The sequence below is a fragment of the Anser cygnoides genome, chromosome 7 (assembly GCF_040182565.1).
Source record: "Anser cygnoides isolate HZ-2024a breed goose chromosome 7, Taihu_goose_T2T_genome, whole genome shotgun sequence".
Taxonomy (NCBI): domain Eukaryota; kingdom Metazoa; phylum Chordata; class Aves; order Anseriformes; family Anatidae; genus Anser; species Anser cygnoides.
The window spans coordinates 18350723-18422164 of record NC_089879.1 but is presented as its reverse complement, the minus strand read 5'-3'; the positions used below and the strand labels follow the sequence as shown (position 1 = coordinate 18422164).

Genomic DNA, 71442 nt, shown 5'->3' with positions numbered 1-71442 from the left:
CAACATTACAAAAGCATCCTTCCCTGGGTGAGGTCTCCTGCCATCCCTCTCACACAAACTCTTTATGCAGCAGGAATTGTGCCTCTTGTCCCCGTGGGCAGGGAGACCAGCCGACACTCTCCTCTGCAGTCAGACACATCATCCATCGCACTCCTGGTCCTCAGCGAACCAGGAGGGCCAGGCAATAGCATCTTTGCAACTCCACTGCCAGAAGGAAGCCCACCCCTAAGTGGCCCGAACCACTTGGTACAAGTTTGGTGAGAAATCAGCAGCCACAGTTTCTGCCTGGGGTTTCCGGGCTCTTGCCAAGCTGGCGTGGCTGCGTGCAGCGAGTGCGCTGGGATGCAAGGGGCAGGCGGCAGGGCAGCAGGCACCTCAGGTGGCTCCGCCAGGGCTGCTGGAACAGTGTTTGTTGAACAGTCAGCGAGACAAATGTTCGCTCTGCTTTTTGCAGCGGAAAGGCTTTGGAAGGGCCTCTTGAAAGCCTGCCCCGTCAGCCACCAACCTGTTTATTGTACGCGCACATCTTTTGATTAGTTCTTAAGCACCTGGCCTTCACTTTGCAGCATGAGAGCTTCCTGCAAGCCTTCACACATCTATCTTCGGAGATAAATGTGAGGGAAGGGGAGAGAGTAACTCATGGACAGAGCAGGTCTCTTAAATCCTCAGCTAACTGTTAAATCCCTCCTGTGCTTAGTGGTCTCCAACTGGCTCTTTTGGCCATTCATTATTTATAGCATGTGTCTGGCTGTATGGTGTTTCATTAGCTCTGGAGGAGGACAGCAAACGCAGGAGTCCCATGCTCTGTGTCCTTAGCCTCAGAGACTCTGCAGGACTTCAGACTCTTTGGAGCTAATCCCGTGCTCTTTTAGCTCACTTGCAGAATTACTCTTTCTAAGAGGGGAAAGGATCAGTCAATATGATCTATAGGGCCTATATTTTCACTCTGTTGCTGTCATATTGAGCCTGCAAGCTGAATGCAAAGAAAAGCTTACAGAGAGCAACCTACTGCAACAATATGATAATGCCTTATTTATAGTTCAAATGTAATCTTCACTGTCACAGCTGTGGTTCTTGCTGTGACACCACCAGAGCAAAAACCCCTTCACAACTGGGTAAGCTCTTCCCATGAAGGCACCTACCAGTCTGAGCAAGGCTCCTCTAGTTTTTTCTTGATGAGCCTCCTGAGCTCTCTAATTCTCATACTGCATAAAAAGCAATCAGAAACTCTCCAATCATTTTTTTTTGGAGTGTGTGTGTGACTTTCCACTGCATCCTCTCTAATTTTTCTGCTTCTTTAAAAGCATGCCCTATTTTAAAATGTCCACAATAAGGGTTTGGAAGGGGATGTATTATCTTTTATTAGTCTAAATGATATAGTTGGAAAAACTAGGCAAGTCTTCAGTTACTGAAGACTTTTGCCTAATGAAAGATACTGCTTTTCTCTGGCGTCCCTGCCTTGCTTGTAAGCCTTAAACTGCCTTAGCTTCAGCAATTTCAGTACCACAAAGAAAGCACAGAAATCTTAGACAGGCTGGACATTTAATCTGTACTGCCACAAAACAGCATTATTACAACAACTGCACTGCCTGGGCTGGTTTGTTGTTGCAGGATAGCTCACCAGTACTAGGCAGCTCCTATTACTTAAACATAAATCACCACTAAAACCACTTGTTTGAGTTCAAAACCAACAATGGCATGCCTGAATTGCAATAAATTGGTTACCCAGGATAGCACAGAGAATCACCAAAAAGTACATTAAGTCAAAGGGGATATAGTAAATGTTTTGATAAGCTGTTGTCAGAGCACAAGGGAGCTACTTTTAAGCTATACCTTTTATCTCTGTCTTGCTACAGATAATGGCTGAGCTCCCTCAGCCTCTTCCTGATTTGTCTTCTCCTCGGCCTTTGAAAGTCAGGATTGGGGTAAAACATCCTCCCACCTTCAGGCAGGCTTTGAGGTACAGCTGCCCAGGATGTCCAGCAGTTCCCTCAGCTGAGAGCCTCCAGTCCTCTTCCCCCAGCAGCTAATGCAGTACCTGGGGAGCATCCTAGTACCAAAATATCACATGTACAGAAACAAAAAAAAAATAACATCAACACAAACATTTCAAGAAAGCATCACTCCTAAAGAGAATGAGGCAGACTGTAAATCTATCCAGCTCAGCCCATGGCTCAGCCTCCCCTGCAGCTGGGAAGGTCTCTCTCTTCAGATTCCCTCCATCCGTCTTTTCGGCATTGGCCTGTCACCACAGAAAGCTGCTGACAGATGGCCCCGATTCAGGCAGCCACGCAGGAAATCCCCATAACCCATTATCACTGTGCAGGAATTCATCTCGCAGCCAGGCATCCCTGCCTACCAGTGTCTGCAGCTTAATACACTGAAGTCTCATCATCATTATAGTTGCATCTTATTTATCCAGTTAAAAGAGAAAATCAGCAGCAGCATGAAGCATGTGCTGCCTGGTTCAATAACTCTAGCAGCAGCTGCTTGTGCCGGAGGGCTGGGAATGGTTTGTTCTTTTTCTCAGAAAAAAATAGACTTCAGAGAAGGCTGTAAAGTTGCAATCAGACTAGTCCTGCCCTGTGGTCCTTCTTGCCCAGCAGCTTGCTCCTAAGAGCAGCCTGGGGCTGGTGAAGCAGCTGTGAGATAACCCCTTTGCAGGTCTCACCCTGTCAGAAGGATTTCTCTACCTGTCCCCATGGCTGTCCATCAGACTGGCACAAATACAGCCCTGGCCCCTGCAGGTGCCCTGCCACCAGCGTACCGGGATGCCTGTTGCCATTTCTGCTCCTGCACAGCCAGGGGCTGTGCCAACACAAAAGCCGTCACATTCTCCATACTAAAACTGAGTCGATATATCTACTTTGGCTTAAAACAAAATTACAGATTTGCAGCATTATACTGAGCAAACTTTTAGGAGGAAGCAGGGACACCGAGAGTGGCCTACTGAGAAACAACATCTTAGGTTCCAATGAGTGAAAAAATTATATTCTGGATCGATTATTGTCATGGTGCCCCCAAACCCACATCGTTAGACCTGTTAGGGAAAGGATGTTTATTTTATGGTTAAAGAAAGATACCAGGAGACACAAAAAGCTATTTGAGACATTAAATGAAAGCATTCCTGAATGGTGAAAACCATTGTGTACAGAAAGGGCACAGAGAAGGAGCCTTTGAGAAACCTGAATAAGAAAATAAATCTCCCTTTATTTGCCTTGGAGAGTCTGTTTTTTTGATGTCAGCTCAACATTTCTTTGAAACCTTTACCATCAAGTTGCATAGTGCAAAAGGGAAACAGAGATGTTTATTTATCAGCAGAGAATCACAGGCCAGTCTCTGCCCAAGACAGGCTCTGTCCTCTTTACAACTGCTGCGATGGCAAATACATCTCCTACCATGGTATTTCCCAGGATGAGGAGCCCCAGCAGCAGTGTGCAAACCCCATCTGGATCTGGGGCACTCAGGGGGACAGTGGGAAAGTATTCACAGCAAAGGTTGAAATGGCTTGAAAGTGCATGTGTCATATTCTGTTCTTTATGAACATAGAAATATCCATTTTTTTCCTGTTCATTCCCCAGGATGGTGGGAAAAATCACTATGTTTCCTGAATGAGTGAGTGGGAAAAAGACCATTTGCAGTAAAAAGTGAGCTTGTAATGCAAAGCTAAAAAGACAAGCTTAAGGTTTTTCATGTATACTTTCAGTGCAAAAGCAGCCGTCCTGTTAAATTCCTTGGTAATTTCATAATGTTAAATTCACCCAACACAAAAGCCCTAAAAAAGGTGTTAACTCCTTGACTATCAAGGGGCTACAGCCTATGACAACCTCAGTATTTTCTCTCCTCAGCTGCTAGCCCCAGCCCTAGCACCCTCGCCACTCGTCAGCCACACAAAAAATCCAGCTCCCACCACGTAAGAGCACAGAGCTGCAGCCCGAAGCCTGAAGCACAGGCTGCAGACTGTGCGGGAGCAAATCCATCCCTCCAGCAGGTGCTGGCTCACCTGAGACCAGATCTTACGTGGCTTCAGGCTGACCTTGTGTGCTGAAGCAGGAAAGCCCTGGTTCATTTTCCCCACTGTCACAAGCCTTAATGCCTTCAGCCAGCTTCTTGCTTTTGGAGGAAACCAAGATACACAGTCTATGAGCTCAAAATGTTTTGTGCAGGTGATCTCTAAAATGAGAGCTAAATACCTCCCCCCTAGGATGACCTATTAATATTCATCCAGCCCCTGAGCAAATAAATGAATGTACTTCTACTATTTGTATGGCTAAATATTTCTAATTAAGGGTGTTACGAACAATGCATAATATGTTTGCTTTGGAGAGAGGCTAAGGATTTAAAGCCCATGTTAGAAACATTAGCTGCTGTCACTAATGTGACTTGCTGACTCGACCATTTATTTTTTCTGATTTTTTTCTCCCCATTTGCTCCAATTTTTCAATTAAAACTTAATTGCCTGCCCAATCACTCACTGCTATACTGATAGGGAGATTATAGGCTATCGTAAAACATTATCTCATATTTCTCTCTGGCAACACAGAGAAAAGGTCACTTATAGTACTGGCCTACATGCTAAGCCACATTTTTATTGCAGCTTGTGTCTTGTGGCTTAAGCACTTATTTTAAGAATGCGCATTGGGTGCTGGATGGTGTGTTTAAGTCCCCTCTTTCTTCATCTTTGCCTGTGTGTCTTCAAGGGAGCTGCATTGCCATCCCATCGGCAGAAATCGGGATCCAGCTCCTGGTGACATACTTCTTGTACCTTCCTCTGACTTGGGTATGTTGATCTGTTTTTATGGCTTGTTTCCATATGTTAGGTAATCTGTGGACATGTGAGATTAGCAAAAAGCAGCAGAGCTGTGTCCCATCTAAGCAACTCTTGAGTGGAAAGAAACATCCGCAAAGATCATTACTTTGCGAATGAAAGCTGGCTGAGCACGGCCAGCACGCAACCTTACCTGCCGGGCACAACAACAGCCTGGTGCTATTACATTCATTTCCTTAAATAAGCCTGTAGCTCTAAAATGAGCAAGTACTTGTTTAAACTTGTAACCAGAGCAGTGGCTGGAGGGAAGCTATAAAGGGAGTTTGTATATATGTGCAATGATAGCAGCAAGAGAAGAGATTAGATAAACAGAAGATCATTTACAGCATCATGTGCCTCACAAACCTCTGCTGGCAGGAGATGTATTACACCCACTCCAAAACAATTAGCTGGCCTGACAAGCTGGGAATATTCACTGGGGGTAGGTAGCAAGGGTGATTTGTCTTTGAGACCCCTAGGCTATCAGAAGAGCAGAGGCCAGGGTTTTGCTGGACTCTTTTATGGCCAGCTGTTTATTTTTAAGGATTAATTTATTCTTCCTGGTGGGTTTGCTGCAGCTGCCATGCTAAAAGGGCTGTTGTGAGCATCATATTCTTATGGGAGCAGCCAGGGAGAAAAAGGAATTTGGTTTCCTTGGTTTACGAAGTGGGTGGAGGTCTGCAGCTTGGATATACCTTGCGCAGACAGAGCAAGAGAGCCTGGTAACAACATGGCTATTTTCTGCACAGTCACATGGGGTCGAAGTGACCATACCTGAGCAGGCTTTTCACTCCCCCATATCCAAAAGGAAGCATCAAATCCTCCTGAAAGATTTTCACTTTGTACTGCTGTAAATGCAGAGAACTATTCACTTGCAAGGAACTTTTCTCCCAAGGTGCTAGGGAATTGGCTCAATGCTTTCCAATAGGACGGGGAAAATTCCCCATTCATCTTCGTTTTTGGGGTGGCAAATTTTACAGGAGCAGCACAAGGGTCCTGAGCAGGGTGAGGCAGGAGAAGTGTGAGGAACTGGTAGAGCTTGGGGGCCCTAGGGGAGGTTTCAGAGTAACTCTGTGCTCTATCAGCTCTCCCCTATTCCACTCAACGCTAAGAGCAGCCAGCCCTACTGAGCCCTTGCTACTCTCACCCATTGCAACTGCCACATGCCTGGGAAAACCCCACGCAACAGAGAACTACCCAAACTATATGACAAAGGGTACAGAGCTCAGTGAGCCTGCTTTGCTCTGCAGAAGACTGCAGACCTGCTGGCAGAGCCCTGGAGGCCTGGTGCCCACCACTCAGGAATAGTCCTGGTTAGCTGCTGGGGGAATCGGCGAGGCAGCTAACGTGAACTACAGATTCACAAGTACAGCTGCTCCGTATCTTGGTGAAAAATATGACTTGTCATCCCTTCTTACAGATAGTGGACTGTTTTCATCCGGATCCTTTTGGCATTCCTGAGGATTGCCCAGATAGCCGGATGAAAAATGTTTGCAACCACTTTCTGTATCTGATGCTTTTCCTCATTTGAGCCTGGTCTCGTAGAGCCCATGGCATCGTGCCTATTCCTGATTGGAAGGCTGAAAGATTTTTAAAAGAAGAAAAGTAAACAGCAGATAATATAACCTTTCTGCCAGGTGGTGTTAGCGGTAGGAATAGGCAGACTCAGACAGTGTCTAGAGTTTCCATTTAATATAACTAAAATAAATGGTTCTAGCCTCCACCTAATACCTTGCCCTCTAGAGTTTTAGGAATGCAGGCTGTAAATCCCTGATCACCTTTAATACATATTATTTTCTGAGCCCAGAGTTTATGTTAGTCATCGACTAACTATGAACTAAAACCCTTGTGAGAACTTCAACATTTTTGGTGAGAGTCCCCCTAGAGCTCACCTGTCAGAGCCGAGTGGCGCTGCCTTCAAATAGCAGTGAGGCACCTTAGCTACTGCCCTTCCCATGCAGCTCTGCCTTTCTTCCCTGGTAGGACACTCAGGCCACTACTACTGCCTAGCAGAGCCCATCTTAGTAAAAGAAATAGAAATAATAGAAAAAAGATCATATGCAACGTTGTCCTTCAAAACAGACTTGTGACTTGTCCATGGTCGTGATGCTGGCCAATGAGGTAGCCATCTAGTGCGGCTGCTAGTCCCACCACTCTCATTGAGGCTTCCCATAGCCCTCTGTAAGAGCTTGGCTAATAGGCACGCAGTGGAGAAAGCACATTTTTTGGTTGAGAAATTACGTAAAGATCTCACTGCTTGGCAAGCTGTGCTCCTTTATGAGCACCCAGACAGAGGGACCTGGGAGAGACATATCTCCCACGTAAAGAAGAACAGGGACTGTGGTGCTTGATGATGACCTCCCTAAGCCCAACAGTACCCAGCAGCAATGTAACAGTGTTTGGGGCCCTGTCACCATGGAGGAGAGCACAAGCATCCATTCCTGAGAAGGTCTTACCACACAGAGGAGTTTTAGCTGGGAACCAGAAAGTCTCACTGTGGTTTGGGAAAGGATTTTCCTTCACTACCCTCATTCCAGAGCTACAGGCAATCTTTTAGATAGGCTGGATCCATGCCACGGCGTGCCTTGAAGATTTAGTCTGAAACTTGTACTTGATTCTCATGAGGAAAGTTACCCAAATAAGGCCTGTGTCTGGTGTGCCGCAGCCTTGAATTTCTGTATCATAAGTGGCTCTCATCCTGACAAAAATGGAAAGGTAGCCTTGTCTACACGTTAAATATCATGGGAAAAAATTCTAAACTTTCCTCCTTCCCTAATCTACCACCAGGCAATATTTTTCAACAGTTAATGAGATAATGACAGAAAATCCAATAATAGGTCAACAATCTTATGTGCTGTTCCAGACTGAAGGCTTTTTTTTTTTTTTCCATGGACCAAACTAATATTCAGCATTCATCATTAAGAAGGAATATTGTCTATGGCATCTCAATAGCAGACTTTGCAAGGAAACTGCCAGGAGTGGGTGGGCTTTCGATAGTGACCTCTCATCTCCCTTCAGTGAGTGGAATAGATCAAATCTGTTTCCAAAAGCACTAAGCCACCTCGTAGATCCCAAAGCTTAGAAGTGCTTTCTGAGTCTGAGCAGCTGGTTTCCTTTAATCCAAGACAGAACAGAAGAAGATCCTGTTCTACTGGATCACCAGATGAGCCAAAGCAGAGGTTGCCTCTGTCCTTGATCAGGCTGTCACTGTCTTCTCTAGTGCCTTAGCCAGAGCCAACCTGGTTTTCACACACGGGGCTTCTGCCATGGGTAGAGGATCCAAAATCACTCCAGGCCGTTAGATCCTGGGCCCACAAAGAGCATAACAATATTTGAGGTGACTGTTTGAAGGAAAGCATCTCCTCTGGGCACCTGTACACAGGTTCACTGGTGTTGGAATCCCATGGTTTGAAACATACACCTGCTACTTGAGGTCCTTAATGCCTCATGGAGGCTCATTGCCTCACATTCAGCTATGACACCGATTTGGCTGTTGTGCTACCTTAGTGAAGTTAGAGCAGTAGTCACAGTGCTGGGCTTACTGAATTTTGCACATGTATGTTTATTCCTTCATAAAATCCTCTGAAAGCTCTCATAAAAAGATCTTTGCTGCTTCTTGCATTTGCAGCAGGACTGGTAACTCAGAGAGCAAAGATATTCAACTAAAGTATTTAAAAGCACTTTAAAAGCTCAATTTCCGAACTAATGTCTCTGTCCATCCACCTCAGAGACCCCAGCAGACAGAGGAAGGGACGGGATGGCTGTGCTCTTCTGCCCAGGGTTGCAGAGGAAGAACTCTGCAGCATTCGGTACCCTCTGGCATTTCTGGGGCTGGAGGCTTCATGCCCAGACGTACTGCACTGCTGGCAAGCAATACAAGCATTCATAGGGCCATGGCTTCACTTGTGAGGATACAGCTCAGCAACACCCACAGAGCGAAAGGAGCTTTAAAAAGGCAAAGAACAGTTTGTTCCCCAGGAAGGGTTCCTTCAAAGACTTTTAAGCATCTGAGTCCTATTTTCTATAGATGATTCAGACCTTAAAATAGTGGCATCTGGGGAGTAACAAAATACATCCACTTATGGATCTGCAAAAGTTTGGGTCAGGAGTTCAGACCATTGGAAAAATACCTTCTCCCTGGGAGGAAAAGGAAAACCCAGAGACCCCAGTGATTTTGGGATAGAGGCTGGATAGCCCGTATTTCTTTGGAGGCTCAGTCAGCTCTTTAATTTATACAGCCACACTTTACCACACGTGTAAGATGTACCTCCCTGGTATATTCTCCTTCCTGGCCTTTCAAGTGCAGGATCTCACCTGCCTGCATGTCTCTGAGTGATGCTCAGTGGAAAATAACCCTTGAAATGCCAAACAGATGTGAAAACACATCTGAGGAGGAATGTATGGCGGGACCCATCTGTCATCACCCCTTTCACCACCTCCTCTCCTCACCTTTCATCCGGTGCCCACCTCTGCCAGCTATGGCCAGAGGAGCTAGGTGAAATGCGAGACAAAGCCCCGTTACCCTGACCTCCATTTCTGCAGGGTGAGCTCGCCACTGGCCTATGCCTAGTCATCTGAAATTCAGCTTTGCTTCACTGAACATTTGTTTTAAGGTGGAAGAAAAGTGCTTGGGTATTTTGGGCAGGTTGCTGTTGAAGAGTTGGTCCGCCTTAACAAAGATCGTAAAGATGAAATTTCATTTGTACTTATAAAGAAAAAGCACAGTCGCTACCACCACCACCCACACGTGTAGCCAGTCTAAGAGATTGCTGCCTTTATTCCCAGCTGCCCACATTTTTTTCATTTCATTTTCTCTTTCCTGACCTGCTCAGAAATAAGCTAAACACTTCTAAACAAACAGTGGTTGGCATTTTTTTTGCTTTGTTTTTAATTTTTTATGTCAGAGGAAAATGCTTTTTTTCAAACAGATGTTTTTCCTCTGAGATGTTTTATATCAAGAAAATTTATGTAGCAAAATAAACACAGCCCTTATTACAGTGATTATCAGAGCTTTGTTTGATGGAAATTTAAATGCAGGTAAAAACTAATAAACAGTATATGATGGGTTTCTGGTTTAGAAAATAACAACCACACACACTCCCTCCCCAGAAGTACAAGAAACTTACAGAGGATCCCTAAGGACTTTTTAAAAATACAGAGATAGTCAACATTTCTCAGTGGAGGTTAAAAATAAGATCACTCTGAAACCGAGTAACACCATCTTCAGCTTCTTTTAAGAAGTTCTTTTTTCTTCTTCATCCATTTTGCTACATGATAAATTCCATTTTCTATAAGTAATTGAACAGTTACAGTAACTAAAACTCCCCTACAATCTTCTTAAATTATCGGCATTTCTCTGCAAATGCTTTGAAAGTCTCTGACTTCCAATGCTCTCAAAACAAAGACCAATTCTCTCTATCCCATTCTTCAGTGCCAGAGGGAGGGAAAGCACATTCCTGTTGCCCATACTGAGAAAAGAGAGGCATTGATTTGCTTCCTGCGACTATCAGAGCAGCCCCATTGCCCTAGAATCATTCCTAAATTTTTAACACCACAAAAGGAGAGTTACACTCTTCTTCACACGCAGTCATTTGCTTCTCTCTAGAAGTCCCCAGTGTCACTCTGGGGATTTGACTCACTTTGCTGCCACCCTCCCGGAGTACCCGCTGTTAACAGATGGATGGCTCCAGCATGCCCTGCTGGCTCCAAAGCTGAGCCTGGAAGATGTGACCCTGAAAGTGCACAGCTTGCTACTCAGAGACAGGCTGTCCGCAGATGGGAAAATGCTGAAGAGACCCCAGCAGCAGCTGCAGCACTGGCTGGGGGCAAAGGGCCTTGGACCACCAGCACCACTGGGGAGCTGCAGGAGAGCAGTCTGTTCTTGGAGAAAGGTGCTCTTCCAACAGCAAGAGCCATTGCATCAGAGCTGGACTTGCATTAAATGCAGAAGGTGCAAAGACGTGCACAGCTGTGAGCCCAGCCAGGCTTTCAGATGAGCTGAGGGCCTCCACCAGGAATCTGGGGAACAGGGATAGGTACCAGGTGAGATCCTTCAGGGCAGCCTTTCTCCAAGCAAGCTCCCATTGCCCAGGACACAGCTGGCTGCCTCCATCACTGCCCCATGTGCTGGGGTGCTGCCCACCCTGTATCCTCCATCTGTGCAGAAGCAGCACATCCCACCTCTCTGCTGGCAGCCCAGGAAATCTACTCTGTTTCTGCTTCCTTCAAAACAAAATTATGGTTCAGAAGCAGGGACTGTTGATAAAAATAGCAAAACAAATCATTACTTAATAAGAATGGGCTGGATACGATCTTATTGTTGGGGAATTTGTGGAGGAAGCTTTACTTTAGGCAATAATATGTGGTCTCTCTCTTTTTCAAGAGGCTCTTGGCGTTCTTCAGTTCTCAATTTGCCTGAAACCTGAGCCATGTTGATATGGATCTTTTAATTAGTGTCCTCTGTTGACCCGGACAAAGCATTGTGAGAAGGCTTCAAATCAATCATTCCACCACTTTGACTGAGTGCTCACCTGTTCAAAGGTTCAGTTTTGGTTGGTTTATTTTTTTGAAAAACATGCAAGCAAGCAGAAAGATGGAATATTTTGTACCGTCAGTTAGCCCTTTCAAGCAACCACTGTAAGAACGAGAGAAACGTTTGTCCTACTCACTGATCCGAAAGCTTGGAATTAAATTCCCAGAGACAATAATAATTAAAACCAGAACAAAACAAATGAAAAAAAAAAGAGAAAACACTAAAAAAGCCTATGTCTTGGTTGATTGCACTGGAATGAATTCGACCAACAGATGGTAGCTATGAAAAGTAAGATGGGTCACTTTCCCAGCCATGTAAACAGAATGAAAACACTATAACACATCTGCCATTTAAAAATATTATGAGTCCTGCTCTTGAGACAAGTCATATAAAAATATATTCTCAAGTCAATTGGTTTTGGCCTATATACAGTAGAAAATGCTGTGCAATGCTGCTCATCGCCGTGCTGCACTTGAGCTGCCACAGTCTCCTCAGAGGAGGGAAGAGCATTCATGTCCTTAATGCAGAGGGTCCCATGAATGAACCCCCGGGTATCCTCCCTGCCATCTCCGCCAGCCCTGACCCCCAGCCAGGTGGAAGGTATGAGTGGCCCACAGTGCCAGGGGAAACCACAGAAGGGGGATCAGCTACCAGCTGTAGTGAGCAGCACGCATCCACTGCCCATGGGGTGAGGGGAACCACAGCATCTCCAGCACGGCACTTGCAGATGCTTGGCAGTTCTCTGCCTGCTGGCCCCCAGCCATGCTGGCAAAGCACTTGGTTCCCTTCATGTGCAAGGGCAGCATGGGGACAACACGTGCCCTCCAACACAGCCCCGGTTTCAGAGACAGCATGGGGACAACCTATGCAACACGAGTGATTCTGAAGAAGCATCCCAGAACCAGGCTGCGTTTTGCTGTGAGTTGGTTTCCCCATCTGTAAGCATGCTGCAGCATTCACACTGCAAGGTGCTCTGCGAGGTGCAGAGATTTTCGCAACTGCCTTTGACATAGCTAATGGTGATGAGCTGAGCCAGGAACCTGGTGGGGTCGGGTTGTGTTGCCATGCACGCTGTCTCTAGTGGAACCAAGGCAGAGGCTGTAAATGTCAGGAATCTGTCTGCCAAATACAGCATCATCTGTCAGCAAAGCCTGCCAGCGTGATGGCTGCGATGGGGAGAGGTAGTTAGGTGAGAGATTGCTCACTGAATCAGAATGATTTATCTTGGGTTTTATGGACATCCCCAGCCAGCCAAGGAAGAAACAATCAGCTTGGAAGGACATGCACAATTTGTAGGGATACAACAAGAGCACCATAGCTACAGCACTGGCTGCGCAGTGTGAGCTGCAGAGAGGTTTGCCAGTACCGATGAGCACGGCAGCAATTTGTGCACCGACACCTCTCACCTGCCTCGCAGCTCCGTCTGCACAATGTCACCTCCCCGGGACACAGTGCCGCTGGAACCAGGACTGCTGACTACGTGGTTTTTGCAGCTCACATGAGATTGCCCTGAAAAGCCTCATCTTCTGGTGGGGATGTGTTCTTTTTGTCTTCGTTGTTTTTATTTTCTCTCCAAAACTGCTTCACTCAGTGAGTCTGAATTTAATAAATTTCCTGCAGCAGCCAAACTCCTTTCCAGTCTAGGGGAACACATATACACACACTTTCCTGAATGCCTATCTCCCAAGCTGGCTTGGACACCACTGATGAAAGTGAAGCCCTACATGTAAACTCAGTCCTCAGATGAGTGCACCTCGGAGCTGTGCTTCCTTTCCTCTTTTCCTTTCCCCACCCACACTGTCACACACACATTTTCCAGAAGGAGCTGTGTTTCTCATCCCATCGCCTTGCAGCACCACGGCAGCTCCTGGCACAAGTGCCAGTACAGGAGCCCACGTTTACAATCTATCGCTTCTCCCAATCCCATCCACTACCAGAGCAGCAGAGGGTCAGGGTACACCAGTATTTCTCAGCTCTGTCCTTCCTTAGACTCTAAACAGGGTCAGACTCCAGGAGGCAGCTGCCCTGCCTGGCCTCTATCCAGCCTCCAGGTTTTACAAGTAGGAAGAGATTCTTCTCCGATAAACTGCCAGAGGTAACTCCAGTCCCTTTTTCTCATAGATCTGCCAGGTTTTCCCAGCTGTTCTCAGTGGATGTGAGTGCCATTCCCTGTTAAGGAATACACATCTCTTTCTGTCTGCAGGATCCATAGGTCTTCAAGTCTAGAAGGAAATGTTACAATCTAGTGTCTGGCATCGCACTGGTCAGAGATCATTATTCCCTGTGGTGGGACAAACCCATCCTTCTGCTGAGGAAAGCTGCAATTTAGAGACACCTGGTCTTGATTTAAAGACTACATGTGATAGAGAAGCCTGTAGAGCCTCCAGTAAATTATTTCAGTAGTTAATTCTCTTAACTGACAAAAAATCTGCACCTTATTTCCACACTGAATTTGTCTGTCTGCAGCTTCCAGCCCCTGGATCTGCTTGGACCACACCTCCAAGAGAAGCGCTCTAGCATCCAGCTTTCTCCCTCGGCAGCTCCTGTAAAGCAGGATCTGGTCACCTTTAAAGCTTTGCATGAAGCGCATCTGCAAAGTCTTTTAATAAAGTGACTTAAACCCCACCCAGCCACATGCACTGCGCCAACCACAATGCAAGGCAGATGCATACATCAGGCCCAAAGCCCACTCCAGCCTGATCTCCGAGGGCGTTCAGCCACAATATTTAAGTAAAAACATAAAACCCCAGAGAGGCAGAGTGACCCCTTACCTGGGGCACCTCCCCAGTGTCACTCCCCAGGGGCTTGGAGGCGCCAAGCTGAAACTCAGAGAGGTTTATCACCTCATGTTTGCATGGGTTCCAATCTGCTTGGGCAGGTTGAGCTCACATCTACCTGCACAACGCTTCATAGGCATAAACGTGGAAAAGCATAATGCATGAGGCCGTGGGGCAGGCTTTCCAGAAACCATCCCTTCACACGCTTTTGTCTTCTCTTCGTAAAGCTCAGTCGAAGTCCTGCGACTTCTCACCAAGAGTCCCCAGTCACTTTCCTCTAAGCTTTCCTTGTGCAGAGCGTGACCAGGACCACGGCTTGGTACCTATCCAGTCACACCTGTACTAAATTAAACACGGGGAAAAAGCTTTTGGCTGCATTTTGGCTGTCTCCTGGACCCAAGGCTCAGCATTTCTGGCTCAGTTTACATCACCACTACAAATGCCCTAAATTGACAGTATCTGGTTTACATTTATGGCAGTTTATACAACTCCTTTGGCTGGCTTTTTGCAAAATTTCCAGTGATGTATATAGCCAAATGCCAAAAATCAGAGCAGATTATTGTGTTTTTCCCTGACAAATATCACAAGCTTCTTTCCTATGCTTACTCTTACTACAGTGGCAGATAGGCACACCAGCCACACACCAGGACCCCTTCTGTGCTTGACACTGTACAGGTACAGGAAGACAAAGCCACTGCCTCACAAGGTTATGACAGCAAACACAAGTGAGAGCCCCAGAGGAGGCAGGAGTGCTCTGGGGCGCTGCCACCTCCCAGAATGAAGCGCTGACTCCTACACAGAAAGCTGCCAGCCACAGGGATCCCCACAGGTCACCCACACTAGAAGAGACACCTGGTAGTTTCAGATGCACTGACTGGTGAAGCCATCTTAAGAGTCTGGCCAAATTTGAATGCACCAAGTGCTAGCAAATCTGAAATCGGCTTCACCACTAGAACGTTTGTAGGAAACTGTAAAGGAGAGCTGAACTCAGTAGCCAGCTCTGTTATGGACAAAATCAGATTCTTGCCCCAAATGACTCCAAACACATTGCTCAAAGGATTGGTCCTACTTCCCTGCACCACCACTTATCTAGTGTTAGCCTTCTCCCTTTCTAAATGAAATGTCACTCCCATTTTTTGCTGGATGTTGCTATCCATTAGCTGTACCTTCTAGTTCAGTAAATCACATAGGCTTAACTCCATTTCTTCCAGTTTACTGTCCCACATGTGCTTTGGTTTAGTTTTATTACAGGATTATTTTATCTAAGTCACTGTAAATAAAACACAGCAGAAGAGGGATGTCTCAGGTGAGGGCCGCCAGCACACTGCTCCCAGCTGCTCTCCTCGATCGCCCACAGGCATCGCTCAGCCTGCTCTTGAACTGCCTGGGTCTGCGCGCTGAGGCTGTGCGGTGTGCACCCACCCACCTCGACGTGTGGCAGGGGCAGCTCGGGCAGGGGAGGGCCAGGCTGTCCCACTGGGATCCAGCTAGCACCTCCCAGCTTTGGAGCTGCGTGGTTAAAGCCATCCCAGGGAACTTTGGGCGCCCAGCCCGCACCTCTTTTAACCCAGTAAGGATGGCTGGCAGCGTGCCTCTGTAGTGGGAGGTGGGCTGCAAGTCAACACCTGATTACATGCTGGTAGTCCAATGCCAACATTCAACTCCTGCATATAGCCAAAGGACACACATTCACTCGGCATGCTCTGCCAATAACACCAAGAAGACTGATGGAGCATAACGGTGTATGGAGAGCAAACCAATTCTTACCATGACATTGCTGGATTCAGCTCCACTTCTTTGCACCCATCCACCCTCAATGAAGCAAGCAGCACAGGGGGCAGCTGGCCGTGGTACAAGCTCCTGGAGTGCAGATAGGAAACTCTCAGCTTTCTGCAAGCGTTCTTGTGGCCAGAGTTTTACTCACAGGAATATTTGCGGAGAGCATCTGAGTGTGGGGAATAGCACGAACGTGGCTTCTCAGCTTTTGTCACACTCAAATTTCAGTATTTCCCTCCTTTAATAGATTCACCAGTCTGATAAAGATGTCACAAAGAAGCAGTGGAATGTTTTCCCAGTTGCAAAATGTAAACCAGCAATACAAGTGTTTGTTATTATGCTGGTACCACTACTACAGCACCCCACATGTGCGACAGTGGAATTAAGTGGTACCTTCTGCAGTAGGCTGTCAATAGGCAGTGCTCCCTCATTATAAGACCCTGGGACTTTGCACACACTGACATTGCAATGTAAGGCTAAGGCCTAGCACAGTTTGCTGTTAGTTGCAAGGCAGGGTCCAGCTGCCTTAACCCCAGCTCTCAAACGTGCTGCTTGCCAAGGTTTAGCACCAGTCACCACAGCAAGGCTGGCTCAACCTCCCGTGCAGTTAGAATGGGCCGCCCATGCCCGTGCCTTACAGACAAAGAGGCAGCAGAAATGAATACCCTTCTGATTTCTAAGAAAGGATAGCAAAAAAGATTGAGTTTACAAACCGCCCTCTTCACTTCTCTCTTTCTAATAATCACGGCATAATCACAGACTCTGTGACCACAGTAGCCTGTTAACACAGCAATTGCTACACACACTAGGCAAATACCAGTTAGCTTACAAACACAGAGAGGCAGAGCTGGAAACACTGCAGTGTTTAAGCTGTTTTGTTTTTAAAGTTTCTTCTGCAAGCCCGTTGCCCCTCTTCTGAGCCCAAAGAGCACCAGTTGCTTACAGCACAAGATAAAACTCCACTGCATGTAACAAGGAAAACTCCTGTGTAGAAAAACGGGATGGAGTATCCAATAGCTCTGGGATGATCAGAGGAGCAGATGATTACCTTAGCACCCTCAGCTAGATGTGCTCACTTTAATTTGGAGAGACAAGGAGAGAGGGTTATAGAAAAAGAAATCAAATGTAAAGCAACAACTTCACAAAAAAGAAAGCTGCCATTTATTCAGTCCCATTGCTGTAATGCTGATCCTGACCTGACAAGCCTCGAGGCTGGATCATGAGATCCAGTGGCTTAGCTCTGGCAGCATGCTGCAGGGATTGCAGCTGCTTTTTAGTGCCTGGGTATCACACACAGCTCATGAGTTTTCACAGCTGTGCAACTGTGCTCTGCAGCTTCAGCCAGCAGCTATTTTGATGCTACTGTGTATCATAAGTCACCTCTACACCTTCCATCCTGTGTCTGCAGGTAGCACCATAATATCAAGCCTGTGCACAGTCATGGTGATTTCCAAAGGGTCACTGGAGGGCTCAGGGGCTGCAGGTATGCTTTCCCCCTCCATAGCTTAATGCTCTTTAAACTCTTCCCCAGATTTTCTCCCCAAGAGGGACAAACATCTGAACTTCAGCCCAGCAGACCAGGGGCTGTGGGATTTGTGTCCCTGCAGCCTTCCAGGGGCACCAAGCATCCTGTCGGGGGCCCAGGGGCCGATGCAGTTGCTCAGCATGCGGCCGCACGGTCAGTCCGTTGGGACACCCCCAGCTTCTGATCCCCTTACCGCTGCACGCGCTGCCTGCACCAGCACTCAGGAAAACCTCTGGACTACTGTTTCTCGTCCCACCTTCTGACTATCCCTGGCAAACTGCAGCATGTGGAGGTCTCCTCCTTCCTCCTCTCAGTACATGAGTGTGCTACAGCTGGTCAGCAGATTATTTTTTAATGAAAAATGGCTGTAATATAATCGCTTGCCAGAAAATCAATTTTCAGAAGCAATAGCTAATCTTTCTTCTGAAAACATCCACACCCTTTCCAATATTAGTTGTTGGCTTTCCTTTTCCTTTTTTTTTTTTTTAAACTGTACCCTCTTAAAGTTTTGATTGCAAAGCACACAAACTCAACATGATCCAACACTAGAAATCTGGGAAAGGAGGTTATGGCATTTTCTAATGAAAACTTTTTTTTTTCTTTTTGGGGGGGGGGTAGAAAATGTCAACAAAAAAAAGAACACTGAAATAATGTTAATAGAAAAGAACTTGCAAAACCAACACCCTCAGCACCTGGACAAGGGATACCAGATGCAGGATGGAACTGAACAGTTGGCAGAATCATGAGCCGCTCCTCCTAGTGCACATCTGCAGCGTCCTGCCTACAGCAGCACCATGACTTCACAACACCAAACAGAACAAGCCCTTTATCCTACTTCAGTTCTGTACCGAATAATGAACTACACTGGATAATGAGCTACAGTCATCTCTCCACAGCTTCAAGAGGAAGCAGCTCTGAGTTTATTTGGGCCCCTACTGCCCTCAGCATGAGAGGATGTTGATCTTTGCCGAGTCCTGGGTTCCAGTCTTCATAATCTCTATGAACACCACAGTTTTCTGCTGCTACTAATTTATTTGTCTGTTTCAAGACAATATATTTCCTCTGGATCTGGTTCTTTGAAACAGATTGATAGAGCTTGTTGTACCAGCTGCTCATAGAGACTAAGGGCTTCAGAAACTGATGCTTAGCCCATGCTGAGTGTCTCCACTTCCCTGCTCCTGGTAGCGGGTACAAAGCTTGCAGCCTGACTGCAGACTCATTGCCTGATGACAGTGCTGAAACCCCACAGTTACAGGAAGCCCAGATGCTTCCCAAGATCTAGATGGAAGCTTCCTAACGGCAAGCGCTGGCGCCAGGGCTGCTGCCACCATTCCCCATGCTGCGGGCAGTGGCTGTGCTGCGGCTGCCATTGGGCAGCCACCGCTGCTAACCACAGAGGAAGGACACGAGGAGGTGCCCCACAGCACCAGCCTCCGGCAGCCCTGGTGCCCCTGTGCCTCCTCTGCCACACCGACCAGGCCAGCTTCCTGAGAGAGGCCCAGCTGCCAGTGAGGCCTAAGCTGAACATTAATCACTGCCACAATGGGTTTAAAAATAATTACCTTACGATGCAAGAGGCTCACTTTCCTCGGCATGCACTGTCTCACAACTCCCCCATGTACTTCTCCACTAACCCCTCTAGTGACCATGTGCCAATTCACCCCCTTTCACAGTAAGCTCCTGAAGATCTATCTTCAGGATATATCTTCACTTCTATCTAAGTGAAGTTCCCACTCATTTTCTCTTCCCCGCAGATCCCCTGTATGTGTCATCAGGATACAGCACTTTGTGCAACTATGTATTTAGGTGTCACACAGAGAATAGCCCTTATGGTCCCTTGGTCATGCTGCACCAGGCAGCTGAGCCTGATCTCCACTGCAGGCCTTCTCTTCCCACCAGGGCCATAAATGTCCCCCATTTTTTCAGGAAAATAGCTGAAATTCCTCAGAATGAAGAGTCTAAACCAGGCATGAATACGTGACCCTACAAATAAACAAACTTCCACGCATATTGTTTGGCTGCCTTAATATTTCAGTCAACACAGGAACCTTCTAGTAAAGGATGGGGCAATATTTCAGACAGCAAAAGCAGACTGTTAGTCGGCAGCTGGGCAGGAAAAGGTCCCTAAAAACACAAAAGGGGCTGGAGAGTCCCATGGATGAGCTGTGCTGTAGGTGGGGAGGCACACATCCCCCTGCTTGAACTACAAATAAACAGCAGACATCGATAATAATGATGGCCTTACTCTTAGAGGGGTAATGGATGGCACTCCCACAAAGAAGGCAGGCCACCACAGTCTCAATGCTCAAGTCATGCAAATAATTCAGTCCTCAAGCAGTCAAGCTTACTGATGCACATTGGAAGTTCAGGTCAAATAAATAGGTGGTCTTTTTTTTTTTTTTTTTTCTTCACTGCTTTGTTTGGCACTGAAGTCACTGTACTGCAGCTGTTTCCAAACCAGGCCAAACTGTTTCTCACCTGTTCTTGTGGGGAAATCCCTCTCTCCACATAGCCACAAGGACCAAAGCGGTGGCAATACCTCCTGTCAGCTGAGCCAAGGCACAAAGCAGATGCACTTCAGTGTTTTCCCAGGGGCAGGACACGGTGTGTCCTCCCCACCTCATACAGCCAAGGCCTCTCTGGCCCAAGGTCCTTCTGCACCTTCATCTCATTCATATCAGCAGAAGACGGATTGCTCCCTGTCCATCCATGACCCTCTGGCGCTGGACACCAACAGCCCTCAGGCCATTGTCCCTGAAGACACTGTCCCCAAGGGGTGTGAGTGTGGAGGGAGGACATTTTTGGAGGACCCCCTTTGTAGAGCTCCCCAAGTCAAGTGTCTCCTCTCCCACTCTCACAAGCAAGAAACAAACAGCAGGGAAAGCATGTTTGGTGTTCAGGGATCAAGCAGTACCTCAGCCCTAGGGAGCTGCTATGCTGCACTGACCAAGTGCATTGCTGTTCACCCCAACTGCCCACCAGAGATGGGAGCAGGGACTATGGCACAGGGAAAAGGGGACAGGCCCACCCAGCCCCCTGAGGAGCCCCTGGGGCAGTGGCTGTGCAGGAGCAGAAGACGACCAGAGCAGCAGCAGCATGGTGCTGACATCTGGGCCCAAGCGGGGGGCCAAGCTCCACGGGGTGCGGCGTGGGGCCAGGCTCTGCCTTGGCAGCAGACAGGCAAAGGCACATCTGTGATCTATTTCTTGTGCTAACAAGGATTCCCCGCATGAAGTCCTTTCACTTCCTATTCCTGTTCTTGAAGATGAGGCTAACGATAGTCCTAGGATCTCCTATACAGAAACAGGAATCTTCATTAATGCCTGCAAAATCCTTCAGAAAACAGCCTGAGGATGAGCAAGGATGATTTCACTGATAAGCTGTGCATTAACCTGCAGCCTGAGGAGTCGGGTTTGCTTCCGATTGCTAAGCAGAGCAGCCAAAGGAAAGTAGCTGTGTTAGAAATGCTTCTCTTTTGCCCACCCGGATTGCAGTGGGATCAGCTCAGAACTGAACTAAGCTTGGGGAGTCATTGAACTCTGACCTAAACTAGAATAATAGGATGTGTTTATGTCTGACAATGGGGGAGCTCTGCAGAAACCTCCAGTGAGCTCCATATGCAGCACTGTTTTTATGGTCCTCCTAAGAAGGGAATTTCAAGGGATCACATATGCCTTAAGTGTAAATTATGACACGCATTAAGGACCACCCGCATCAAATGGACGGTTGCCCCAGCCCAGGGTTTTCATGGTGAATTGAGAACAAATTCCACAGCCCCTCTGGTTTGTGCTTCCATGGAATTATATATTTTCAGGTCAGCAGAGCTGTCTGCTTCTCACACAATAGGTCCTTTCTCCCTTTTCCCTGTACCTGTCAATTGCTCTCTGCCTCTGCTGTAATTTATGTTTCACTTCCGAACTGTACAACTAAACTCTGGAAATGTGTGCGCATACAGCAGCTAAAAAAAGCCTGTTCCCAGTCATGGTAAGTGTGGTGTTACCACTCCAGAGATACAAACATGCACAAGGAAGCCTTAGAGATGCACTGTATTACTGCATAACACGTGTCCAAGATGGAAATGCCTGTGCTGATGGGGCTATGATTTGGAACTAGATGACCTTTAATGTCCCTTCCAACCCAAGCCATTCTATGATCTTCTCTAGAATAAAGAATCACTGAACTTTTTTTCATTGGCTAAATTTGAAACTTGTTCCTTTTAAGGATTGATCATTACTATTATTTTCAAAACGGAAAGATTTATCAAGTGCTGAAAATTGTTCTACTGCAAAAATACCCTTTGTAACAGATTACATACAGTCCTTCCAGAGGTTGCTTCTGTTGTCTCTCTCTAAACATTCCCTCCAATTCTCATATGCTTGTAAGCAAGACAGTGCTGTTGCACAGGCAGTTTTCCTGTTACTAATTCAGATAGGTATCTATATTTCTTGCTCTGCCTCAAACAGCTTTTTCCAACATGATATTTTCCACTGTTTCTTCCCCAAAGTGGGGATTTGGAGGGTAGGGTGGGGTTGTTTAATTTGGGGCCAGTCAATAGTTCTTAGCCCCAACAGTAGGTCTATAGTTGTTCTAATGTACTGCATTTTTACACTTTGAGCTTTCTGTGGCTCCTGTCTTTTTTCCATTTGCAAGAACATAATGGATCTTTGAATTGCTGAGCCTTTCTCCAGTGCTCATCTGGAGAATGGTTTAATGAAAGAATCCTCACATGGGACTGCTTTAGCATGACTATTAGACAGCAGGATACATCTTTGAAGAAGGGATGCAGTGCAGACCCTCTCTGCTTTTCTTGCTTTATTTCAGGCAGTAAGTAGCAGTGGAAAATGCCAGGGAACTTCCTGCTCTGGTGGAAATTCTTTCTAGTCTAGATCCCAAGCACTGGAGTTACTGGGCTCCCCACAGAGACTGTACTCTTACGTCTCAGACCCTGAGAGGCTAGAGATAACAGAGTGGAAACAAATCTGGGATTTGGGGTTTCCAGGAATGAACTGAGCACTGAGAATTAGCCCTGAGAAAGAACAGCAATATAAATGACCCAAACCCAAGGGTGGCCATCGTAATTAAGAAATACCTCAAGACGTAACTTCTCAGCTTCCCCATAACACCCAGACTCTGGGACGTGACTGTTATCAATCTGGATGAGCTTGTTACTCCAAAGAACAAATAACGAGTATATTGATGGACTTCTAACACTACTCAGTCTTGCACCCTGCCCTCCAAGCCAGCCGAACCACCTGTAAGGACCTTGTTTTTAGTGAATTTTTAAATTAATAATGCAGAGCACCAAATATAACTGCTACCTAATTCTAAACTTTGCAGAACTATCTCTTACTAAAAAATCCCCTTTTGTTGTTACTCCTTTTTCCCATCACTAATTTGCTCCTACCTTCCATCAAGTTCCTTCTTCCTACCTCCTTTTTTTTGTGCATATAATCCATTTAACATCAGGTGCACCATTTTATACTACGTTTATATCACAAAAGTGTTGAAAACATCTTGTCAGTAGGTTGCATTTACTGCCAATACTTACAACCTGACCTGTAATAAGCACTTCAAGTTTTTTTCAAGTTAAAATGATTTAACTTTTATATAACGAATATTGTGCTGACTGCTTTTCAAACTGCCAGCCGCCTGTCTATTATTAGCATCAGACCTTGACAATGGGAATATTCTGCTCATTAAATCACTGCTAAGCAAAGTGTTTAGGTTTTATCATTAAGAAAAAGGAAAGATTTCTCATGTTGTGAATGGTTCTCAGGAGATACGTGCTACCATGTAAAGCCAAAACTAATAGGGTCCTCAGGAATCACCCAGTTTCATGTTTCCAGCTTCAAAACCAGAGGAATGCAGGCTTGGAAAGGACTTGCTGGATCATCAAGTCCACTTCTCATAGCACCACATAGAACAGTCCCTAGAGGCTTGGCTCATGTTTGGTTTCTCCATAAAGATTGGTAGCAGATGGTTGCAGTCATATAGGCAGTCAACTTCAAGGTACCAGCCTTTAGTCAAAAGGAGTTGCAGATGCTCTGTAAAACTGAATAGTCAGGTCATTAATTTAAGTGTTGAAATACTTTTCCAAAAATCTGAAAATGATAACTTGATCAATGCTAAGCACTGGACCCATCTCAGCTCTGCCATGGAGAGGCCTAATCTGCAAAACCAGACTGACATTTGCATCCTGCCTCCCCTTGTGACTTCAGACACAATGCCACAATCGGTCTTTGCAAAGCAATAAATCCAGCAGCATTTCCTCTGCAGCAAACCCTCCTAGTAGCTAGTCTCTTTGGAAGAGACAATATCCCTCCAGACATGTCCCAAATCTTGCAACAAAAGCTCAGCGGCAGCCTTTTGCAGTTGGTAAAACCTGTATTTAAGAAGAATCATGTAAACACATTCCCTGCTTGTGCTGAGGATCAGGCAATGGACTTTGGCACACTGAGTGAAGCCAAGCCACTGTGCACACTGCAAACCAGGCAGGACAACTGAAGGGAAGGTTCACTTCTGTGAGATGTTGAACAGTGACCTCAACCCCACAAAATCAACACTGATTTCACTTGCCTGAGTGTGCATCAACCTTCCAGAGTCAGCTCAGATAGACAAAGGGCTCAGATATATCATCTTTGCTTTGAGAATGATCTTTTAATATTAGGAAGGTAAATAAGTGAAGAAAAAAGCCAACACTAGAAACTAAAGGAGGAGTTCATTCTGCATCCAGTTGCTGTTCAGAGGAGCAAGACTACTTCCAAGTTATTAATAGCAGCATAGTTCAATAATAATAATAATTTTTAAAAAACATCTGGATGAGATCAGATGAGGGGAGCAGTACCACATGTGCACCAGGAACCCAGGCATGTCCCAGGCTCACTCACATATTTTGGTACAGCAAAGCCAGAACATTTCTTAGAGAGGGGAGGAAGAAAACAGCCAGAAAGTACTTGAAACATGGAGCTCTGCTACTTTTAAACTAAACATCAGTGCATTTCTGCTTATCTCCTTACCCCTGCAAAGACAGCTTTTGTTGAACATCCAAATGTTAATGGAACAAGCCCACAGGGAAGGCAGCCAAGCTGAGTATCCCTGCCCAAAACTAGTTTTTCTCCTTGATTGTTCCTTTTTTTCACTTGTCCAATGTTTCCCAGCCTGCCTCTTTCTCCTTATTATGCACAAAGATCTTCCTGACATCCTCCTAATTCATCTTGACATGTACAACAGGCTCCCCACCCCAGCGCCCCTGTGGTTTGCAGCGATTAGGCAGAGCAGATAACAATTGCTTCGCACATACAAATCCCAGGATGGATGTCCCTTGGCAGGGAAAAGGGAGCTGCTTGCATTGCTCTGCCCCTGAAGGAGGAAGAGGAGCCAAGATGGAGTAGCTCAGTTACTGGGGCAACATGAGGTGTCTCAGCTATGCACGAGCTGAGACATCCTTAGACATGAAAGTGACAAAGGCCACACCATCCTGGGCTGTATTCCTTCTACTCATCGATCAAGTCCAGTGGATGACCAAACTCCACTTTTGCTTGAGAAGACAAAACCAGCCAAGGCAGCAAGCCAAATATATTGCACAAGATCACTTGAGGGATCTATGTGCTTCTTAGGCTGGCAAGTGTGTAAACATACAAGGGATGAGTCAAGGCACTCATCATTTCTGTTGAAGGCTGCCACAGAGCAGGAAAAATCTGAGATCCATAGGACCACAAGGGAGGAACAAAAGCTGTGTAGATGAGTACACTCTAGCAGAAAAGGCTCATCTGTGCTCCAGAGATAGTTTAGACTATCTATATGTAAACTATATATATAAACTATATATATAAACTATATATGTAAGCATACTATTTATATGTAAAGATGACTGCCACCAAATTGAGTATCAAACATTCAGCCATGACCCAGAGACAAGTCAAGAAACCTCCTCGTGCTCTGCCACAGCAGAGGAGCAAGTGAGTCCCTCCCACTGGAAAGCATGTTTAGAAACCCCCAAACAGCAGAGCAAGTGGAAGGGAAATATTTGAGAGGAGGGCAGCACATGGGCCCTCTCATGGCATGCAGCTCTCCTAACTTTACAGGGCAGCCTCTGACTCTATTCCACCAGTGTTTCCTCCATCCTCTTAAATGGTAATCCCTTCACATCTGGCTGCCAAAACCACAGGCTAAAAATCACTGCCATGCCTCCACGGTAGACTGCAGTTTTACCCCTATGCAAGCAGAGATCCAGGAAAACTGCCTCTGCCCTAAGCAGCTGGAGATGCTCTGGGGCTCCTTGCTGCCCTGGGAATCACCCCGACCACCCCTTGACACCCTCAGCTGCCTGCACCCTGTCCATGGTGTGACAGAAAGCTGGGAAACCAGAGCTCGCTGTCAACATCTGGGCAGACCCTAAACACAGACCCTCATAATCTAGGTCAAAGTGTAATGGGTTCATAATGCCCATAATGCCATCCAGGACTACTCTGCTCCTTACACTACACTGACATCCTGGTCAGAGGACTTTTCTCAGAAGAAAAAAAGGACTTTTCTCCTATGAGCAGGCAGATAAAATCAAGGCGGGAGGGAGTAGCTTTCAGAAAATAAAATATAAATAAATACATAAAAAATTACCAGCAACATCCTCTTAGAAGCACTGGAGAGCTGACAGCATTGCCCACGTGATCTGATGACAAGATCATGGGAAAGCTGCAGACTGACTCCAGCACAGACATGAGACTGAAAATAAGGATTTATGGCTCAGCAGACAGGAGGTGATTAGTTTTTCTCAATAGTTACCTGGGGACTAATGACCTTGCACAGATGAAATAGTGGGGCTATTAAAGCTGATACACTGAAAATGTTCAAGTACTCCTTCGACAGCTGGACAGACAGGGACCTTGCTGGAATTGCTGGCCAGAGCAGCGTCAGTCAGCACACTGCCAGGAGAATATGTTGCAGGAATGGGGTCTGCTTCACGTGATGCTCACAGAGCTTGCTGGAGCAACTTAGCCTGTGAGCAATTTGTAAGGATGAGAACAAGGAAATCCCTTTTCCATCATCTGACATTAAGTGACTTCCTACTTTCCCACTATTTTTGTGAAGTCCATTATCATCTGTTAAATAAATGCACAGCCTAGGAAGGGATGTTATTAGTATGGGACCAAGAGAGATTAAAAAGAAGAAGAAATGATACTAGGAGGCTGCACACGAAGAAATCCAGTGACACATAGGAAGAGGAATTTCAGGTAACTGGATTTTTCCTGGGGCAGACACTCACCGTGAACAGAACAGTGCACAACAGAAACAAGAACACCAAATTGCAGATCTGCATGGACTTCTTGTCCCAGACCACAGTCCTTAAGTACCTTCTCTGAAGGCTGTAGGAATTCCTTTATAGTGGCTGCTTCTCAAATAAAATATGAGCTTTTTCCCTAAATAGAAATAACATGGAAAACTGATCTAATTTTGAGCCCCAAAATACAATACGTCTATATTACCAAGGAGACAAGAAAAGGAAAGAGAAATCTTTGAGGAAATAGCAATAAGATATGAGCACTCATTTTTACCTGATGTCTAGTGAACAACTGCAACACAAGCTGATGTTTTTAGTAACTCAGGAATGAAAGGACACCACAACCAGAAGCTACTTAAATGCTCATGTGCAAGTGGGTGGGGAAAATATATATATAATTGTCTATTATAAATGTCAGCCATTTTTCTAGTCCCTAGTGAACAAACAGCTCTGTCCTAGCTTTCTGAATATCAGCCAAAGAACTCAGTTATAAGCTCTGCGAAGGACCAAAAATTGAAATAGTCTGCCACTCCTCAAAGGATCAAACTAGAAAAACAGCCCTGATAATTGGAGAGATGGTCCTAACCAACAGGAAACATAGTAAGTTCAGGTGTACTGTATCACCATCGCAAGGAGAAATCAAGTGCAGAAACAGGAGAGAGGATTGATCATTAGCTACGCACTGACTGAACAGGCAACTGCAGTGTATAAAATGATCAAGTCATAAACTCAATGAGACAGCGTGGTGTTATTGCAAACAAGACAAACTGACTCCTAAGATGTATAATCAAAAGTATTATGTGTATATAACACAAGAGCAATGATTTCACTTGTCCGGAATACTGTGTTCATTCTGGGGCACCACAATCAAAGAGAGATGTAGGGAACTGGAAAGAGTCCAAAGGACAGTAACGAGAATGATTGAGGCGTAGAAAATGTGGCCCAGGAAGAATAGATGAAGGAAGTAGATTTGTTTAGTCTACGAAAGAGAAGACTAAGAAGAGATGTAATACCAATCTTCTCGCGTTTAAAAGGTCAGGAAAATGGTGATCGATTGCTGTCCATGTTCACTGAGAGTAAGAGAAGAAAAACAGTTGTACTTGAGGCAAGGTGGATTTAAAGGGGACATTAAGAAAGCTTTCTGACTATCGACGTAATTAAACATTGCAGCAGGTTACCTAATGACCCACTTGCCTAAGTGCAGAGTGATGAAGGAGTTCTCTGCAGGCTCATTCCAGCGCTACAAGACTGTAATGAATCTGTGATTTTTCATATTAACTTTAGCTCTAGGAAAAACTCAACACCTCTGGCTTCTTCAGCTGCAGGGAGGTTAAACTGACCTTAAGGGGGGACAAATTCTATCCTTGGGTCACCTGCACCTTCCTGCATCTGCTGAGCACAAATCACATTAGTATGTTTAGCAGATGAAAATTGATAAATACATAACATACATGCAAATGACCATGAATGTACACGTCTAGCATGCTTTCTTCTATGCCCAGAAGACAGTATAGGTTGGCTCTGAACACCAAGCTTCTCAGACCTGTTGGATTCCCTTTCTTCCTGCACAGCCCAACAATAAGACTCTTGGACAGCTGTGTTTCATGCATTCATGCAGCAGAAGACACTGGTTTCTCTCTCCAACCTGGTGTATCCCCTTGAGGGACTGCAAATTCCTGATTTCATTGAAAACCTGCCTGACTCTCACCTTTACCTTGCTCTTGCCTCAGCTGCTCCAGCAGACTTTTCCAGTCCCCCTGCCAAAGGCCTTTCAATCCTTATGCTGCCTGTGGTCTGTTCATAGTCCAGACTTGTCACATTACAAAACGCCATAATCAACCATATTAACATGGAATTGAGAAGCTGTCTTGAAAGAGACAAAAACCATCCCAGCCACTCCATCCTGCTCCTTCCTTGCCCATGCATACATGCAAGTCAGATGAAAATGCTGCTCAGAGGAGCATATCAATGGTGGAAGAGACAGAGCAAGACGATTTCAGGGAGCCAGCTTGATTTGCGGTTGCACCAGGACCAAAAAATAAACGACATCATTATCAGCAAATTGAAAACAGATCAGGGGCTGAGCACGGGCTTGAATAATAATAGGAGCCCAACACTGCTAACAGGGAACACGGGCTGGGGGAGTTCAGAGAGGGTTTGTCGTGATGATAGATATCGTCCCTGGATATTTATCCAGTGGTATTAAGCTGCTCACCAAATGCACTGAAAGTCTGATAGCCAACGTTCATAAAATTCCTATCTATGCTCCGGCAATACATCACTCTTCAGCCTCTGCAGCTGCAGGGCCCCCACTGCCAGTGGAGGGGTTTTGTGCCTCCGAGGGGGGGGGGAGAAAGCAGCGAGGCAAGGCAGCCCCAGCCCTCGGCATCCCATTTCCAGGCTACTTCCATGCCACAGACGGATGGAGGCTGGCGTGTCTGTGGTTCAGGGACGTGGGTCAAAGTCGGGGCTGGTTCACCAAAGAAGTTCACTGAGGGTTATCGAGTACAAGCACTCGAAAACCATAAGTATTTAAATGTCTGTCTACAAAGCTTGGGGTTAGATAATGCCAGGAGGCAGGAAAATTTGGGGTGGAGAGTAGGCTTCCTCTGCCTGCCTCAGAGACTCTGTGGTGGCAGAGAATCCAGCAGGGACCTTATCTGGCCACCCTCCCCAGGGACTTTAATGAATCCCCCCCCCCCAGTAGACCATCCATAATTCCCCACATCTTCTTACCCTACATGCATTTCTCTCTCTCTCTAGTCAGTTATTTTCCAGGTTGCTGATTTTGACAAAAACATATATAAATAAAATGTTATTGAGAATTTTTTTTTGGCAGAAAATACTGTTTTCTGCAACAATATTTATTAGCATTTGTCGACATAACGCTATAAATATACATTTTCCCATGTATCCAAAAATTTTAAAACTGTGGGGAAGGACACCAAAGCTTCAATTTTTTATCCCTTCAGAGGAAGCTTTCTCCATGAAGCATGCAGACCTGCCTCCTGCAGGTACCAGCTCCACAGCACACAGGATGAGACAAGGTAAAATAATGGCTCGAGGGAATCCAGTTCAGCATCCTTGCCCATGTGACAACAAACGTATGTTCTAGTGGTGTTACAACAGGCAGAATATAAGGCGTCTGAGCCTCTGCAGCACTACAGGCACCCCACACCTTAAGGCCCACCTGTGGTTTTCCCAAGCCCCTGCTGCACGGTCAGACCCCACTCCTTCCCAGCCCGAACCCCAGTGCAGACCATGCAATCTGTTTCCACTGACAGCCAAAGCTTGCCAAGCCGCCAAATTGGCTGTTTCCTTGCCAGGCCCATGTGTCCTCATCCTGAAGGAAAGCAGAAGCTGTAGATTAAAATTCCCACAAAAGACAATCCTTATATTAAATTTTTGTTAAGGGCTGCTTCAAAACTGCCAAAGATGTCTTTTCTTCAAATGGGCTCCCAAAACCTTCCGACATCAGAAGATATTTTAATGCCCACAGAAATAACACTGCTCTAGCCTCTACAGTTTGTCCCATCCAAGCCTGAAAATCTCTGCATATCTTCTCTACAGCTTGCAGCATTGTTAAGTTGAGAGCAGGGATTACTGCACGGAGCAGGATACCTCATGGAAGTTAACTGATGTGCCTGAGAGCATACAAAGAATTAGCGATGAAGTCAGATGAAATCCCAGAAACCCTGAATTTTGACACTACATATTTCAGTCTAAAGCAAACGGGTGACTGATTCCTTCAGGCAACTCTGGAAACCCAGGCTCCAACCACAAGAAGGGCACTTGGTTACGGGTGGTGGAAAAGACTCGTGTCACCGAGGCAGCTCCAAGCATCAGGAGTTCTGGATTCAGTTCCTGACAGTTGGTTTTTTCTTCCCCTGTATGTACTCAAGTACTCTTTAATTTAGCTTGAGTGACAATTCCTGCCTCAGAGGTGGTTGGTGAGCAGCCAGCAGCAACCCCGTAATAAAACACCTTCCCGCTGCTGATAAGAGAGCATAAGGGAATTGTGCTGTGAAGCACCCGCCCTGGAGAAAGAATGCAGGTAGCCTGCGATGGATCAAGCCCAGCTTCCTCACCCCCTCCCTTCCTTCCTCCCCCAGAGTAGCCTGAGCAAAGCAGCAAATCCCCCCCTTGCTGGTCTCGCTCATTTGACAGCTGCTTTTTTGATTTTGGCTAGAACAGCCTGTGGTCAGGACAACTGCCAGCAATGCTGCCCACTTACCCTCTTGCCTTAGCCACATGGGAAACTGGGCTACATGGGGGCTGCCGCTTCCTGGGGTCTGGGGTGCTCACTCAGGAGCTCACACCAACAGTCAGGCTCTGTTCTGTGCTATGATTTTTAGGGCACTATTCAGCTTCTTGTACAAAGGCAAAAGCTGTGTGACCACCACATACCATGGCCTGGAGCATCGTTTACACCAGGCGGCACAAACAGGACATCAGGACCGAGCACCCCAACCTCACACCAGCTGGTGGACACTCAGACGCTACCATGGACCATTTCCAATTTTCCAGGTAGCCATGTACCAGGGAACTGGTCAATGTCAAAGAGAGACTGTCTTCCATTTCCACTCCCTAGCATGTGTCTGTTTTGGCTGTGAAGTAATGTGAGCAGTGCCCTGGAGAACATGCATGGCCCTGGGCAAGTGCCTCCAACAGTGGTAACCACAAACAGCTAAAATTGTTATTACAAGATGGTCAGACACCTGGTTATGAAGTCCCAGAGTCCGACTGCTTGCACCGTTTTATAGCAGGATACAGGAAGGCAAAGCCTGCATGTGATGTTTCAGTGCGTTGACCCAAACCACCATATCATCCCAGATGCCCACAGGAGGCCATCCCCACCCCAGCAGGACACACACACACCCCAGTGCAGGAAAAGAGGTGGTGTAAAATCTCTGAAGCACATGATTAGGTCATGAAAATATACACTTGATCACAGCTAGATCATAAGACAGTGTTTACCAGGAACACGGGAGTTTAGAGGATGAAAATCTGCGGATGATCTTTCAATAGTGGCTGCTTGCTACCACAGCCCAGCTGCTGCCAGCTTGCACAGAACAGACACATTGGCAAGAAACAACTCAACCTCCTCAAAATATTCACTTTTTTTCTCCTCCCTCCTAAATTTATTATTAAAATCATTGGGATTGTCTGAAAATTTGGCTATGAAAACAACATTATGCAGAGCTCCCTCCAGAACATTCACATCTCTATTTCTTTCATGTCTTTCTTTCTAGTGTCCAGCAAGCTGTGCACTCCAAAGGGAGCTCATCCCATAAGTGGTAGGATCAGCTCGCAAAACGCTGCCTCCAGGTCCAGCATCCTCCCAGCCAAAGCCAAGCCTGTTATTTCTAGGAGCACAATCAGACCGCAGCAGCGTTTCCAGCCAAGCAGAGATGAAGTAACAGACTCAGTCTGGTCCTGTTTGGCTTCGGTAACTACCAATAAAAAGCAAGAACCTGGAACGGTCATAGGCCTGCTGATAATTTGGGATGTTTCAATTTGTGAAACAAGCTCCATGTTTCTCTTATGACTAGCTGCGGAATAACAAACACACTGATTTAGTTTCACTGCTGCCTGGATTGTCAGTTTGATTTGTTCACAGATGTTTAGGGTTACATACTGCTTTACAGAGACATTCAGCAAAGCAGAAACACAGAGAGCTCCATGGGCTAACACTGAATTTCCTACAGACTTCAGTTGCTGCAGTTACAAGTTTTTCATGAATTTGAAGCATGGAGTTCTCCCCTGAGCCCTCGTCTCCCCCCCACCTTTTTTTTTTTTTTTGTGTTGGTGTAAGAGGGTTATAAGTTTATAATGCTTCATGAGTTTAGCTCCCTGAAGATTTTTTCCTTCACTGGAATCATTAATAAGGTCCTCCCTCCTCTCTCTTGACACTTTCACAAAATACACTGGAACACAGTTACGTTTAAGAAATTGTAAATTTGGATTAAATTAGTTGCCACAGTAAGAGAGTGGATAGAGGAGATCAAAAGAAATTCATGCAGTTACAAATGGAAAAAATTTATAATTAATTTTCTTAGAAATTTTGAAAACCCATGTTAAATAAAGAACTAAAGCTACTGAAAATAAGGGTGTGACTACAAACATTGCAGCCAAAACACTAGCCAGCGAATAAAGGTAGCGCATGTGCTTTCTGCTGCTCAGAGGCCGATAGGATGTTCTATTCTTCGCAGGAGAGCTTGAGCTTTAATTCATTGCCTGACATTATTTTTATTAGTAACCTGAATGGCTCTGGAAAGAAAAGGGTTTAAATTACCAAAAAAAAAAATGGTTCAGACTCAGCTGGCTTTGTGAACCCATAAACTGTTTGCAAGGTTCATAAAACCTCAAAAGCCAGAAAATCCTCCACCCCCTATTTCCGCTCCAGCCTTACTTCAGTTCATTGTAGGAAATTATGAGCTCCCTCCTCTAACGGATGGTAACTTCCATAACTTGGAGCTAATCACATTGCCTTCACCCTTCCTCAGCATCTCCATGTTGGATTGAAGCTGGCACTTGAGCAGAATTCCCCGTGTAATGGACCTGACCCTCCAGCTTGCTTTCCAGGTGCAAATCGGAGCTGATGGGGTTACTGGGCTTTGCTCCAATGCCAAACAATTGTTGACACAACAGCATACAAGTCCCTAATGCCTCATTCTCTATTTTTCTCTTCCATTCTGTTGAATGAAATTATATATATATGTGTATATATATATATTCAGTTCCTGGGCAAGGGGAGTGTATCCTCTATTCTGCAACACCACCTGGGTGCCAAGTGATCTCGGGGGAATAGCAAAGTTTTATATTTTAACTCAAGCAGCAAGCTCCTAAGAGCCATAATTTCTTGTTAAGCCCCCCAAAGGATATTTTTAGAGGCAAATAACTTACACTGAAAAACAGCACCTGGGAGAATTTGGAGGGCACCAAATTCCTGGTAAATCCCATGACCCAGCACATGCACCAGAGCTGGTACAGCCCATAGTCTTCAGCTCAGGCCACCACGAAGCCCCACCTGCACTAGCAGCAGGTTGGTTCAAGCCTCTTCTGTGAAACTTTGCCGCAAAGGAAGCCTGTAAGGTAATGCTGTGGGCAGGCAAAAGAGGCTGATGCACCACTGCCCAGACTAAGAATATCAAAGAACAATGAAAAGGTGAGCAAAACATCTCCCAGCTGATGCCAGTAAGAATGAACCAGGCACCTGTCACCCCTGAACACAGGCAGAACAGCAGAATTCTACGTTTTATTAAGAAAAATGCATACACTGGTCTGAGGAAGGCAGCAGCACCAGAAGCTTCAACTCCAACAGCATGAGGCTAGCAAAGATAGCTGCTGCGAAAGCCATTCACATGCAGGTGCTGGGATAGCGAGCAGGGAGCCCAGCACAGCAAGAGGCAAGGGCACAGTGCCTCAGCTTCAGTCCTCCCCAGGAAAAGGCTCCCTAGGCTTTGAAACAAGTCTTCACCACCCAGCTATCATCTAGAACATGATGGGAGTGTAAAGCAAATTGAATACCCTGCAGTAAACACTAGCTAATCAGTCTTGATAAACAGAAGCATAGTTAATTGGAATTTAATTGCTGTATTAGTCATTTACCAAACATATGTCTTGCATTAATGGCGGCTTTTCCTCTTCCCACAAACCACATTCAGTTTTCTCACAGAAAATAAATGCCTCTAAAATCTCCCGAAGATCCACGATCCTTCATGCGCAGCAGCTCCATGTCCACAAGAAACGCCGAGCTGTGTGAAACGTGGTACTAATCACAGGGACTGCCAGCAGTCACAGACCTCTATGCAAAGAGGGAATTTTAACTCACTGAAACAAATGACTTACTTATGGAACAGGAACCCCCCAGTTTGCAACCACCGCATTCAAACAGGCAGACAGCTCCTTTCTGCAAGCCAATACAGATAAGTGGCTGCAATTTTCTCAAGTTGCCTTTAAAACACAGGTTTATTTTCAGTTTAGCCAGAAATGACCTTGTGAGACTTTGGTTCTAGTCTCTCCTCCTCAGCCTGCAAATTATTTTTCTGTAATAAGCAGGAGGACCTAATTCATGTTACCAGCACGGTGTAACTGATGTGCTATTTCTTGGAAAGAAGCAGGCTGCCAGAGTCCAGGGCTAGAGTCTGAGGGTACTCAAAGTTACATTCATTACACAGCAAGAGCAACTGAGAAAAATAAACACTTCTAGAGCTTATGACTAATCAAAGCTGTAAATTTCAACCACTTCTTACAGAGTCATAGCTTAGCAAAATGACACAGGATGTGTTACGTATCAGAGGGTAACCTTTAAAGAAGGTCTTACACACTAGGGAAAAATTTTAAACAGAACAGGATGAATTTTGTGCCTTTTTTTTATGTGGTTCTTATAATTAACCAAAAACTGTCACAGAAAATCATCCTAGAGGTCTGGATTCAATCCAGACTTCTAACACATCCAATCATCATCTCTGCTGCAGTATCCACAGTGTCAGTTAAATAATTAGAGCTGGTGAACAGCTTTTCAGCATTTTGTTTTCAACCATTCACTTCCCTGTTTACAAGCTTCCTCTGGGTGGATTTTGGGGATTTACCCCTCTTAATTTAATAGAGCCCAACATAACTTCTCCCAAGGGACCAGAGCACCAGGTGATTGCCAAACTGCTCTTAACACTGGATACCCAGTGCAAGTAATTTAATGCTGAGGCTTTGTGGCACATGGCATGGTTTGTGATTGTGTGACCTTACTTGACTTTAATACATTACCTTCATTTCAGAGTGAAACAAAACCCAAAATTTATTTCCTCACAAAATTAGCATTGGCCACAGGCTCAAAAATCACTCTACATCAACAACGTAAATCTTCCCATGTGCAAGAACTTGCAGAACAGCAGAAAGGGAAAGCTGCACAAAGGGGCCAGATGGTAATTTAGTCTCTGGTTCAACAAATTGTTTGCAAACAACTTTCAGTTTCACAACTACCCCTCTCCGTGTGATCATAAAGTACAATGGGTTCTTGAATTATTTTTTGGTCCAAAGCATTTGACTGTTCAGACCGGCATCTTGGCTTTTTCCATCACAAGGATCCAAACAGAGGGAACCTGCATGTTGGAAGGAGGCTAAGGACAGCCCTTAGCCTGAAAAAAAAAATTGGCTTTGCATATCAGGCATGGGCTGTCATTCACTGGATGTCACAGCTGATTCAATAGTGACATGTCCAAAATTCTCTCAGACATCACTATTAAAAGAACAGCTGGGATGAAAACATGCATCAACAGAAATGTACACATTTTCTTCTCCATTTTCTTATCATCTCTCCATTGCTTTACTCAAATTCAATCAGTGAGAAAAATCTGTTGGGAAACAGGTAGACACAAGTGTGTTTAGCCATGTCAATATCTGGAAAATGCCTGCTGTGTAAAAAGTTAGTGGAAAGAAACAGACAGTGACTGCACCATTTACAGCAAGAGAACAATCTCTTGCCATCTTGATAAACATTTTAAAAAAAAGACGTAATGGAGCAGCAAGATATTCATACTTTATACTAGTCAGTGATGTAGTGAGTTAGTGAGTGTGTGAAAAATCTTAAAACAGACTGAAGTTGGGTTATAAGATAGTTCTTACAGCAAACCGCTTATGCTGAGCAGCTACTGTCTCCAGCTCTAGTTGCAGTGTAATTGTGGAACCACAAGCCTGGAATGGTTAAGGTTGGAAGGTACCTCACCTCAGGAGGTCATCTGGTCCAAAATGTGCACCTTCTCCACGAGTCAGGTTGTCTCCTGCCTATATCCTGACAAGGCTACGTTGATTATACAGAGCAGTCTGCAAGAGCAGCTAACGTACCCACTCATTCTTAGTTTTGCTTTGATTCACATTGGCAGTTGTAGATGCAGTCTGCTCTCCAGGTATGCACGTGGAAGTGACTGAGACATGCCAAATTTACCAGCAGCTTCTCATTAGTGGCTCTTCCTTGATTATGACATCTGCTGAGGTTGATGACAATAACAGAAGAAAATGTGAAGTTCAGTCATTTGGAAATGACTTAAGTGGAGGCCGTTCTGCACAGTATGATGTTGAAATGAATGATTGAGGCCAGATTTATAGCTCAAGCAGTCTTGCATCTGTGTTTCATTTGAGAACAACCAATATGAAAAAACACCTTTAAAAAAATCTTAATCATTTCCCAACTGACCAAAACCTCTGGATATTCTGTCAGCAATATAATCTAGACCACAAAATCTTGTTGTTGAAAGGAATTTCCAGAGCATTGTTATATGGCTAGTCCAATGAACTTGTACTAGTCAAGGCTGTCAGTATGCCACTTTGGGCTCTACGGAAAAGTTTTCATCCACTGGTCAGTAGAAGTCCCTAAAATGCTCCTAGAGAGGACAAGGAGACCATTCACAGACTTAGATATGAAGAAAGTTTGGAAGCAGCTTATATCTCCCCTTCTTTGATAACTAGTGACCATTCTGCAGTCTAGCTGCTGTAGTTTCTCCCCCAACACCCTCCACAGCTCAGTATGATTGAAAAGCATGCAGCCATAGGAGAAGAGCCAAGAATTTGGTGGCCAGACTTACTAAATTAACTGTTTTTCAGAGTTATGCATAACTCCTTTCATTTGCATTGATGTTTTCTGAGTGTTGGATACTTGCCAGTAAACATCTGATCCATTGAAGGCTCACAGTGAGGACAAACCGAGCTTAAACTGTACTTACAGCTACCCAGGTAGACTCCATACACAGCCCAAAGCAGAAAGCTCAGTCAAAACTTTATGTAACACTCGATTAACATGCCACATACAACTAACAATGGTCCAAGGAGATCAGGTTTATAAGTTAAGGGAAGACATCTTATCAAGCCAGCCAGCATAAAGCACGTGCATATATTGATTTTCCACAATAGTTAAGCTCCTAATGAAATACCCAATCACTTTCACAGGGAGAGTTCAGCCACAATACAAAAATGCACTTAAATTTCTACAATGTTCTCAGAAGAACAGAAAAAGTGTTCCCAAGGATGCATCTCCCCTGCTTCAACACCATGTAAGGCAAGGTGATAAGACAAAAGTCTTATCCAAGATACGGTAGATAAGTATGCAGAGCAGAGACATTTCTAAAGAAGTTGAGGAATCCCTGCCAGCAAAGGGAGGTTTTTGTTATTTTTGCATACATTTGAAGTCCACAGTCAGGTCATAAACCAAGATGCTGGTGATTAGCTTCAAAACTCCCATTTGCCAGTATTATAAACCTTTTTGCTAGGAATCATCTTTGTTACCTGCCTGCCAGACCCTCCTACAGGCTCCTTGGGAAACTTGATGAGTTTTGGTGGAAAATTTCTGACAGGATTTTCTGATGGGTTGCTGTACTCCCAGAACTGTCCTCCTGCACACTGACAGCGTTTAGCATTGCATTTGCAAGAAGCAATTGGAAAAGAGTAGAGATACCTCCCTCTTCTCACCATCTTTTCCCCCCTTATACATGCAGGAAGGTGGAGTACATTGCCTGCAGTGATGGAAACTCGGACTGAGGAAGGGGAGTTCTCTGAACATATGCCTATTGCTTATAAAGTAAATTGTTTACTACGGTAAAGCATGAAGCACATCGTAATATAGAAAACTTTTGCTGTATTTATTTCTAAACCAGAACTTCTCCCTGCTCTGAAGGATTTACCATCTCCTTTTGGCACCCTGGTCATGCAGAATTCACATTCTCCATGCTCTAAATGCACATCTTAACATGCACTTAATGCGCTGACTTAGCAGCAACATGACCTCTGAATTTTCCATATTGTCTTGGAAAGCAGCATTAACCACATAAAGGTGGAAAACAGTAATCAACTGCAAATAACTCAAAGTGGCATCTTCATCACAAGGCTAAGAGGCTCTTCTGTCTTGAGCATGGAACAAAAAACATTTTAAAGTGAGCTTCATACATTTCAGAAGTCTTGTGAGCTAGTAAAATTTGAAGGTAAGTGGCATGCTCATTACAAGGCAAATGAGCATTTAAATCACCAGTTGTGGTTGCACATGCTGAATGCCGCCATGTGGCTGAACAATGAACAGAAGATCTGACTGGGAGCCTGATCTGGTTTTACCAGACTGATTGTTCACAGATTAACACATCCCCGTTGTCTACATGAATCTTTCTGGGGCAGGCTCCAAGTCTCAAGAGAAGTTCACATCCATGCCAGTGAGAAGGCTGCCTGATAAGCAAGTGCTTGTGCTCAGAGCTGGTCCTGTAGGGAGCTGAATGCCTCAGACAGCTACAGGCGTTAATATTGCTGAGATGCAACCCTAAACAGACTAGCACTTCATTTGGTGACCAAAAAATGATATCTTAATTATTCAGGACCACTTGGGCTGAAGATTACTCCCAGATTAGGCCACAATCCAGTAAACTGCAGACTTCAAGGTAAATGTACGGGCATATCCCTAAAGTCAAAAGCTGGTCTGATATACAAAAAATTAGAAGTGCTTTGCTGAATCAGTGGTAATTACAAAGAAAGCAACAGTCTGCAGTAAAGGCCCCAGAAAGGCATCAGTTTTTGGCAAACTCTTGACTATTAGTAAACATAAAGCAGTAACATCAAGAAAAAGTAATTGTCTATACAGAAAACTGTAATATGAAACATGTATAGCAATGAATAAAAAGGCTTTGTGAAACTGTCCATTTCTCACTTAGATGCATGTGAACAAGTTGAAACAAACTAAAGATATGCCAGGAGTTCTCAACACTGGTGCTAACAGCCTTTGAGAGCCTGGGCTGGACAACACCTCTCAAAAGATATTTTCATAACAGATGCTCTTTATTTACTTGAACTTCCCCATTGGCAAAGACACTGACCAAATTCTTCTCTGGTTTCAGATTTTCTGGCTACTCCATCTTATTGTAAACATCAGTGGAAAACATACTTGTTTAGAAGCACTCTCCTGGGATGACCAATGAAAGTTATTTCTCAAAAACCTGAAGCTTGGGCCAAAGTTGAGAAGAACTCTTTGGTGTCAAAGTCTTGTGATTTTCATCCTACCTCTTCACATGTAGGATATTTTGTCCAGAGTAAGTGTTCAGGAAAGGAAATGAGAATCTTGGATTTTGTTTTAAGCCTCACTACTTGATAAAAGAAAGTTCATAGGAGCAGCAGCACAGGGTCAGCCAAGCACCAGGACAATCCGGAGCGGGAAGATGGGAAGGGTTCATGTCAGTGCAAGCTGGGGTTCTTCTGGGGACATGGTCCTGCACTGAACAGGGAGCTCCTGGACAAAGTGGTGCTTAAGTTTGGCAGGGAGGTTTTGCTATAGGTTTTCCTTAAGCATTGAAACATCTGAACTCTTTTCTCTCATCTAAAAGAGAAAAAAAATCAAGTTAATGCTCTGGACAAAGCTTTTCCTGGAGCTTTCAAACTGCCTGCAGGGGTGTTTGGTACCAGCCCACTATGGGAGCCAAGCGCTGCATTCCCCAAGCCCCTTGGACAACCCCAAACCTAAACAATCTCAAGTGGAAGGGGGGAGCTACCCATCCATGCTTGATTCACGAGTGTACACAGCCTGCTTTTCATACACAGGAGGGTGGATAGGAGGCTGGTGGGAGCTGGAGTGCCCCATACAGTAATGCTGCCCTCAGATGTAAGCATGCTTTATTTCACACCACAAGCCCCATCAGCAGCAGCATCTGCCTGCTTCTTTGATTAGCAAATCAGCAAATCAAGAGCCCAAAGTCTTCCTGCTGAGCTGAAAGCCAGTCGTTAATAGCCAGGCTTTGGGCATTTCCAGATGGCATGACATGAGCTGGAGAAAGCTGATTACCAAGTAGTTGCAAATAGTTTGTCAGGGGAATTATTTCTATCAACTGGCAAAATGGCAGTTTGCCATCAGGCTCCACAAGTTCTTCAGAGAAAGATAATACCCATCATTCTAGGCTTGCCATTTCTTACAAAAATTACTCTTGATCACTATCCCTGTGCTCACCCATGTACTCAGAGCAGCCCAGCTGAAGAGGAAAGCTGCTCAGAGGGGTCAGCACACACAGAGCATCAATTGCATCTCCTATGTGCTCAGCATCTTCCTCATATGCCTCATGACAGTATTTATACCCATCCCCACTTGAGCTATACTGAACAAAAGCCAAACCAACCATTATAACAGAAACTTCCAGTGTAGCTAGCATTAAAATACAGTTCATGGACTATTGCTCCACAAGATCCCAGCCTCAGTCAGCACACAGGAAGGACAGTACTCATTTAACAGCTTCTCACTATTTTCTTTCAAATTCCATTGCTCAGCATGGGCTTCTAAGCTTTGCTGTCTGCACAGAGCTCTTACTTTCACCTCCCTTCATTTATTCTGCTCACCACTGTTCAGTCTCAGTGCCCCACAAACACTAAATTTAACATGCTCCTGTGAGGGTAGGGCAGAATCACCCCAATTTACAGATAAGACAGCTAAAGGACAAGAATTGCCATGCTGAGAAATCAAAGCCCAGCTTCTTCCACCTAGTTTTAGGTGCCCACCTGATGTGAGGTGATCATAGCTTATTCACACTCCCCCCAGATGAGCACCAATGACAAATGTCTACCTATCTGTCCATCAGTCCTGTGCCATCTTGAGCATGTGCATGTGTTTTGGGACATGGATACAGCCTTTACATCATATTCCTATGATTTAACCAGCATAATTCATGCTGACCATAACAGCATCTCCCCAACTGCTCTGCAACACTACACATCCCCTCCAGACAGCCCCAAACCACCACAAGACTTTTCATCCACTCAACTCACAAACTGACAGTGATTAAGCAGCCTCACATGCAACCAATTACTCAACTTCTCAGGCAAGTCCCCAGGACTCCACACTTGTCTCCATAACACATTTTGATCATGATGGATAACCCATCTTCAGCACTGGCAAGTCCCTCCTGGGACAGGTAACTTTCCTAGAGAGGTACAGGCTGTTTGTGCAGCTCAGGCATGTATAAAGCAGAATCTGTGAGAGAAAGAAGGCCCAGAGCAGATGAAACTGGATGAATCTGACCAAAAGTGAACACAGACAGATAGGAAGAAAGAGCTTCTCAACCAAGGAGCAGTCCAGGCAAGACTGACAGATATCCCATTACTCAAGACCATTAAAGGTAGTTTGGACAGTTCAGGAAGGAATAATTGACTTGAGTTTTTGCATGCCTCATGCCAAATGACTACTGCTTCAGCTCTACTACACTGCATAATTGGCTCGCTACTATAGCATTTCTGTGCTGTATTTTACAGATATCATTTCAGCTACAGAAGCTGCTCTTTTAATACTCATCTTAGTCTTGCTCATTAGGTGGAAAGCATTACCTTACTCACACCTGACTGCCAAATCAGCCAGAGCCCATCCACTGCCTGCTGACACAGCCTGCAGCCATCAGTATTACAAAACACTGGTGCATCCCCCTTCCTAGGCAGAACATCAAGGTACAGAGAGCAAATGCAAGTGATCCTCCACAGAAATCCCACTATATTCTTTGCCGCAAAGTTCACTGAGCCTTTTGGTGCAAGTTGCATTTTATTTCAATAAGAAGGCATCAGAACCACAGGAGGCAAGAGTGAACATGTTAAACCTAGCAGCACATTTATGCCCTTGTTCTCCTGAAATTTGATCAGGAGCATAGCTAAACATGCAGCTGGCACTTACTGTCCCACAGGAAGTTTTTGCAAGGGAGACAGCAGTGAGGCTGGTGGAAATCAAGTACTTTTCTTATTGTGTGGTTGAAACACAGCCAGGACAAAGATGCCAGTGCTGGAGCCAGGAAGCCCCAGGTTCCTGCCACTCAGCATCAGGGTGTATCTGCACATGTGCCCTCTGTTCTAGTGTCACTGCAGGCCTGAAGGACCAGGCTATTTCCACAGACAACTTTTTCCTGCCATAAGATCTCAATAAAAATTTTCCAGCTGCCTTGGGGTTTTGCTTTTGTTTCATGGGAATGTCCTGGACAGTCAGTTGAAGTGAAGAATCAACTCCCCTGAAACCAGCCAGGACCTCCCTGACCCGTGTAAAACCCAGGTGTACATCTCCTTCCATAGCAGCTCTGGAGGAGCATCCAGGAGGAGTCACCACCGACGGAGATGAGAGGCAATCATTCCTCGCAGCCTGCTCTGTATCACTTGCAAGCAGATTGTTCCAATATGCTGTGTTGGTTTTATAAGACAGAAGCGTCCGTTGGGACATAAGGTGTAATTATAGAGCAATTTCAATTAAGAGTCAAACTATGGTCCAATAAGGTAAAAAGGTCAGTGCTATATCTAGTAATGCAGCTGGATGGTGGTTTTGCACTTGGCTACAAAACGAAGGGAAATCCTAACTGGGGCCAAATATATCCCTGTCTTCAGTCATGATTTTCTGCCAAGCATCAATCCCAGAGCACATTCTGAAAGGATATTTGCCCAGAATTACAGTTTAAAAAATGCATTATACTATTCTTCGTTTTAGCAGGTTCAGGCTGCGACTTCGACTCTTTCCAGTGAGTTTTTTTCTTTTTTCTCCTTCCCAGGCTTTGATTACAAAATAACTAAGCTGAACAGATTCTGTTCATGGTGAGAGTCTTAGCTGTCAAGTATTAGATTATAGCAGAAAAACATCAAAAAAGCTAGCATGCTGTCCTGGTGTGGTTTAAACAAAGATTTCAGGAACAAACTCAGAAAACACTCACCAGTTTATCAACAGTGGGAAATTATCTCAGAGCACCTCCTAGGGGAAGAAGTCTGAGAAAACATCTGGAAGGGATAAAGCACTAACTAAGACAACAAATAGCATGGCATTCAGAAAGGGAATCTCAAGACAGCAATTTTTGATCTCTAAAATTCCCTAGAAAATTCCATACACTCAAGCTCAGCCCAGTGCTTTGGAGAAATTAACATCAAAAAATCAATAGATGGGCCAAAGTGACAAGTATACGGAGACAGAGGCTGAATAGGAGATTAGCTAAAAAAGCCAGAAGGAAATGGGAGACCAGAAAAACTCAGATGGGGGCTGGGACAGGGGCTGTGGATTAGCCCTGGCAGTGGAATTGCTTATAGGGGGTCTCACAAGTGGTTTAGGACATTTACAAAGCACTACATCTTTCCCAGAATTCAAAGAAATATCAGACAACAGGACATTTTTCCTTCAAATAGGTCTTATGCTGGAAGTGAATGCTTCCAAGAACTGGGAATACCTGGAAATCTCATGTTTGCTTCTGCACAGTTGTAGATACGCAAAGGATTACAGATTTAATGAAATCCTCAGCTTCTCACACAGGGTCTGCAAAAAGGCTGCAGGTATTTGTTCATGAACACTGTTAATCGCAAGTGCTGGAGACAGCAGCAAGCTTTCCATCCCAGCCCCCTCCTGCCTCTGCCATCAGCCGGGATACTATCTATCCTCTTAAGTTTTGGGCAGGTTCAAGAAGGGAATCTGCTTTTAAGACTGACAACTGACAGGTCAGGCACTTCTTTGCTCATGTCAGCCAATCACACCATGTCATCCAGTTTTAAGTGGAAATATTTTTTTAGGTCTTATAACCATACAAGAGGGTGTCCAGGGGAGCAGCATCTGTGTAGGTGACTCCAGAAACAGATGATGCAGCCTGTGGAAGCAAAGACTGGGTCAGCGCAGTGAATTTTACGTTAGATTGTAATAGCAGGGCCTTTCCAAATAGGCAAAATTCTGAAATGCTCTGTTCATCTGATGTCTGCTAGAAAGAGATTACCTGGAACTAGGTGAAAAGAAACAAGGCACAGAGCTGTGCCAGGGAGATCTGGACAGAGAAAATGGCTCTGAAAAAATGACATGAAAAGCAGAATGTAAGGCTCTGAAGTTATCACCCCTAGTCCATGGTGGAAACTGAATGAACCCTGAAGAATGAAATAAAAGATCCAGCATGTTATTACTTAAACAGTAACAGAAGTTGAATAGGCATATAGCCACACTAACTGTCTATGCCTTGGGTGGAACCAAAAGAATTGTATTTCTGCTTTCTGAGCAAAACTGATTCAGTGCTCCTTTTGGCATGGGCAACATTTTCACCCCATTTAACCCTAAAGTATTAAATTGATGAGTTCAAAGCTGCCTCTTGTCCAGTATTAACTTGCTTCCAATAAAACTTTGACAAAGTAGTGTCTCCATAACAGATTTTAAATGTCTTATTTATCCAGACTTTCCAGAAAGTTGCCAAGGATGTTTTAATCTGAGCAGAAGATAACTAATTTGAACTTGCTCATGGGAGTTGTCTGAATTGCTATTGACTTCTGAGACAGACTTACACCATGGAAAAAGGAATTCCCTGGGAGAAGAGCTGTCTGATAATGGACACTAACAGTGCCCCCCAAATATACTCGTGTGCAATTGAGACAAATGCAAGAGCAGGCTCACCATTTTGTTAAGGGTTTTAGAAGACATTAAATTCCTGGGCAATCCCATCATCTTAGAAAAAGGCATCTTAAACTCCTGATGAGTTCACTTCTGCAAGCAATATCCTTTATAGGCACCAGCAATACACTGACAGGATACTTTATGATGCAAAGGCAAGTACTGATTGCTTGAGCCTCATGCCAACAGGAAACCTTGTCAGCATCAGCACCAAGACAGAAACCTCCAGCAGCAGTGCAGGAACAATATTGTCCAGCTCTCAGTTGTGATGCTGGAGCCAGAAACATGGACAGAATAAAATATAAAATCTGGGAGTGCCTGACAGCCTGCAGCTGCACAAATCCTGAGAAAGCTGCCTTGTTTCAAAGGTGCTGTGCAAGAGGACTGGCCATTTGAGCTCTGCTTCTGATGATCCCCAAGCCAAAAGGAAGAGAAGGTGATCCTTAGGGATTCTGAGTGAAAATAAAGGCAGCAGCTTTACACACCAGCAACTTGAATTAAACAGCTTAAGAAAGTATTGGCTAGCAATTCTCAGCCTTCTGCACCTGACAGTGCAATAATCCAATTGGTTTGGATATCTTGCCATTTCCAGTTTGATGTGACATGGGAAACAACTTCTTGTCCTGACTGCTATTTGAACCCAGCATTTAAATCTCAAAGGAAGATGCTTCCTCAAAGATGCTAACACAAGGCACATACCAAACAACACCCGGGGCTCTAGCTAATTAACCTTTTATCTCTTAAGCTCTCTGCCCTGTTGCTGGAATCACACCATGGAAACACCACTCTTGCTCCTGCACCTGGTTTTCCATCCTTCCCTGTGATCCTAGCTAGTGCCTTTGGCTGAGAGTCAGTTCCCCTCTCCTCCAGACCAGCCCCATGCACTCAGCTTCCCCCCAGCCCAACAGCCAGATGCAGAGCTCAGCCTCAGGGCCACTTTGCTTTTCAGTCTGAAGGGTTGCATCGGCAACTACCAACTACTTGGTTATACTTCAGAATGATTTAACTTGCATACATGTGATCACCTGAGCAGTGCTCATGCTGCTGGCAAAAGCAGACAGCAGCGAGTCTACAGCTTGCCCTGTGGATGCAGCATTGGAGGCAGGACTCAATTTCTCAACAGGAATGCCTCCAAATCACACTGAACATGAGGATCAGCCCAGGAAGCCAAGCTGCTATACACAAACCATAAACTGTCTGTCAACACCCAGAACTGATCCTGCTCAACTCTCTAAATAACCCAGACCCACACTGTTCTGGTGAATCTCCAGAGTTCTGGCAGCATTTCTTGGACTGCCCATCTCCAGCTGGGAATATACTGAGACCTATATTCTGTTTACATGCATATTTCAAAAGCAGAAGCTGGAGATGCAAGCGTCACCCATTTCTAAAGCCTTACCTGCACGGATGTACCCACAAGGTTTGAGGACAAGCAGCAGCTCATTGTTCTCTCTGCCCAGGTAACAAATCTGCTGAGCATGTAGGAAGCTTGTGGCTCCCAACAACCTCCTCAAATGCCAGGTGCAGGTGGAGCAGCACAGCACACTGTCTGGTACCTATGAGTAAATGATAAAATGCAGGAAAATCTAGCACCTGCAGCAAGGAATTAGGGAACAATTGCATTTTACATAATTTAAATTGAAGTCCTTATAATTCCTGCCTGAAATGATTTGGAAAAAGATCTATAGCAGCCACGGGCATGTTTTTCTCCTGCTCCTATACAGGAAAGCTGGTTTAATACAGCCCTGAGCACATCAGTTGCATACAGTTAAACAGGCTCAGCTGAGGGCTGCTACAGAATCAGTTCACACAACTAGAGGTGCATGCCATGGATTTGGGCTATATATCATTTGCACAGCTCTCATCTGGGCTTCAGAGTTCTTTAAATATTATTCATAAAATAAAAGTTTCATGAAAGACAGCAGAGCAGAAGCTCTAAGAGTAGAAAAAGACCGCAATATGTTCACTGCTTCCAGTCTTGTTACAAACTGTGGTAGATGGCAAAGTTTCCAAATTCCCCTAAAATGCTGGAGTGCTGCAGGGATAACATGATGGATTTCAACTCAAGACACTAAAGAACTATCCAAGAAAACAAAGCCTTTGATTTACACTCAAGTAAATCTTCCTCTGGATTTATCTGCCCAGCTCTGAGATAACACGTAGATATTTCTTACACAGCCTAACATAAACAAATCTTCCATGCACAGTGAATAGACGGGCAGCAAGGAAAGCAGTTTGGGAGCATGTACTTTCCAGGGAACGGAAAAACACTTTGTCATTCACTCTGGGTTTGGCTTTCAGAAGTGCTGCCAGGGCACTGAGTGCTTGATATGCTCAGTCTGCTACCAAGAGCTTCGTTTTAGCGCAGAGCTGCCTGCATCACTGGGCGCTGCCCAAAAGAGAGGTCTGGGTAATGTCACCTCACCCACTTCTGCTCTCCCCCAGCTGAACACAACAGAGCAGTGTGAGGGCTCTGGGCTGACAAAGCCAACAGGCACTCAGGCCAGTACATAAACCAGTATTACTGATCCCCAGGGGGATACTAGCCCAGGAAGGCAGACCAGCAGTTTTTCAGCAGTAAGTGAAACAAGCCTTCACAGCTGCACATCACACATCTGCCATCAGCACATCAGCTGCTGTGTGTTTCACTGAGGTTTCACAGGACAATGCTGCAGCATCATGGACTAAGGTGGGATGGGTTCTCATTTGAGCTTCACCAGCCTCACAGATAACATCCCTTTGTTCCCTGATTTTGCAAGCAGTGAGCCTAACCTCAGCAGTAATGAGCTCCCTGCCAGTCCCGGCTGGACCCAGCTCCTCCTGCCTCTCTCAGGCCCTGCCACCAGGCCACTCACCAGGGCTGGCTTTGAGCACAGCCCAGACCCTGTCTTGCCAGCTGCAAACACACAGGTGCTGAGCTGGGTGAGGGAAGAGATCCCAGCCCCACAGTTGTCTGCTTCACAATTCCTGCTGTGTCTGTTAGTTTTTTTTTCCCCCCCAACAGCAATGTTTTAGGAACAGCTGAGCACTGGGGTTCCCCTTTTCCTGGGACAGAAAACCAAGCAACCCAGCTAGCACACACAGCTGCTCCTTCATTTAGAAGGACAGTGTTTTGCATTTTGAGCCACTCCTCAACAGTATGGTGAGAAAAAACACTTGGATAACAATTACCACAACAAAAGACTCTTGGAAATAAAAGCAGAACACTTTGCATACATCCTAGATGCTACTTCTGCAGCTGGGGTCTTCCGGATTTCTACTCCAGACATTTTTTTCACGCAAGAAAACTATCTACTTCGATCTGCTTGGAACATCTCAGGCACCACACTTCCTAAAGGCACAGATCTCATTGGAATAGCCAAATAAAGCCTAAGGAGCAATATGGGTTCTTCAAGCAATTTCTGCCCAGCAGTCGCCCAGCAGACTCCTACCACCAGCAAGTCCGTGCCAAGTGCTGTGTGCATATTGCTCTGTAAGCAGTTACAGAGACCACAGCTGGCGAGTGACAGTCTAACAGTATTTGGCATTGACACATCCCAATATCTTTTCTCACATGGCTGCACTGAACTGCCTCACAGAAGCTTGAAGCAATAGTTTATACCCACATAGAAACCAGCACACAACCACGCTGACCATCCCAGGGCCACGTGGCAAGCTAAAGGAACCAGCTGAAAGCTCATTCCAGTTATTTTATACCACTGCCCTTTACTTACACACTGGGAATAGACTGGGGGGATGGAGTGGAAGAAGCCATAGGACCAGACCATCCCCAGCACACCAGCTCCCACTACCACCACCAACAAACTGCTTAACAGAGAGACCCTGGATCTGGGGGGTTCTCGGACAAGCACAGCACTAAGAACATGCCTACATTTACACATCCCAAGCGGCCACACTTCCTGTACTACAAACCCCACAAGGGGAAGTTAGCTTTCTTCCTTCATCAATGCCTGGCTCTGCTCCAGAGGTTTTGGTTTTCTGTCCCTGCAGGCACTTCCCTGGGGAAGCTGTTTCCTCACAGTCCATCTTCCTCTTGTGCCCAGCCTGTGGGTGAGCAGGGGTTAGAGGGACCCTTCTCACAGGCCAGCCTGGACCCAGAACCACTGCGGCGCTCACTCATTTACACACTGCACCCCAAAGTTGCACCGGGGCTCCCCAGCAGCTTGCAGATGCAGACTATCAGACTCCCCTCCTCACAGACAGTGTGGCTGACACCTCCACCCCAACCCCTGACATTTAGCCAAAAGGCTCGTAGGGGAAAAGCTGGAATCCTCTCTCATCACACCCTCCCCCATACACAAAGTTGCAGGCTGAGCAGTGTGAGAGCAGCAAAATAACCCTGAGAAAAATCTAGTGACTGCATGTGACCCTAACCCTGCAGCACATTATCAACACTTCAATTTACTTCATGATGAAGTTTTAACAGGTCCTGACCTCCAGCATCAGAGCCCTTCCACCACACACCCAGCCTGGCAGCACGCTCCACTGTTCATGCAATGCCCACACGAGCACTCCAACAGTCAATGACAGGAACACACCAAATTCTTAGAATTGGCAATTTTCTGTAGACACCTCCAATACCCTTAACTTCCAGCTAATTACCACATGTAGAGAACTCGTTGGGAAATACAGCCATGACCACCATCCTTTCAGTGGAAATGCACTTCGAACAAGCCTGTACGGATCATCTCTCAGCCTGAAAGCTAGTGTCACTGCAGCAGTCAGCACTAAGGCCAGACTGACTAGCTGCAGCAACCAGTGTCACCCCACAGGGTACAAATCACCCAGTCTGAGGACAGAAGCAGGCCCCGGGCCAGAGCAGACAGGGGATGTGTAGGAATGGCCGCATTCCCTCAGGCCTGCCCCAGGGGCTTAGGAAAGGGTAAAGAATGGGTTGAGGCAAAAAAAAAAAAAGCTCAGGCAGCAAAGTGAGATGTGTCCTGGCTGCCTGCTGGGCTGGCATTGCCAGCAGATATGGCAGGCCCACTCATTGCTGCAAGCAGAGCCCAGGACAAAGCAGCAGGAGGGTGGGCTGGAGCTGTGCAGCAGAAGGACAGCCTGTAGGACACATTACAAATCCTCTGTATGGAAAGGCTGAATTATGCACTGCTCCCAGGATCCCGGTGACAAAGCTAAAACCTGCCCCTCTGGCAGCAGTGAGACTTTGACAAGGAGCAGCACAGGGCTTCAGGGGAGATACTGCTGTGGGATGGGTCAGATATGGAATAAGCTGCTTAACTGATACAACCACTAGTGAGAAAGCAAATGAGCAGCACAGCATTTCTACAAACCTACTTCACTAAATTTAGGGGATCGCTACACAATACAGTTGATGAATAAATAGCAAGCAATATCTTTTGTCAAATGAAACATTTACATCTTTTAAAGATGTTCCTGAATACAGATTTGCTTCCAAACTGCCACAGGAAAGATAGGGCTCGTTTCCATAACCTTCCTTACATACCTACCCTCTACCCTAACAGCTGTACAGCTTCAGTTCTGCCTAATACCTCTTCAGATTTATTGGATGCCCTGCTACAAGCCTGATTGTTCCCTGTTGCAGTGTTTGGCCATGGATGAAGAATGTGGGAGGGATCTATGATAATTTTTATGACTGTTGTATGACCTTCTGTTAGCTTGATAGGATGAGTGTCAGGGCTCTCCCCTGGGAGCAGGGCACACATCACTTGAAATAGATGCTCATGCAGAGACAGAGAGGTCAAAGCAACAGTGGGGCCTGAACACCAGTAGAAGTTTTAATTATGAATTATGAATGTGGCTACTATACATTGCTATTTTGGGAGCTGATAATTTAACAGGCAAGTAAGAAACAGGAGGATCTCCTCAAAAGATAGGGCACTTCCGCCTCCTGCCTGTTAAGGGTTGCGAAGTCCTGGATCAGAACCAGTGATTTGCGGTGCCTGCTTTATCAAGGTCACAGAGCACCAAACAAAATCTTGTCTCCATTTCTGTCTCTCCTCATGCCAATGGAGAAGCTAATCCCACCCAGATCCATCTCACCAGCATAGATTAGGTCACTTAAAAGATATAATTTTCCCTCACTTCACTTTACATTTTGGAAGCTAATGTTGGGTGGCTTCTGACTAGAACAGATAGCACAGCATTCTTGTGTAGTGTTACCTTGTTAAAGCTGAGAGTTTTACAAGGTGCCATGAATCTGAAGTAAGTTTAACTTTTAACTGAATTTATTCCGTCATATTAAGAACTCAAATTCATTAAAATAATTTCACCTTCCCCCTAAGACCTCCCTTTTCTGCCAGGCTTTCTGAATAGTTTAACATTTTATTTGAATTTTGCACTAGAGTTTAAAATCAAGCTTTTAAAATCAAGTTTTATTATAGGCTACAATAGATTCACAATCCTATCACAACTAATTTCATAACTGGTAACTGAAAATGCTGCCACACCAACCCATGAAGGCGTTAAAACCACCAAAACAGTGGCAGTAAGCAAAATTTGTATCTGCCGACACTACTTAGATGCAGCCTTTGCAGGCCATGAAAGCAGTACCCTAAGCCCCAGCTCCTCCAGGGGCTCAGGATACTCCACTCTGAAGGGAAAACCCCATCACAGGAGAGCAGAGCCACCATGGGGTGCGGGGGTTTCATCTGCAGCTGGGGGATCAGCTCCTCCCCTCACCATAGCACCCCAGTGGCCCAGCTCAGGCACCCCTGTAAGCACCGCAGGCGAGCTGGCAGCCCCATGGAAAGGCTGCCTGAACCTCAAAACACTGCTCATGTTCCCCTCTTTTTCCCAGCAAAGCACAAAACAGGCCAGGGAGCCCTGCATCGCCAAGTTTGGGGGAAAAACGCTTTTTGTTCTCTTCATAATTAAAGCCCTCCTCATCAGAGGGCACAGGGGCAATTCATCTCCTCAGCGTGGGGGTCGCTAGCACTCAGCTAATGGGAACAGGCTGCTGGCTAACGGGTGGTCTGCGAGCACTGGCTGTTTGCTTAGGGAGAAATTCCAGCCAGGGCAGGTAAGCAGCACGCTGACCTTGCTGCTCAGAGAGCTAAACTCACGAACTGCACAGATCAGCAGCTACACGAGGCCTGCTGGGGACAAGGCTGCTGACAACTCAGCACAGCCTGCACCCGCAGCACAGGAGGGCAGCTCCAGGCCCCAAGGGCCCCAGCACAGCCCTCACTGCCATGGGACAGCCTGGGACACAGGGGAGTTGACATCAGGACTATGAAAACCCCATTTGCTCTGTTGCAATAGCTGAAGGAATGAGATGCACTGAACTTGGCATTCCTACCAAACATGTTAATGGAAGGAAAAGTCTTTCAGCGAGGACAAAAGATATTTGTGGGCACAGACAGGCTCCAGCAGGCCTTTCAGGAGAAACATTACTGAAGCTGCAGCCAGGTGCATGCCACTGGAGATGCTAACAGGAACAGATGCACTTCACTCCCCCCATATGCATAGGAACAAGGTATTTTAGGAACTTGTTTTCATTCCACTCGAACAGCAGAACCAAGTCTTGAAGTCTTGGACTCTGGCAAAACAGGACGAGCAGCCTGCCCAGCTACCCAGCAGCTGTGATGTAAGGCTAGTACCAGCACCAAAGCTCATCATTTTGCATTGCCTTGAGGATTAACTGATATCAGCTGAAAATTTCTTGTTTTCTGCCCTGTCTTTGCACCACACCTCACTCCCCACAGTAGAGACATAAAGCAGGAGCAACTCAGCTGAAGCCCATCCTGAAGCCTCAATTTACTTTTAACCAAGGCTTAAACCTGACTGGCACACACAGAAACACCCGAATATCTCACACAAAGCAGCTTGCTAGCTCGTGGGAAAGATGACCAAGAAGGACTGCATGCCCAGAGATGCTGCAGCAGCAAGGTTGACTTCACTACAGAGGAGAACACCAATGGGCACCAGATCCCACTAGGATCCCATCACAGCCTGCCCAAGTCCCAGGCCCCCAGCTGAGCCAGGCACAGTGTGGGCTCCTGCCTGCTCTGCCAGCAGCTCTTAATGCTAGGGTAGCACTCTTCTCTGGACTGGACACTCACCTTTAGAGCCAGCCATCTCCAGGTTCTACTCACAAGGTGCTCTTTAGGTGTAGGGGAAAAAAAGAGACTCCTGAGGTGAGCAGTTTGATGGGAACTTCCAGCAGCAAAAAGGAGACAATGCAGCCATTGTGGGTGTGCTCCCATACCTCCAAACCCAGGCATCACGTGACAGCAGCAATAAGGCAGGACTTGTTCCCTCACCTCTCAAAGCCCACTTCCCAAAGAGCAGTTACATGCAGTTTAGACGTACTGCCTCTACATGAACAAATCCCAGACATCTCCCAGCAAACCTCACCTACTTCCTGCCATTGATATTTAAGCATCCTGCCATGCTCCCATAGGCCACCACAACCAGTCAAGCCCACCCTGCACCTGGCTATCCCAGGTGGAGCCTATCTTGGCTTCTAAAATTCCAGTCACCGTTCCCCCAGGTGCAGTCTGGGAGGCATGAAAAAGTCTGGGGAAGAAACAAATGCATGTTAGCTAGTAGATGAGTGATGGTTATCTATTTGTGGCCCCAGATCACAGCTTTGAGTATTGGGATAATCCCAAAACAACAAAATTTCTGGAGGGCATGACAGCAAGCTGTGCTTGGGCAAGCTGAGGCGGTGCACGGTACAAAATAAAGTTTGTGATTAGATATAAATAAGTTGTGCTCAGGCACGTGGTCTGTTTGCATAACCGTCTGCCTGAAACATTGCTTTTTTCTTAACTGGAACAATCTGTCAAAAGATTTGTACCACAAACAAAGTTATTACTTTGTCCTTTGAATTAATAAGAATGCTTCTCCTTTCTGAACAGTTGCCATCCAAAAAGAAGGCAATGCGCACTGGTTTGTAACATTCCCCATGCAACCAGCAGCAGAGAGGAGGCAGTCCAAGCAAAGAGCTTGTTAACAATCCGCAGGCTGAAAGTCATTCATCTTTTTTTTTTTTTTAAAGACTGCAGATGATTAGAAAAGCATGAGGTGGAGTTGGAGAAAGATGTAAGAAAACTTCATACATCTTTATTCTGTTTTTCACTCCAATTTTGGCTCTAAGATATGCTATGAGCTGCAGCACAAGCCCAACTGGACCACATTCACAGGAGAAGATCTGCTGCTGCTGCCTGTCCATCTGCCACCAGATCTTAGCTGCAAATTTCTGCAAAATGAGTATTATTTTCAACACGTACTGTGACCATTTTTAATCCAAGCATTTCCTGTGAGGAAGACAAAGGAGAAAACGAGGCAAGTTACTTCCCACTTGGCACCAAAACCTGGTCAGAAGCCATTCCTCAAAATCAACCCTGCTGCCCAGGGGCAGTCCAGACCTTTGCCATTCTGCCATCGATGGGCAGCACAGTGCCAGCAAGGGGGGAGGACAACCAGCAGTCGCATCATGCTCATGGCAGGCTAGTGAGCAACAACCCCATCTGATGTTTCATTTTTAATAAGTATTCCCAATCAAAAGCAAACACTGCCTCACAGCGTGTTTCTAGTAAACGAAAGAAGACAAATGCATACCAGACATGGTGGTGTGGGAGGAAAAGGAATGCAAAATCCGCTCCCAACTGTCATCGCATCTCTCGCTCAGGCGGCTTCCCCTTCTCGGGGGGTTTGTACTGAGGGAGCGGCAGCAAATCTCCTGGGGACTCACACAAGGAGAGCATCACAGAGAGCCCGGCATTGAGAAACCTCAGGTCTGGCGCTGGGCAGGCCTATGTGGTAGCCAAAACCAAGAAAATTGGTGTAAGGCTGTGCCTGCTTAAACAGAAGACACATGTAGGACTGTATCAGGTTAAGGTACTTGTGTCATCTCAGAGCTCCTCAGTACCCTGCAATACTCAGTACCCCCACCCGGGGATACTGTGACAAACCTCTTTTAAACCTGTACACTCGAACCCCGTTGAGACAACACAGTAAAAGAGGTGATGGGTCCTGCTGTGCTTGTTTGCTTTGCAGCCTTTTGAAGGCAGTGCCAAGTAAGCTGAAGACCAAGAATAAATCCTACCAAACAGGAACGTTTACATAAATAACCTCAGCTACACAGCTTGCAAGTCCTCATCCATTTCTTCATCTCTGTAGCCAAAAAACATGTGTTTTGTGTTGCCTCACATAAATCTCTCTGGTTATTTATCTGCACAAACCCTTCTATAAATTGCTCACGGGGCCCCAAAATGCAGCAAGCAGGCTGTTTGATGTGTGTCTCAAACACCAGGTGAGTCAATCGCTGCTGCGTACACCTTGTTTGCTCCCACGCAGGGAGAAGTTACCAGTCCCCTTTGCCAGAAAAGAGGGCAAAAAGTCAAATGGTTTTGATGGATGGATAAATGTCTGTGGGCTGAACCTCCTGCGCAGAGCTTGTTTACACTGAGACTTACTAGTACTCCCTCCTCCTGCTGGCTGATAAAACACTCCTCCATCTATCTTTATGAAATACACTCCAGACCTAGAGACTGCACATGAATATTTGATGTCTTTGTGAGCTCCTTTTCCACTACTGCACTTCCCCCTGGTGCAATTCCTCTCTGTACAGGAACGAGCAGAGCATCAGCCCTGTTCTGTGGTGCTGAGGCTGGGTATCGGCCCTGTTACAGACCGCTCTGCAGAGGTGGATTTCGCTCATCAGCATTGCAGCACAGCCTTTAGGATTTACCCTGCGTCCTGTGAGCGAACCACGTTCATTTAGGTTACAGTTTAGCCGAGTAACTTGCCTGACTGGAGGTACCTTCAGGATGTGCCGACTCACTGGCAGGCATCCCAAATTCATTCTCTGCCCTCGGCTGAGCTGCTCAGGCATTGCTCCGTGCCCCAGCTTCCCCGTGTAGAACAGAGATGTGTCAGTGCAATAGCAAAACCAGGAGCATTTATCCACGTCGGCACAGTGCTCCTGCTGGCAATGCCATCGGGTGTCACACGCAGCACACCGTGCGTGTCACGCTCCCCCAGGGCAAGCAATCCCCTGAGATCGCCCTCTCACCCCGCAGGGCTCCTACGGGCGTTGCTGCCTCCCCCGGGGGACAGCTCGTCTTAGAGATGTTTCTGCAGGGGGAGCCAGAGGGATGGAGGAGTTGGAAAAAGGGAGATGGAGCCTGTGGCAGCTTGGCAGTGATCTCCTGGAGGTGGGATCCAGCCATCCCGCGTGGCTTGCGGCACTGCCTCGGCGTGGCACCAGGCCCTGGGGCACCACGGGCGGGTCATCTCGTCACACCAGCAGGGGTGGTGCCAAGGGGAAGCAAGCCAGAAACCTTCTCTGATTCCCAGCAGGGACAAATATTTGAAGGTACAGCACCCAAAAGCCCAGAGGCAGAGGCCGTGGTGCCCTCAGGCCCCCTGACAGAAGCTCGGCTTGCCGCAGAGCTCTCGCAGCGTCGCAGTTTCACGGGGCAAGGTGCCTGCCGATGGCACAGACGCTGCACGGTGGCCTTGGTCACAGAACGGCTGTGGTGGCCGTGCCGCTGCTGAATTTCTAAAGCGAAGTGTGGGGTGGGAGAGATGAAGGTGGGGACTAACATTGCTATGAAACCCTGACATAAAACCCTCTAGCTCAACCCATACATCACTGGGAGCAGCCTGTAAATGTGAATCCTGGCTGGCAGCCAGTGTGCAAATGGCAAGCCTCTGTGCAAAGAAAGTGGCTTAATGTGCAGTGGGGACCACTGCTATCAAGCCTCCTAGAACAGGCTGTGCTGGTGCATAGGCTTTGCACTGTTGGTTACAGGTTATTAATCCCCTCTAAGGTCATAAGTTCTTGGTCCTCTTCTGACTGCATAAACTTATTCCTAAAAGCCTCACAGAAAAACCCCCAAATGGCTCACAGCTTCACAGAGGGTATCATCTCCCCACTGGAAAGGAGGCAGAATGACAGGAGACCCCTCTACTGATAAAGGTCAGGTTCATGTGAGGTTGCTTCATAGGAGCACTAGCCAAAAAATTCCTAAATGGAGGGAAGGAACTGCTAGAGGAGAGTTGGCGCAAAGCCACCTGAGGATGCCTGTCCTGCTCATGCCATGCCCCTTCCTGGGCACTCGAGTGAAAGAAGCACTACTGCACCCCTGAATAGCGAGTGGAGAATTCACCCAGACCAGGGGACTCCTCAGGCAGGGGACAAGGACCCTCAGGAAGGCTAATTAAGCCAAATCCCATGACATAGGTTGGGCAAGAGCTAAGGGAATGATGGAAGGCTTAAATTGTTAATGTATTAATCTGCCTCTCCCAAATGGATTCTGTTCCTCCATTACCACCCCGCCCACAAATTTGCATTTATTTTAAACCCTGGGGCTTGTTCTTGGCAAGAAAGGAAACCTTGCTGTCAAGGGCATTCAAAGTCACTTTGTTTTGGGGTGAGACCTCCAGGGTGACCGAGCCCAGTGTGCTCCACCACTGGCACTGGCAGCAGGTCCCCTGCCAGGGGAAGTGCCAGGGACCACAGAAGGGTGGGCAGGGAGCCCCGCTCTGCAGAGCCGGTGGCTGCTGACACCTCCCAGGGCTGCAGCTTCTTCAAGCCTGGGCTAGCGGCTCTCAGTGATCCCGAAAGACTGCTTGCCTTCCTTTGGTCTATGTATTTAAGTCATTTTCTAGCTTTCGTATTTGTAAACAAACACCTGAAATTCAACACATCGATGTTAAAAAACAAACCAAAACAATAAGAAGACAGCAAAGAATAAGGTATCCAGACAGTTTGCATAGTCTCGGGGTTTTTAAGCCAGCTTGGTGATTTCTGGAGCCATCGGCAGCAGGAGCGCAGGGGGCATCCCTGGCGGCAGTGGGGAGGGAGCGCGACACCCCAGCGGGGTCTGCTCAGATTCAGGGGGCTGCCCCGCTGGTGTGCCCTTGTTCTGTCCATCCCTCTTGAAAAGGAAGTGCAGGCACACCACCGAGTCATCAGCTGTGAAATCCCTAAAGCCCTGCTTCCTTCAGATAGGCGCCATGGTGCGGGCAGAGGGGAGGAAAGGGGAACACCCGCGTGCGGGGCTGGTGCTGAGTCCGCACGGGCAGAAGGTAGGGCGAGGGCAGGGGCTGCAGTGACTGGCCCTGCAGGTGGACTCATTGCCCTGTGAGCCCACAGCCCTGCAGGAACCAGACGTATGTGCTGCCCACAGGAGCCGGGCTGATCTCTCTATGGAGCAAGGGTCTGGAGCAGGCCAGCACTGGCCCATCTCAGCCTCCGTGCCGAGGGCTGCCCCTCTCCAGAGGCTCTGTGTCCTGAAGAGGCAAGCCACGGACCCTGATGCCGTCTACTAAAGCCAAAACAAAGAGGCCAGAGTGTAGATGCACAGCCCTCCTCCTCTGCCCCCCACTCCACGTGTCAGGACACTCGTGGGACCCCACTGCAAATGGCTGTGGTACTGCTGAACGGCTGGGTGACTGCAGCACAGAAATAATGAGGTTCCCAAAAAGACAAATACACACCTCTCCTGCCATGGCCAGCCTGGCTCTATAGGACCCTTGGGAACAGGTCTGACCTCCTCGTTCCTGTGGCTGCACATCTGCCCTGACACAGCACCTCTCACAGGCTGTCAAGCAGCAACCACGGCAGGGGTGTCAGCAGCAGGAGGCAGCGGTTGATCAGCAGCAGGAGGCACCCCTGGGAGCCCCACGATCCGCCAGGAACCTGCTGCTCTTTTGCCAAAAGCAAGCACCGCCATCCTCACAAACGGTTAACCTGCCGGGAGCCGCACAGCACTAATGACTTCACATGCATGTAATCAGCTTGGGCTTCCAGAGCTGCTGCCTCCAAGCAGGAAAGGCCACGCGTGCACCCCGGGTGCAAATGCTCCCAAAGCCGCACCCCCCCCCCTTACCAATCATTAATCATCCCCAGGCCAGCAACCCCAGCAAGCGAGGAGGAAAAGGCCAAGTGTCCGCAGCCCTGGAAGCAGAGCTGACCGGTTCCCAGCGGTGGCAGCTTGCTCTCCCCCGGGAGGCCCCGTGGAGGTGCCTGGTCCTTCGCAAAGGTCACCCTGCCCCGTGCACGGGAGGCTCTGCCTGCAGCTGGGTGCCGCACACGGCAGGAGGTCTGAGGAGGGAGCTTCTGCCTGGCCGGCATCGCCGCCTTCATCTTCCCACCATGCGGCACGAGGCGTTTTGGAGTGCCCTGGAGTACGCCTGCCGATTGCTGGGCATCTCCACCGCAGCAGGTAGGAGCAAGCTCTCTTTTTCTTTGCCGCCTTTTAAGGCACCGAGTAAGCGTCACGACAAGCTAAAGCACAAATTGGAAAGAAAACTAAACGGTATGCTTGTAAAAGAGGCAGGGGGACAAGCATGATGTGAGTGGGACCGAAAAGAAAAATACCCAGGGCTGCGCAAACCGGGCAGGCTGCTCTGTGGGAGTCAAAAATGCAGGGGGAGCTCCTTGTGCTGGGATTTCTTCTGTGCCCGGGGCCAGGCAGGACGGAGAGGTCCCAGCCTTGGTGGCACAGCCCCTGCCCTCTCTTGCCAGGCTCAGGAAGCAGCTGGGATCACAGCAGTGGTGCCAACATCACCAGCTCACCCACCCAGCTGGTTGGGGTGAAAGGGCAGGGCAGAGGCTACAGCCACCCGGTGTGCTCAGGGGCTCGCTGGCACCGCAGCTGACTCGCTGTCACGGGGCAGGGCAGGCAGCGCTCTCTGCCTCAGTTTCCCCATCAGCAAAGCATGGATCAAAGGGTTTGGTTTGCCTCGAGGGTGGCAGTGTGAGCCAGAGCTTCCTGATGAGAGGTGTCTGGGGTGCCTGTGTCAGACCCTGGGAATTTCAGATTTCAGACAGCGCAGGGTAGGTCACAGCAGGCCCTCCTACCATGGCATTTCCTTTATCAACTGCAGACACTTTGCTCAAGTCAGGGGCCAAGTAGAAAGCACAAAGGTCTGCTGAAGAGAGCACAGGTCCCCAAGGACAGCCGAAGCCCAGCTGGAACGCTGGAGGCTGTGCTCTGCAGTGTACTTTGGAGGACTGATAACAGGCTGAGGTTTGAGTCCCGGAGTTTGTACAAACGCCCAGCAGATAACTGCACATCACAATGAGGCTGCAACAGATAGGAGCCGGGACACAACTTTAACCAGCAAATGCAAATCTCTCCGTCCCCATCCCCCTCTGGCCCACATGAGCCCCATGCTGGTCATATTCGCTCTTAAAGCTCCTGAGAGAAAACATGAGCTTGCTGCTATGGGAAAACTAAAGCTAGAACATAAAAATTGAAAGTAGCTTACAATTTGGAGGTATCTTAATGGAATATAATCTCTCTCGTCTGCTTGATCTCTTTTCCTCACTGTGCATAATCTACATCTCTTTCTGTAGTTCTTGCTGAAATGAGCAGTGCAGTCCCCTCTCAGCTGAGCATCCCCAAGCACAGACATCACACACCACAGAGTACAGCTGGTCTCTGTACTTTTCCATATCTCCACTCTGATGCATTCCCAGTACCACCTGGTTTTCCCAAAAGGCCAGCAAAGGAATGGGAGGTGCCTGTGTTTTATTTCTCTGTCTGTCTCAAGGGGGTAAGAAAACAGCTTGATGCAGTGTTTAGTGCCTGATGAGGTGCATGAGGTTTTTGCATGAAATGGAAACCATGCAGAAAAGAATCCCACAGGCTTTGCTGGAATAAAAATATTAAAGGGAGAGGAGAGTGCATCAGCCTCACTAATTGATCCTGAGAAAGCCTGGCCAACTCCATAAGCTGCTTGCAAACACAGAAGGTTGCCCACAAAATGTAACCCCCACCTTCCCACAGGACCCTGGAGTGCAATGGGGCTTGTTGTGTGGGACGCATCAGACAGTCCTGCTGTCCATGGCTAGTTAGTGAGGAATAATCAAACAGCCCCACAAATCCCTGCCATGGTTGGGGCATATCTGTAATTCAGAGATTTTAGGCCTTGTGATTTCTACATCTAGGGAGAGAGTCCTTACTTATTTCTTAATTCTCAGCCTTTCAACCATTTAATTCCTAATCATGTGCCTTCAGCCACATGGTTTGGAGAAGATCCAAATCAAGGCAGCAACGAGCCCAAACAAGCACCTTGGAAACAACCCTTTGCTTTTGCAGATACTTCACCCAAAGAGCTTGGAGGATAAAGCATAAGCTGTGCAAAATCAGGAAACCTCCCCAGGCAGGGCAGGGACTCTAGCACAACAGCCAAGCTGTTGAATTCTGCGTTCGTCTGTAGGGAAGGAATGAATGGATGAATTCTGCATTTGTAGGGGAGAGTATAAAGAACGCTCCTCAATCAGAGGGTAGCGAAGGACAATTCTTTGCATATAGGATTGCACAGCTTGGTCCCTTCACAGCTCTCCAATGAGGCTGATTTCCCCCGCCTCTGCTCGGGGCTGGAGAGGCAGCCACTGCGGAGGAGGGCGGCACATGGGTCCCATGTGTTCCCCTGGCAGATCGGGGACCAGCAGCTGCCGGTGACACAGCAGGAACCAACAGGATGACAGCATCCTTGTGGGGCTTTGCTTGGCTGGGCCAGAAGCACTGTGTGCTCAGGCACAGACCCTTGGCATTGACCAACCCCGTGGGTGTGAGGGACCCAGCATCACAGGCACCTGCCTCCCCACTTGTGAGCCTGGCCCCCTTCTCCGTGAGGGGCAAAGCCACAGCTCAGACAGCCAAAGCCAACCGGCTCCTCAGGCCATGGCAAGTGTGCACTGAACAGGATCAGTGGTGAACCAGTTTTCTGCAGCTGATGCGAGGCACTTCATTCCTGTGCCATTTTGGAAATACTCCTGAAGGATCTTGAAGGAAAGCTTCCATCCCATAAAGCTATTGGCCCCTAATGGCCAGTCCAGGGAAGATTTTAGCCTCACTAATACTCTTAATCACCCTTAAAATGACTCCCCAGTGTGCTGTGCTGGCTGGGGCACTGAGGGGATGTTCATTCCTCGTTTTTAATCTGCCTGCTCCTGTTATAGCTTTTTCTGTTTGCCTAGCAAAGGATTTTAATGCCATGGCTACGGCCTTTCATGAATGCAGCTGGCACGTTTCCCCCGACCTGCTGCTGCCCTACAGCCACGTGTGGGGTGCAGCAGGAGAAGTGGGGTGCAGGAGTGGTGGGCATGGTGGGGACCTGGGCAGAGATTTCCCCAGCCTAGGAGAAGCGTGGCGATGAGGGGCAGGGATGGATGGGGCGGTGGGAGAGAAGTCCCATGGCAGCTGTGCTTGAGCAGGGGGTGGGAGGGATGCAGGACACCGTTGCTCACCTCTTGTAGCTGCCAAAATCTGGTATCCTCAGAGCACCTCTCCCCAGCCCACGCAGCCGCAAGGCTGCCCTGGCAGGGGTGCCGCTGGGCTGGGTTCCTGGGCTGCACGTTGAGGCCAGCACTCGGCTCTGACCCCGGGGTTCGTGTGTCAGCGTGAGTCACCGGCGCTGCAGAGCAGGAGCAGCCGTGCTGGCAGCCGCAGAAATCGGGGCATGGATGCTGGCAGCTGGCGGGGCACCGCAGTCAGGAACTGAGCCTGCACTCAGCATCTTTCCTGCCTTCTCTTCTAGTGCTGATCGGCGTGGGGGTAGAAACTCTGCAACGAGGGCAGTTCAAAAGCCTGGCTTTCTATCTGCTGTGAGTATTTTTGCCCTTCTAGTCAGAGCTGGTAGGGGTGGCACACTTGGCCCCTCTACATATGCAGCAACAAACTATCCTGGAACAACATCCAAGTCTTTGGGGAATCGAGATCTCCTTTGTTAGGTTTCAGAAGAGTAAGCTGATCCTGTTAGAGAGAGTGACCTTCTCCCCATGCTCCTGCAGACTCAAGCAGGCCAGAGGTGATACTGGCTGCAAGCCGACCCCTCCTGGGTGGAAGGTCTGGGTCTTTCCTCCGCAAACCCAGGCAGAGTGTTCAGACCTCAGCACACAGTCTATGTTGTGAACTGGGTAGTAAATCCCAGCCCCCTGTGCCCCTTCTGCCATCTGCAGAGCGTGCTCCAGCCCAGCCCTGCCCCCCTGACAGCTCCACCTTTCAGTTTTTCAGGGATTGCAGTCACTGTCTGTGAAGGCTTCTTCTTTATCAGTTTGTTCCTGGAGATGTGTTTCACGTGAGTAGCCTCTGGGCAGTCTTCTCCAGCCTTGGTGGGCCCTCCCTAGGGCAACCCGTCCTTTGCAGGCAGCACCAGACCTAGCCAAGCTGCAAGTACCACACCAAAGGTCCTGCCCCTACTGCCATGGCCAGCACACTCAGGCAGGGGGGAGGTGAGTGGGGACATGTCTGCAGCCAATTAAACTTTTATTTTAACCCAAGCTTGTGCCATAATTTGCTGAGCATTAGCACAACAAACCCTGGTCTGCAGCATCTCCTTAACACGCAGTGTGAACTCCTGCGAGGCACCGGGGTTGAAGAAAGAGCGAGATCCCCAGAGCTCCCTCCCAGAGACAGCACAGAAATTTAAATTAAAATCTAGAAAATACTTATGCACTTCTCAGAGGCCGGGCCCTTCTGCTGTCTTGTAGCATAAACTCAAAAGCCCTGATAGCTTGGAGACAACACCTTACTGCAGCTAGTAGGCACAAGTGTGCCAAGGAGAGGTCACCTGAGATGCTGACCTCTGGCAGATGATGCCCCTGGCCTCTGCCCACTACAAGGAGGGCTCAGACTTTATTTACCTTCCCTCACCAACACACCGGTTTCCTGGTGAACTAGAGTAAGGGTCTGAACCTTTAGGTGGGTCATGGTTAGGTCCAAATCTTCCTGTCATGCACCTGGTGCCCTATCCCACAAGGACTTCTGTTTCTCTCCCCAGATATGAGCCCGACTCCCTGGCACACGCCTGCTGGAAGCAAGCTAGGCGCCCGGGGAGCTTCCAGAAATTCCTGGGGTACACACTGCTCTCGGTGGCTTGCTTCCTGCATCCCGTCCTCGTCTGGCACGTCACCATACCCGGTGAGGAGCCTGTGCTGGGGTGGGGAGGAGGAACATGGTCTGCTGGGGACAGTGGACCAGAGATGGTGGGGATGTGTGGGATGCTGAGCTAGCAGGACCAAACACTGCTTGGCTCGCACTTGGCCTTGGGCCAGCCCTCAGCCACCGTGCCCTTCTCCCCAGGCTCCATGCTGGTGCTCACCGCCCTGGCCTACTTCCTGCTGAGCAAGAGGAGAAAGAGCCCAGAGCACAAAGAGGCACATCCCCAGGCGGGCCAATATGTGGATCCTACAGCCACCACAGCAGCCTCGACCATCGCTGGTGACACTGAGCAGACATACACGTTTCACGGAGCCCAGAGGGAGCAGCACCGCTCGCTGCTGGGACACATGAAGAGCATCCTGAAGGGCAGCAAGGACAGGAGCCTGCCACCAGCAGCCCCTGCCCAACCAGAGGCCCCGCCAGTTCCTCGCAAGCAAGTGCACTTCCAGGAGAAGGTGGTGCAGATCATCCCCTCTGTCAGTGAGAGCCTGGATGACATGGAGAGCGAGGCTGAGGAGACCACATCAGACACAGCACCTATCCTCACCCCTCCTGATGCCCCTGTTGTCCTCACTCCCCTCAGCTCCACAGGCCTGTTTTGAGGGCTCACCAGCAGCAAGGACGGGGCAGACACACTTCTCCTGGTGCTGGTGTCCCTCCTTGGGCAGCTGAAGGACCTTGTGCCATGGGCAGCGCTGCCGTGCAGGCCAGATCACCACAGGCACCCCCATGGGCCAACCCTGCAGCCACTGAGGAGGACAAGGGGTAAGGGAGTGCAGCACCCACACTCCGGCATGGAGGGGTGGTCCTCCCTGCTCCCCTGCCTTCCCTGCCATGGCTGTGACACCCCTCCTGCAAGGGGCTGCAGGACGAAGTAGTCCTGCATCTGGTGATGGGCCCATGGTGGTTCCCAGCCCCAGTGACACCATGCCAGGGTACAGGCCATGGGCTTGCAGGGGACAGTAAGGTTTCTCCACCCAGGGAATCTCTCTCCGTGGACTTATGCACGGCTCACCTCTGTGTTACAGCACTACACGCCACAGCACAGCAGCAGCTCCTGCCTAACACCGCAGCCCCAGCATCCGCCTGTCTCAAGGCAGCAAGAGGTAGCACCATCCTCCCAGAGCAGCCTCTGCGAAGGGCAGTTGTCTTCTGCCTGTCCTCACTGTGCTTGGAGAAGCTCAGGGAAACTTGGAGGCACACCTGGGGCTAGCACCTGCTAAGTGTCCTCCCCCGAGACACGCTCTGGGCCCACCAGGGATATCACCCCTGGCCCTGGGGACAGCTGCATGGGGCTTCCTGGTGTCCTCTGCCCAGACAGCACTTGTGAGTTTGAAGAGCTTCAGTATGCTGTAGCAGCTCAAGTTACAAGGTTCAGCACTGTGTTGTTGGCACAGCAGACTGTGCAATTCCCTGTGCATGTTAATTATGGGCCCCAGAGAGCAAAGGTAATAATAAAGTGACAATGCTGCTGCACCGGTCCCCTCTACATCAGCTCTTCCCTGAACTCTTCACCTCTGCCTTAATCCTCCCATATTTTCTGCCCTTTGAGCACCATTTACCTATCATCAGGCATTTCTCTCCTGCTCAACCCATCAGGCAGGACCTGTCACCTCTCCAGGGTGCTCCCATTGCAGCATGGGGGCAGCCAAAACGGCTCCTGTCTCTTCTCCTTGCCTCAAGTCTCTTCTCCTTGGCCCCTTGCCAAGGGACCCACAATTTAATCTGTGCGTACAGATACACTCACCAAGACCATCCCATCAGCATCAGGCAATTCTCTTGGCTGCACGTGGAGAGGAGCTCAGGCAACTGGGATTGCTTGGGCATGGGATGTGAGGCCACGTTGTCACTTCTGCTGGGACAGAAAACTGTGACTGCTCCGAGCCCAGATACAGAGTGCTGGGGTGAGGGGTGTTTAGGAGGGAAGATCTATGAGACTTGCTTAGACTGTAAGGCAGAAGCCAGCAGGGCTGGATGTTTTTCTTGGAAATACATTACTTTTTAAATGCTCAGCTCTCTGAGTCACAATCAACATATCCACTTAGGAAAGCAATGTATTTTGAAGGGAAGTGGGAAAATGTGAAGTTACAATTAAAAGGCAAATGATAACCCAGTGCTACATTTTAATAAATTCTGATCAAGTTGCTCCTGATTTGGGAGACAGATGGGGTAGAAGGCAGAAGATACTGACTCATAATCTTTGCCTGCCTGTGTTTGATAATGAGACTCTGTCCTCAACAGCAGCTTATGAATGGTATCATGCACTCATTTGTTCCTACAGCCAGACATGAACAAAATACTTGTTGTATCACCGACATTTGAAATGCTAGCTGCTATCAATCTGTTCTATACATGATGCACAGATTAGAGACCTCCTCCTTCCAGCTGCACAAATTAACCCTCCACCCCAAAATTGCATGCTAGGGAAGAGTCACGTACACATCCGCCTTCATGGACGTTTAGTCTCCTCCTGCACCTGCAAAGCTGTCTCCAGAAAATTGCACCAATTCACAGCCTAACGCCGCACCACTGATAACAGCAGGCCCAGGACCTATCCACAGCTCCACCCTCAAGCTAGTGTATTCAACACATGAAGAAATAAAAATCAAGATGTTTTCTTTCAAAGCAGGTGGTCAAACAACATACCTGCACCAGCAAAGGTCCCAAGCCAGCCATTCTAACAGGGCACCAATCCTTGCCTGCTCTGCCCCAGGAGGCTGTGCTCAGAGCTGGCTCTCCAACTCGATCACACATCTACACCCACTCTCATTAGCAGGCTCCGCTTCCTGCATCATCCAAAGCTCCTCTTTGAACATTGCGTAACTAATTATATAAGCAGAGGCAGGGGTTATCAAAAAGGCAGAGCTCCTCAGAGATCAACCAATCTGCTGACGAGGGAAAGATCACATTTATGCCACTGCCTCTTTAGCCCCGAGCAAAGCACCGGGGCAGCCTGGGTGCGGACAGCCTCTCTGCAGCCAAATTTCATCCATCAGCCCTTACCCAACCAGTCCCACACTTCAGACCTGTGGGGCAGCGGGGGCAGCTGGCCAGGGGAGCAGCAATGGGGTGAGAGTGCCTGTGGCACCCTGAAGTGTGTGTGGGGGGCAAATTTCATTGTGCTGTGAAATGCATATGTAGAGTTCGTAATCTCTAGCATCTGCAGGAGCAGGCACTTTGGTGTTTAGGATTGTCTTTGGAAAGCCATCTGTAGGCTTCCCTTGGAAGTGGGGCTGGGGGGGGAGCTGCCAGTGAGCCAGTTGTTCAGCCTTACTGGGGACAACCCTGGGCAGGGTCCTCTTTTCCTGTCCCACCACCCTGGCTGCTTTTCTTGCCTGTTCCCTTGTGTTGGTCTGGCTCTTCTCCAACCCCACAGCTAGCTGCTCTAGGACAGAAAGGCTGGAAAAATGCTGCTCATTTCTTCAGTGTTAAATTGCCCATTAGTTAAGGTCCACCTCTGTCTCACCCTGGAGAGGTAGCTCCAGGGTAGCACTGGAGACAGGGTGATCCTTCAAAGGCAACCAAGCTGTGGTCCAAAGCAGCACTGAAGGATGCACTCCCACCCTGTGGGCTGAGCTTCTGCCCTAGGTCACCCTGTCTGTGCATCCCCAGCTCTGTTCCCCACCACCCATCCCACCCCGGTGCTATCTGCCAGCTCCATCAGCTGACAGACCTCGTTAGCCCAGGGGAAAAATAATTAGGAAAAAGAAAGCAGGTTGCTGTCTTCTGAGGTAATGAGCCAAATAAATCCATGGAAAAAAGGGCCAGCCACAAAATGAAGGGGACAGGGGATAAGAGCACCCCTTTCAAAAGCAGCAGACTGTTAGAGCAGCTCAGCTGCTCAAAGAAATGCAGCCTCAGACGTTCCTTAAAATCCCAGTGCAGAGGAAATGCCTAGCCTCAGGGGGTGTTGGATTACTTTGCAGAGGGCTCAGAGATTATTTGCTAAATTGTTTGCTTCTCTGTTGGACCCTCTCCCTATGTCTTCCTCTGAGTGGCACCCCAGGGGCTCCTGAAAGCACCAGAGGGAGCTGAGAGCTGGAGGTGGGGGAGAGAACTCTATGCAAAACTTGTGTAAAGGCAGGGTAATTGCAAGAAAACAAAGAGGAAGAACTTGACACCATTAACCATGCAGGGCAGTGATACCTGAATTTGAGCTGCCTGAACTGTAGGTCCACGCACCACATGAACATGATTTTTGCATGCATTGTAGTTGGTTCATGATGCAGCTAATCCACTGCAATTAACCCCCTGAGTTAGAGTTGACTGTATAGGGCTATAAACTCCTACAGATTCATGTGCTGAAAGGAAACAGGATGAATCATCCAAAAGAAATGCATGTGTAAGGTGACACTCAGAAAGGTAATCCCCACAGAAACCATTTTTTCCAAAGTTTTCTCCAAAGACTTTTCTACATGAGTTAAAATTTTCCTGCTCTGCATGTATATGTGCATTGGAAACACCCCACAGTGCTATTTAACAGCAACACTGGCAGCAGCAAGCACCACTGTTGGCATCAGTGGCATGGGTGGCTCCTGACTCAATACTGATTCATGCCCACATGCAGGAGAGGACCTGTCTCCATTCATTTCCCTGAACCGGGAGCAAATGCTGCATGCTCACATACCTGCAGCCCTACCACGCTTTCTTCAGCCCTGCACCTTCTCCCATCCTATTCAGGAGTTCCTCCCATGGGCTGGGCCGGAATTGCAGGTCCTCTTCTGGCTGGACTCCTGCATTTTGTGCTGTGCAGACACTTACAGGAACCAGAAACCAGGTCCCAAACCTGCCTGGGATTCCTCAGAGCTGTCTGCTCCCTTGCGTGCTTGGCACGGGGTGGGCAACAGCAGGAATCTGGCTGCCGGCTGCTGTATGCCAGCTTGCATACCATGGGTGTGATGACTGCACTTAGGTTATATCCTAGTAAGTGATTATGATACCTTTAGGAAACTAAATTCTGAGCAGCTACTCACTCAGCATATGACTCTACTGGGTCCTGTTTTGAGGCTCTGCATAAAATACCAGGAACCTGGCTTCCCAACCAAGCTCTTTGGATTACACACTAAGAGTCGAGAGAACGGAGTCTATATGGCAGCCCTACCTCTGAAAGGCCGGAATGGGAGTGATGCTTTTTGGTAGCTGAAGGTGTTCAAGCCCTTTGGCAGATCCAGTCCAGAGATACATTGTCTCGGTGTCAAAACCAGAGTAACAACACCTCCACGTCCCAGGTCTGCATCATCTCCATAATCTAACTGGCAGCCACGAGCTGTTTTGCCTGCACATGTCTACAGTGTCTTCTGCAATGCTCTCAGATGAATATTTTTGGTCCTCTATGCCCTAGAAGAAATAATTTTATGCAAATTAACAGTAATTCTTAAAATTCTAGAAGAAGTTTTTGTTTCTTCCCCCACATCTTTGGAAAGCAAGAGAATACTGACTACATACATAATTTTGCCTTGTTATGAACCTTTTACATTCATTTGCTTGCCTTCTTTAATGGGTTCTTAATGATGTGCTTGGAAATATTATTTCAGGATAGTAGATGATGCAGTTTAGCAGTTATTACTGGTTTACCTAGTTATCTAGTCTCTGACTAGACTATTATGTTTAATAAGTTTTGTAATTATAAACTAAAAATGAATAATTTAAAATCATTTTTTATTTTTTTTCTTATACCATTAATTAAATTAATTCTTTTTGGTGTGAAGAAGAGCATGTCTGAATTGACCAAAAGCACACTCCAAGCCAGTATAACTGCTGGAATAGAGAATTTTTAACTCTTTTAAAGCAGTGAGAAGAACAAAGGAATTAACTATGTAGAGATTAAATCAGTTTACATTTTTTCTTTTGTTTTCAGGCAAAACTCACCTTCCAGCTCTTGTTCCCTGCTGATGTGCTACAAATCTTGCACCATTAAAGAGTAAGGCTGGCTTTGTGCTAGACTGTGTTACTTCCTTCAGCAGCATGGGAAAATAGAAGTACAAGCAGATTTGCACACACACAAAAAAGAGCTTTTGTGCACAAAACTGAGCTGAAGAAGCTTTTCTGCATTGGCTTTTCTCCCAGCCACACTCAAGAACACTGAGAATTTTCCATAGTGACATTACTTTTTAATTTGATATAGTAGCACTACATTTCCCCTTTTCAAGGTAGGAAGGTTTTGTCTGGGTTATTTATTTCTTCTTTCACTCTCGTGCCTATAAGGCCATTGAGGATACAATCCTCAAAAATGGGAGCAAGGTGCCTCCGAGCCCCGTCAGATGGAGGGGCCACATCCCATTTTATGTCACACCGCATAGCTATGTTCCCATGCCACGTGGCAGGAAGCCTAAAGCACAAGGCTTCCGAGGAAGGCGCAGGTGTATTACAACACACAGACCCTCTCCATGCTCCCAGACCTGCTGGGTGAAGCCAGGAGGGCCGGGCAGCCTGGAGTTCTTCCCTGGGCACGTGGGCATATGCCTTCATGCCTTTGTAGCAGCATGGCAGGGGAGCTGGGAGGCCCTTGAGGGGAAGGGTTTGGGAGGGGAATTACACCTTCTAGCCATCCCTTCCTTCAAAAATCCATGCTCAGGCACGAAAGTGAGCTTCAGCTCATCCCTCTCTAATTAGCTGTTACTCCCTCCCAGCATCTGCTTCTCATGCAAGCATCTGCAAGCTCAGAAGAAATCAGCAGCTGTATAAATGGAAGTCAAAGCATCTTCTACAGCAAAAGAAGTGTTATGTGCTTCACACCAGGACTACATGTGGTGGCTGTGTAAAAAAATGACAATCCTATTGTCAGTATCTCTCATGTCTGAGTTCCACAAGAAGGAAACTGCAAACAAATGCTTGCTGACGGGTTTCGAAATGGAGGAGGCTCTGTTGCTGTCATTACTTGTCCTGGCTCTTACCCAGTAGCAAACTATCTCATTCATGATATCATTACTTTATCATCCCCATGCTAACTTGTTTTATGATTTCTTCACTTCCAACTAGTAGTCACAGGCACAAACATTCTCTCATTCAAGCTGTTTCTTTCCAAACCAAAACTTCAAACAAAAACACATCACAGTCCCTCTGCTGATGTGTTTATCAGATAGCTATAAATGCAACTATCTTCAGTTGTTTTAGCCTGATATTACTCATAAGGTTGCTGTTACTCTGCGTCTTGCTTTATAAATAGCTTGCTTAATAATATAAACAGCACTTAAGTGGCACTTTCAACCATGGAAAAACTGGCACAAAATGACGGAATATTTTTTGTTCTATGTCTTGCAGCCACAATGTCTCAAGCCTATTAATTACAGCAGTGCTATTTCCTGAAACAGCAGCGCATGTATGAGTTACCAACAGTGAACATGCATTTTTTAGAAAAGGTACCATGACAGATAATGCAGTACAAATGCCAGGCAAGGCAAAAGCAAACGTACCCCACAAAATTTATACTGCCACAGAAATACTAATGCAGCCACTATGCTGATTCTGCCTTGGGAGGAC

At 47.1% G+C, this 71442-nt stretch overlaps 1 protein-coding gene and 1 long non-coding RNA gene across 6 annotated transcripts; one reads left to right on the top strand and one right to left on the bottom strand.

Moving 5' to 3' along the window:
• Positions 1-15907: 15907 nt before the first annotated feature.
• Positions 15908-53422, bottom strand: LOC106045245 (uncharacterized). 4 transcript variants are annotated; one of them, XR_001212688.3, is made up of 4 exons: positions 53262-53419; positions 53116-53156; positions 46473-46629; positions 39167-40036 (listed from the first exon to the last, which is right to left on the bottom strand). It is a non-coding gene; the product is annotated as an uncharacterized lncRNA (long non-coding RNA). The 4 variants fall into 4 exon arrangements; XR_010832887.1 differs by lacking the exon at positions 39167-40036 and adding an exon at positions 15908-15976 and having other exon boundaries at positions 53116-53422; XR_010832886.1 differs by having other exon boundaries at positions 53116-53419.
• Positions 53423-58801: 5379 nt separating this feature from the next.
• TMEM72 (transmembrane protein 72) lies at positions 58802-65230 on the top strand. 2 transcript variants are annotated; one of them, XM_013177271.3, is made up of 5 exons: positions 58802-59235; positions 62561-62627; positions 63029-63100; positions 63803-63942; positions 64105-65230. In XM_013177271.3, exons 1-5 carry the CDS (start codon positions 58869-58871, stop codon positions 64563-64565), a joined length of 1107 nt encoding a protein of 368 aa, XP_013032725.3. In that variant the 5' UTR covers positions 58802-58868; the 3' UTR covers positions 64566-65230. The 2 variants fall into 2 exon arrangements, with proteins under 2 accessions (XP_013032725.3, XP_047924979.2); XM_048069022.2 differs by lacking the exon at positions 63029-63100 and having other exon boundaries at positions 58803-59235.
• Positions 65231-71442: the final 6212 nt, after the last annotated feature.

What these genes read in the sequence shown, in the direction of transcription:
- TMEM72 (XM_013177271.3), top strand. Translation starts at nt 58,869, where the DNA reads ATGCTCCCAAAGCCGCACCCCCCCCCCTTACCAATCATTAATCATCCC. An exon ending in AGCCTGGCTTTCTATCTGCT is followed by an intron (nt 62,628 to 63,028) that starts GTGAGTATTTTT and finishes TCCACCTTTCAG; the next exon opens with TTTTTCAGGGATTGCAGTCA. An exon ending in CTGGCACGTCACCATACCCG is followed by an intron (nt 63,943 to 64,104) that starts GTGAGGAGCCTG and finishes CCTTCTCCCCAG; the next exon opens with GCTCCATGCTGGTGCTCACC.